The sequence below is a fragment of the Nuphar pumila genome, chromosome 4 (genome assembly GCF_984573655.1).
Source record: "Nuphar pumila chromosome 4, dmNupPumi1.hap1.1, whole genome shotgun sequence".
Classification (NCBI taxonomy): domain Eukaryota; kingdom Viridiplantae; phylum Streptophyta; class Magnoliopsida; order Nymphaeales; family Nymphaeaceae; genus Nuphar; species Nuphar pumila.
Window position 1 is genome coordinate 11010989 of NC_143252.1, and position 72089 is coordinate 11083077.

Here is a 72089-nt window from a genome sequence, read left to right on the forward strand (position 1 = left end):
ATTAGGGTTTTGAATCAAGTTTCTTAAATTAGGGCTTTTTTAGTTAATTTGATTAGGGTCTTTCTTTGATTTTTTAGTTAATTTGATTAGGGATTTTCTTTTATTTCATTAGGTTTTTTTTTATTTGATTAGCGATTTGAATCAAAATTCTTAAATTAGGGCATTTTGTAGTTAATTTGATTGAGGTTTTTTATTTGAATTTTTTTATTATCAAATTTTTAAAATTATGTCTTTTTATAGTTAATTTGATTAGAGTTTTCTAGTTAATTTGATTAAAGTTGTTTCTTTGATTTTCTTGAGTTCTTTGAATCAAATTTTTTTAATTAAAGGTTTTTGTAGTTAATTTGATTAGGTCTTTTCTTGTATTTGATTAGGGTTGTTTTTTTTATTTTCTTTGATTAAGGTTTGAATTAGGGCCATTTATTTAATTTTAGGGTTTAGTTTTTAGTTTTTTGGTTTATTTGTGATTTAATTTCTTGCATCTTAAGATTTTATGATTTAATATGATTTGATAATTTGATTTATATAGTTAATTTGATTTTAAGGTTTGATATTTTTATGATAAATTTTCACAATTAAATGTAATATGACATTGATTAAAGCATTTATATATCAAAAAAAATATGAATTCTTATTTTTCTCAAATTACTCAAATTTTAAACATTTTTTTAGTTTTTAGATTCAATTTGACATCCATATCTAGGGCTAAAATCCATAATAAACATGTTTAAACACTCATATGGTTGGACAGATCAAATCGTACAATTCAAAACGAAGTTATCTAACTCATTATCCATGTTGTCTGTGGATCTAACAAATGTTGGATATAAGGAATACATCTTCTGTGAACAAACCATCAAACGTTGGCCTTAGTACAGTTGTTACAGAACAAGAAGAATATGTATTTTGTTTGTTTTATTCTTTTATCCTTAAAGGGCTATGGTTAGCCAAACGGCTAGTTTAATGAGAGCACTGAAAGAAAACTAAAATAGCAAAATCGAATCTAAAATGACCTTAGCACGGTCAATTTGAAGCTGGCCAATAAAGTCCACCATCAAGGTGATGGGATGCTTCTCTGGTCTTGGATTGTTATGACCATTAATGCCCATGCAAAGACATTGGGCATGCTCTAAAATGGATCCAAGTCAAGGTCTAGAAAGAATCAAAAGCGCTTTAATGCAAACTCAAAGTCTATTTAATTGTTGGTCAAAATTAGATTTGAGGATTATAACCCCAAGGCCAAACCAAACCAAACAGAACATAAATCCATGATTCATGGTCATGGTTTAAATGGATCAAGGTCAAGGTCCAAAAAGATTTCAATGAGTCTTAATATAAAGTCAAAGTCTATTTAATAATTGGTCAAAGGTCAAAATTAGACTTGAAGATTATAATCATCCCAAGTATTTAAAATATTGGTCAAAGATTAAATCAAACCAAACTGAATATAAATCCAAGTCCAAGGTCAAAGATATAATATGATATATAAGTGCAAGATCTAATGCCCCTTGAGGGTCTTGCCGTCCAAAAATAATTTAAAGAGTATTAATGCAAAGTCAAAATCTATTTAATGGTTCGCCAAAGGGAAAAATTAGACTTAATCATTATACATGTCTCAACTACTAAAAAGATTGGTCAAAGACCAAACCAAACTAAATCTAAATTCAAGTCCAAAGTTAAAGTCATAATATAAATCCAAAGAGGTTGGGCATGGTTCAAATGGATCTAGGTTAAGGTCTAGAAAGAATTCAAAGAGGTTTAATATAAAGTCAGTTTATTTAATGATGGGTCAAAGGTCAAACTTAGACTTAAAGATTATAATTGTCCCAAGTACTAAAAAGATTGGTCAAAGACCAAACCAAACTAAATCTAAATCCAAGTCCAAAGTTAAAGTTATAATTTAAATTCAAAAAGGTTAGGCATGGTTCAAATGGATTAAGGTCAAAGTCTAGAAAGAATCCAAAGAGGTTTAATATAAAGTCAAAGTTTATTTAATGGTTGGTCAAAAGTCAAAATTATATGACTTGAAGATTATAATCATCCCAAGTACCCAAACCAAACTAAATCTAAATCCAAGTCCAAAGTTAAAGTTATACTATGAATCTAAAGAGGTTGGGTATGATCCAAATGCATCCGAGTCAATATCTAAAAAAAGTCCAAAGAGGTTTAATGTAAAGTCATAGGGTATTTAATGGTTGGTCAAAGGTCAAAATTAGACTTCAAGATTATAACCATCCCAAGTACTAAAAAAATTAGTCAAAAAACAAACCACGCAAAAACTAAATCCAAGTCTAAAGTTATAATACAATTTATAAGCCCAAGATTGCATAGTTCAAACGGATCTGAGTCAAGGTTTAGAAAAAATATAAAGAGGTTTAATGCAAAATCAAAGTCTATTTAATGGTTGGTCAAAAGTCAAAATTACACTTGAAGATTATAATCATCCTAAGTACTAAAAAGATTGGTCAAAGATCAAACCAACCCAAACTAAATCAAAAGTTAAAGTTATAATATGATTTACAAGCTTAAGATCTAATGGCCCTTGAGAGCTTTGCCCTATAAGTCATCACTCCTCTATATAAGGACAAGAAAAGTTCCTACAACTTTGGGGATTAAACTTGTAAAAAAGACTTAACAAACCCACAAATTTAAGAAAAAAAGAAAAATGTGTAGGAAACTTAAGTCGGGTTCAATGTCTGATTCTTATTTGGGTAAAAGAAGTCGTTGCGGAACTTGGATCAGGTAATATATATAACCTAGTGGGATATGCATCTTACATGTATTTAAATATGTCTGAACTACTAGACTCATGTTCGGAGATGGATGCAAATATATGTTGGAAGTAGTGGACTCATGTTTGAATATGGATGTAAATTCTGAACCCAAACCCAACTATTAATTAGATGTGATATACATACGAATGGAAATGAATTGGATATAATCAGATATCCAATCCGAGTCCAACACATTATTTCTGGATTTGGATCCTTAAAGTATGATCTAGATGTGGACTGGGATTTGGTAAATTGGGTTTTTTTTATTCAGTATTTTCAGTGAGATCCGATTCAAATTCAGATCAAAATCCAATCAGTTTTTATTTATTGTGTGTCATGAACTTGGCATTTATTGTTTTTTATCAGTTCAGGTATTATCACATAAATTTTGTATCTGGATTCAACTCTACCATATTGAATCTGATTCGGATTCAGATTCAGAACCAGATTCTGATTAACATCTATATTGTACGTTTTATATTTGGATTTGGTTTTGACCTGTATCCAATTTGTTTGCATCCTCACACATACCTCACCTAATTAGGGCAAGTAAATGAGCTGAACGAGCCAAGTTGGACTGTTTGGGCTCCATTGGTTAAGGCTACACCCTTGATCACGCTCAGTTCATGAGCTCATCACAAGTCAAGCCGAGCCTGAGCTCATTAAGAGTCGATCACAAGCTGGCTCATTTTCTAATAAGTTGGTTTTTTAAGTGTATTTTTAAAGCGTGATAATATATAAAATATATATTATACACATAATATATATTATGTGTATAATACATATATAATATGCATTTTAAGAATATAATATAAGACATGGGTCCAGACCTGAAGGTCCTATTAATACATGGATCCGGTAAAATTGAAACTGGCCTTGGTTGTCAGACGAGCAATCATTAGGGATGGCAGTGGACCGGGGGTAACAGGGATCCACCCCGTTTGGACCGAGGATGAAGGGCATGAAACGGAGATGGAGGCGGGGATGAAGGTTAAAATCTATCCCCGTGCAGGGATGGAGGCGGGGATGGACTTACGCTTTTCCCCGCCCTGCCCCGTCCCCATCCCAATCCCCGCCCCGCCCCATCCCCAATCATTTAAGGGATGACTATAGACTAAGGGAAAATGGAGCCCCACCCTGCCTCGCCCCTGTTTGGACCGGGGTGGAGGTTAAAATCCATCCCCGTGCGGGGATGGAGGTTTGGATTTTGAAATGGGCGGGGGTGGAGACCTTCTCCCCCGCCTCCGCCCCGGTCCACTGCCATCCCTAGCAATCATGGCTCGATTCTTGTGGGCGTTATCTTCCTTGCATAAGCCCAAGGCGGTGGCTCCCTAGGGTTGAGGGGTGCGCCCGGGTTTACACCTCTTTGGGGATGATTTCCCCGTCCTTATGAAAAAAGATTAAACACGGTGGGATCTCATAGCCGTTGGTTTTTTGCGATGAACGGTGATGGGTATGTCTCTTGGCAGATCCAGAAACTGGTCAAGTTCATCTGTTATGGGGCCGAGGAGAAGGCTCTCGAGATCGCCACCTCTGCGGAAGAGGTTTAAATTTTTTTTTTTCACTTTTTGTTTTTTCCTATTTCTTTTTTCCCCCAACGTCTAATTAATCACCATCTTCGTTTTAACAGTTCCCAACCAGGGTTAAGATTTCTCCTTTTTTTGACTCTTTTTTTTATTTAACTTTCGTTAGCAACCCAAAGTGCCTGTGGGATTCGAACCCCAGACCTCGCAGCTAAGATATACTGCTTCTTAAAAAAAAAAGTAACGTAATTTACGTATAGGTGCTTCATGTGTAGTTAATTTACGTTTGGGCACCTCAAGTTTGAAATATCTAAAGAGAAGGCTTCACATTCCAAAAATGGCCGATTAGTTGCCATACTTTTTGAGTTTTTTTTCCTCTAATCGTCCCTTCCTTATAAGGCAAACCCAAAATTATAATTCCATTATCCTATTTTCCCAAGTCATCTATCCATTTTTGATAAACATGTTAAAACCATCTTTAATGGTGTGTATTTTGTTTCATAGGAAAAAGCTAGGGTTAAGCCGACTCCTGCCAGTTATACAACCATACCATTGGGATTGGAACTTACAACATCCCAACACAAGGTGACCAGAACTAACTGCTCCTGCCAGACAAGCTGAGCCCCCTTGGTAGATATGTTTTATGGTAAGCCCCGACTTTTTCTCACTTAACGTTGCAAACATGCTTTAAGGTGGTGTTTGATTTAAGAAAAGGGGAGGGGAGGACAAGGACACCATGCCTTGTCCACAGATTTTTTTTATCAAATGTGTTGTGTTTTGTCCTGTCATCCCCTGTTCCTAGGGGGGCTGGAACACTTTGAGAGAGTAAAATGCATTCCAAAGGAACATGCCTAGGGATGGCAGTGGACCGGGGGAAAATGAGGCCTCGCCCCGTTTGGACCAGAGATGAAGGGCATGAAACGGGGATGAAGGTGGGAATGAAGGTTAAAATATGTCCCCATGTGGGGATGGAGGCGGGGATGGACTTACACTTTCCCCTGCCCCGTCCCAGCCCCGATCCCCGCCTTGCCCCTCCTCGCCCCATCCCCAATCCTTTTAAGTGATGACAATAGACCGAGAGGGGAAACGGGGCCCCGCCCCACCTCGCCTCCATGAAGAACAAGAACCTCTACACTGCTTTGCGCATTGATTCAAGGACCAGAAGAAGGAATAACAGAACCAACAAATATGTACAATGTGGAAAATAAAGATCTCATTCAATAAATGTGTCTTGTAAGATCAATGGAAATGAAAAATGTCATCATATCGCATTTTATCCACCTGCATAACTAGTAAGCAGACCAGAATTCTAGCATATGTGCAACCCCTTATACACCATGCAACCTGTTCAGAGTGATGGAAACGTAAAAACTCAAGGTCAAAGGGCTGTGAATTTATTCAATAACTTGGACTTTTTCAGAAGCATTTCTCACCAAAAGAGGGAAGAAAAACTCATGAAGATTACAATTCGATAAAAAAGGAACAACGTTTAGCCTTGACTATGAACTACCTCTTTCAAGTTTCTCAATCTCTTCTTGCCTTTTTCGTTCTTCCTCCTGCAATTCTCTTTCCGCATCCTCTTCCTCTTCTTTCTGGTCCAGATCTTCAAATTCCTTCTCTGCTGCCATCGCCTTGATTATGGGATCTCTTAGTTCAGATATCAAACCACCTCCAATCTTGTATTCTTCCTCGTTCCCAACCAAGAACAAACGTTGGTCCACACCAGTAGTCATAGGAATGTCTACTGCAAGCAATCTCATGTCATACTGCCAAAAAATGCAACATACAATTATTTATGAAAATTTGAAGAAAAAAACATACATTTCATGAAGTATATCGACCACAAAGTCCTAACCATGAGTTATCAGTCATATGATGCATGCCAAAATGGAGGCACTGAAGGTTTAAGTGTGTAGAGGAAGAAGCAATAGATCTGGTCAATGTCATAACAGACCTTTTTTAGAACGTCTCTTTGAGGTGCGAACTAATACAAAACTTACAGAAAAGAAAAAGAAGCAATAAAAGGTTATGCAACTAAACTTGAGTAGATCCCATGATCTGCAAACTCGAGTCTTTATGACAAACAATAACATCTTAAATAGTTTGTGCTAGTTCAAACCAAAGATGGCTTTGTTGCTACTTTCACATACGTGTATGCATGACCTCCACTGAAGTTGGCAATTTGGAAATGCAGCATGCCACTCATCTACTTCATGCGAAAGTAGTAACAAGATGATCATTTGAAGAACTATCAAGATATGGATGATTTATAGCCCGAGACACATTCCAATTCCAGGATTGTTGAGATTTAAGCCCACTTGGCCTTGCTAGATTGACTTAGACATGGATTCAGCAACTCAGACTCGGTCATCAATTCCATGCCTAGGCTGGCAGAGTGAATGTCACCTCACATGCGCTTTGCTTGTTACAGAATGTACATTAACAGGGTCAAACTCAAGAAGATACACAATTAACACAACCCCAAGTTGCATCCTTGGTCCCTTTTTAACCTGCTAAACTAATGGAGTAATGTTTGAAATTTTGACCAACCGGTCCATGTTTACTGCAAACTGAGACAAACCAAAATGGTCAAATACATAAGAAAGCAACCAAGCAGTCACTTTGAAAAAAGTGTCGCCTGAGAAAACTCAGGTGGAAGAACCTTTGAGTATCAAGTTGAGTTGCCATTCAGAATACCAGGCAATCAGAAACCAATTCAGGAAGAAACTTGCAGTACTAATTAAAATGGACAGACAAAGTTGTAGCAATAGGCATCATGTTCATGATCTTTTCATGATTCAATCCGCTCAACATACCAGAATCTAGACCTTAAAAGGAATATACACACACCCAATCTCAAGACATCTCAGAGGAAAGTCACACAAAAGGAGAAAGAGACAACCAGTTCAAAGCATATAATGTTTTGCAACCTGTACCATGTGAAAAGCAATTTCATCAATTCCTAATATAGCAGAAATTTCTTTACAAGCATCGGAAGCACAGAACAAACCTCTCCTTTTTTCTTGTTGACTTCAACACTCACAAGACCCTTTCTTTCAGAGCCTCGAATTGGAAATATGAGAAAGCAACGCTTGCTACTAAGCCTGGGCTTAAGGTTTTTCACACGTAGCCCACCTCCAGACATGACATATGCTCTAACATCTGTCCCTGATAGAGGAGCACCCATAACCTCAAGAATTCCAGCTGATGTATTCAGCCTCCTCATTGCCATTCTATAAATCCTATCAGGATTAACAGTAAATCTTGAGCGAGCATAGATACCCTGTGAAGAATTGGAAATGAAACATAGGCTTCAGTTCTCAATCGTGACATTGCTACAGGTACATAACAAAGCAATAAATAGTTCAACAGCATGCAAAACTATTTTTAAGTTTGTGTCACAAGTTGAAGAAAAGAGAGAGAAAAAGGTTGCCTCTGTTGGACCGCCTCAAAAAGCCAAGGACATGGGAGGCAATGGAGAAAATTTGATCAGAAACATGTCCTTACCACAATTTGTGAAAACTCTTCAACCTTTTCTCAAATGATGGTTTTCATTAACCAGAGTTGCTGTTTCATCCTTTTTAGGATCCCGGTATATCTCCTTAGCTTTTAGACTATGGTGTTTCTTTTCATGTGACCCCTAGTTGTGATATCTTGTCTGAATGCCAACCAAATTCCAATGTATAATGTTTTTACCATCGATGGTACTTCCCTTAAAACCAAAGGAATTGGGGATTTTGAAAAATCTATTGAAAGTTCAAAAAAACATCATTTCCAAAATTAGATATGTTCCAAAATTAAATTTAAATCTTTTGTTTGTTTCTCAAGTTTCAGACTATAGATGTAATGTCTTCTTCTCATCAAATGGTTGTTGGGTGCAGAGGCCATAGAGAAGAAGGCCTTTACTACATGGACTTTTTGGAAATTCTCAAAAATACATTTTGTTGTAATGTTCAAAAAATAGATGTAATTTTATGGCATAGAAAATTAGGACATCTTAGTGCTTCCAAGTTATATCATTTTTCAAAATTGAAAAATTTTTGTAATGTTGAAAATTTTGATTATAGTGATTGTATTATTGGCAAAATGCAAACTTTATCCTTTTATGAAAGGGCTTTTGTTTCCTCTAGACCATTTTAATTTGTTCATTCAGACATTTGAGGTCCCGCACCGGTTATATCAAAAAGTGGATACTCATATTTTGTTGTCTTTATTGATAACTTTTCTAGATACACTTGAGTCTACTTTTTTAAGCGTAAATCTAAAGTATTCATGTACTTTCAAAAGTTTTGTAACATGGTAAAGAATAGGTTCAATGGCAACATTTCTATTATTCGTACCGATTCGAGGAAAGAATTTTTATCAAATGAAATAAAAAACTATCTTAACTTGGACAGTATTTCACATCAAAGGTCTTATCCTCATAGTCAACAAAACGGTCTAGCAAAAAGAAAACATAGGCATCTCATAGAGACCACTAGAACCTTATTTCAAGTCATGTTCTCAAAAATTTTTTGGCAGAAGCCGCCCTAATGGCTGTTTATTTGATAAATTGTATGACATCCTCATCTTTACAAAATATATCTCCAGTTGAAAAAAAAAATAGCCTTATACCCCGCCACTCTAAGTTGAGAGTTTTTTGATGCAAATGTTTTGTTTTATCTCATAATAGAGACAAACTTTCTCCTCAAGCTATTCCATATATTTTCTTGGGATATGGAGAAAACCAAAAAGGGTATAGGTGTTTTGATCCTCAAAATGATAAAATATATGTTTCTCGAAATGTATCCTTTAGTGGAAATGAAAACTGTTTTGATTTAGAAAATGTTTAGAATACTCTTTTTTGCTTGACTTTCTTGAAAATCATAATGATGATAGTTGTAATTGTGAGACCCATGATGAGTCTATGGTTGTTGATAACATTGAACAATCTAATGGTGAGGATGATGAACATGTAGAAGATCAACCTAATATTGAAAAACCTTACAATATTCTAGATGTGGGAATAAAAAGCTTCCATGTGACTTGAAAAATACTCTAAGAAAGAAGATACTCAACCTAGGCATTCATCTGGAATATCTAAGGCCCCAAAAAATGTCTCATATGAATCCTTTTCACCTAAGTATCGTACTTGCCTTGCTCGCATTCACTCACATTTTGAACCGACTTCCTATATACAAGCCAAGGAGTATCCAAAATAGATTGAAGCTATAAGAATAGAATTAAAAAATTTAGAAAAGGGAAAAACTTGAAAAATACAGCAATAGGAAAGAAGCCTATAAGTTTTAAATGGGTGTATAAAGTCAAAACAAAAAAGTGATGAAACCCTTGAGAGATACAAAGCAAAATTAAGTGTCAAGGGATATTCTTAGGAGTATGGAATAGACTATGAAAAGACTTTTGCTTCAGTTGCCCAAATGACTACCATTAGAACCCTTATTGTTATAGCCACTATTAGAAATTGACTTATATATAAGATGAGCGTAAAGAATAATTTTTTAACTAGTGAATTAAATGAACATGGAAGGACCTCCATGTATGGACATTCCCAAAGGTAAAGTTCTTCGCCTATACAAACTCTTTATGGTTTAAAATAGACTCTAAAGGCCTGGTATTATAAGTTTAGCAAGATTATGATTGATATTGGTTTCAAATCATGTTTTACTGACACAACTTTGTTTGTTAAGGAATCTAATGCAAGTATAGTGAGTCTGCTTCTATACATAGATAACATGATCATCACTAGAATAGATAAGCAGGGAGTTGAAAATATAACACAGTTTCTTAAAGATAGTTTTGAAATGACTGATTTGGGTTATTTAAGATATTTCTTAAGAATAAAAGTAGCCTATTCACCTAGAAGATATTTTTTTGTCTCAATCTAAATTTGCTAATTATATTATTTCCAAGTCAGGAATTTCACATAACAAGAGAGTAGGCACTCCAGAAGTAATTAATGTGAAGATAAGTATTGATGATAGAGAACCTTTTGAGGATCCCACGCCTTATAGACAATTGATCGGAGCTCTCTTATCTAACCATTACCAGAACGGATATTGCTCATGCAATTCATTCTACAAGTTAGTTTCAGCATGCTCCCGCTTCAATTCATATGGAGGCAATGATGAGAATTATTAGATACATTAAAAATTATACTTTTAGAGGCCTTTTTTGTCTTCTTCCTCATTAGAAATAATTGCATATAATGATGATGAATGGGGAGGTGATCACAATAACAAACACTCAACCACGAGTTTTTGTGTAAAGGCTAGCTTGGGCTGCTCTTTGTGTATATATAGGGGATTCTCATTCCTCCTGCATTATGCATTCTTTGTGCATTTAATCCCTCAATAAAATTAATATTTTTTAAGTACCTACTTTGTGCCCCTAGTGGATATTGTATTTGTGCCCTTAGTGGCCATGCTTGTACTAGTGTAATCAGGTTCCATAATATGACTTCAACCTTATAGAAGCTTATGGAAATGTAACGATTTTGAAATTCAACACACTGTAGGAACGGTGGACCTTAACTTGGAAACTCAGCTATCAAAGTATGCCAAATTCAAAACTATAGAAGTTAATAATGATTGTGCCCATGATTGAAGGGTCAATAATAGGGGTGGACACCAGGCGGGTAATCGTCGGGTACCTAGCCGTTATAAGTTGGGCTTGGACCAGCACTTGACTACCCAGCCCAAACAAATTCAGGCCTAGAATATCCCAATAGCTTATCGGGTCAGGCTCGGGTATTAGTGCCAGCCTGACTCGGGCTCTTATTATCATTCAAAAGTCAAAAATTGAAAAAATTAAAAAACATTATATATGTAGTTCCCTCCAGCCCACATGAAATCCAACTCTCATGAGTCATGTCAATTGGGGAAACATGAGGCTAGAAATTTGTAAAGGCTGAGATAATAGGAGGTTGAATTCCCTGACCTACAGATTTGACATGACAACTCTCTCTCTCTCTCTCTCTCTCTCTCTCTCTCTCTCTCTCTCTCTCTCTCTCTCTCTCATAGTCGAAGGTTTTCCATGGGAAAAACTGCGGGTGTTGGTCAAAATATTGAAGCTTCAAAGGTGATGGTGGCACCGGCCACCAGTTGAGGCTCACCATGCACAGGGAGCAAGAGAAGAGGCCAAAGGCTGCCGAACCCCCCCCCCCCCCCCCCAACTCTCTGGGTCCGACTCTGTATCAGGCTAGTATCAGCACATTTTCATAGCCCGAGACCGACAAGAGTCGGGTCGGTCTCTTGGCTGCCCTGAGCCTGATTGTGCCTGTCAGGTCCGGCCAGGCCTGGCCTATGTCCACCCCTAGTCAATATGCTTAGATTAACAGCAACATACCCAATGTGCATGACCCATATCCAATAGAATTTTAGAGTAACTTGAAGAGAGGAAGCAACATTTAGGATCTTTGGTTGTGAAATCCATAAACAAAACATTGCAAGACATTCTATCAACTAGATCTATTTCAAAAGTCCTCTTAAGGATAAACTTTTTCATAGTGACAGTAAAATTTAACTAGAGACTCAGTAATATGAAGCAATAAGGCAAAAAAATCACCACCTTTAACAATAACTGGAAAAAAATATCCAAATATCCCAGATAGGGAACAAACAAAACTTATCCTTCTTAATGGTAAGAAAGAATAAACATGCCTAACCTTAGAGAAAATTTATTTATTTATAAAAATGCTTGTAAATCTTCAACAAACTTCGCTAGTGTCTGCTAACCTAATTCAACCAAATCAGCCTCCTAGGATTTAAATGGCCCTCTGCTTCTAGAATACACCAATCCAACGGTATCGCAAGATTGAACCTGAGACACAATTACAGAGCCACTTAACTTTGGCTCTGAACTCAGCTTGTCCGTGCCACACATAGCTTTTCCAAAGTGCAATTTCTATCGCTATATCTTTGGAATATGAAAATACCAAAAGGGAAAGTTTGTAGGATTCAGAGAGATCTCTAAAATGTAAAAAGATTGTTAGGTTTTGGGCTCATAGTAGGGAGATATATACCATCAGAGACTATTATAATTCTGAGCTCGAAAAATCAACTTTCAAGAACTAGCTTGGTTCAGGTTTGTTTCTGAGATAATGTATAGCCATTGGTAAAAAAACAAGAATATTTTCAAGTTATAATGCATCAGCATCATACATAGGCGTTCATAAGTCAAAAATATGTCTTCATGACATCCATTCAAACAAAGGGTTATTTTTGCTCATTTACGTTTGTTCATTTATCATATACAAGCCTTTTTAGTCAAACCTGCATCACTTCCCTGTGCTCCGAAGATATTTTCATTAGCTATCCACGCACTCCTCATTAGGTTCAAAAAAAAAACTTTGATAAGCTTTTTCTGACTGTCCATAGTTCCTTGACGGTCCAATATCACTTCCTTTAATCCTTTTTGTTCTTGCTTTGCAGCCACCTCTGACTAATGGTTCCAAAAAGGCACAAATATATGTTCAATCCATAGAAGACTTATCGGGCATATCAGGTCACTCTCCCCAAGTATGGACCAAGAAACATGCTAGCTGAAAATCAAGCATCATGGAGGCATTATTTGTACTATGACACATTTTCATTAGAGAACCTCATCTTGCAATCTTTAAGAAGCACTTTAGTACTAGTGAAAAATCAAAAGTGGAGCCTAAGAGGAAAATTAAAGACTATGTTTATAGTACAGTGATCTTCTTCTCAATATAAATTCTACTTTTGTAGCTGGTGAAAACCAAAAGTGGAGCCTAAGAGAAAAAGTAAACACTACATTTATAGCATTGTGATCTTCTTCTCAGCATAAATTCTACTTTTGTAAAGAGGCTGAAGAAAATGAAAAATGAGATGAGCGCTGTTGTTGCACATGTTTATGCAAACTCCCACACCATGCACACTGTAAGGTTCCAAATACTAGAATGGTATGCATGAACTTAGTGTAGGCTTGTTTACAATGCCAAGATACATAAAGCAACACAGCATAATTTAGCACTAATAAACAAAACAAGAATCCAGTATGGTGCATAAAAGGTCTAAAGAATCGCAATTTGGAAAATCCATGGACATAGAAAGCAAAAAAGTAGTTTAACAAAGTTACAAGGCTCAAATCTCACCGCAAATGCGACGATTGCAGATGCAAGAGCAAGAAACCCATACTTGGCCATGCCTTCAGATAGCCCAACAAACAAACTAGCAATTCCAAACATAATTCTCCATAGAAGAATGCATAATCCGACGCCGAGCGCCCCGACTAACACCAAATAATTCCTCTTCCAGAACGCCTCAATGTGGAGCCCCACGGCTTCTCTATAACCCGAAACCGTCGATCTAGCGGCCTCCAGAGGCCTAGCCAGCCACTTTGACAACTTCCCACTAAAAACCTTACCAGATTCTGAATTCCGCGTAACTGAGAAAAACCTCCTTCGCATTTCTGAAGGCAATGGTTTCAATCTCATTAAAGGAACAACCTTTTCTGCGAAGGGAAGGCCCTTTTGATACTGGTTAGAAGGGAATTTGGTGGTTAAAATCCTAGAATCAGAATGACCCATTAGAGAAAACCCCTTTTTGATAGGTGGGTGGGAGTAAAATCTAAAGAACCCTCTAAGGGGAAGCTTCTCTGAAATGGGTGAGAAAATTTGAGGTTTATTTGATGGGTTTGAAGCAATCTCTGAGCCCAATGAATACAAATAAGAAAACCCATGTGGAGGATTGCTACCACAATGGTCTCTTTGGGGAATCCTGTGAAATGAAGAATACAAATCAGATTTTGATGAGAATTGGTGGGGAAAAACTCCATTTGCATAAGTGGGCTTTGCGGTTTGGCCGTGGAAATATAATCTTGAGAGGCCCTGGACGATAGTTCTGGAGGGTTTTGATGAATTGGGTAGTGCCATTTTGGGCCGGAATTCAACTAGAAAGTTGGAAGCAGTACTTCTTTCTCTTGTATTCTTTGCGTTAGAGATGGGAATATCGGTCTCCAGAGACGATGAAGATGCATTCTTTTGGAATAGAGAACGTGACGAGATCTCCGGTTGGGTTTTTTTGTTCTTGCACTGGTGGGATGTGAAATTGGAGCGGCCAAGTCGATGGTGAAGAAATCGCCATAAATCCCGTTCTCGGGAAAATCTCGGTAAGAAAAACGTCGCTATAAATTAAGATTTGTTGTTTCGATGGGAAATCTCTGGAAAATATCGATATTATAAAGGATACAAAATTATAAAAAGACGTAAGGTAATTGTTAAATAAAAATATAAAAATATGAAAAACGCGTTATATACCGTTAATATCGGACAAAAAAGTGAATTAAAATAGGCGATATGTTGATAATACTACTTTTTTGAAATCTTGTGATAAAATGTTAGAATATCCCCGATAATTGTGACGAACCCCCCTAAGTCAACCTCTGCTTGGTCAACAACTGAAAAGACTTTGTTCCAAAACAAGCCCTTTTGGTCCATCCTAGGGGTGGTCCATGGGTGTCAATGGATCAGATTTTATCCGATATTTGATCGAATCTGACTTGGTTTAGTAGGATTTGGTAAGCCAAAATCATATCTTATTATGATGATTTCGAATATGGTCTTGAATTTTATTACCAAATAGAACAATTATCCAAATTTGTTGGATATTTGTATCTTATTGCATGTAAAAATTTGGATTACACTATGAACTTTTCTTCATTTGAATTCAAATCCGACTCCAACTCTGATTAACCAATATCCGATTAGTCAGATATGATATTGGTCATAGTTTGTCGAAAACCAAACCGTTAACATCCATAATGGACATCGGGTTGAGTACCTGATAGGCAACCTGGTATTGGACCGATACGAGTTTGGCCCAAGTTGCACATTGCAAACCCGGCCCGACAGCTGGGCTCAGCCTAGCCCAACTACTGATCGAGCATTTAACTGGGCTGGCCAACAAGAAAAGAAAATGGGGTGAGCTCAACAAGAACTAGGTAGCCTGAGCTTAAGTTTGAGCTCGGGCTGAACACAGTGGCAATCAGGCTAACCATATGTTGAACCTAGACTTGAGGTCTGGTAGAAGAACCCAGATAGCTGAGCTTGAGTTGTTAGGCTCATGCAAGATGAACCCTAGCTTGAGCATGTGATGAACCATACCGAGCTTGGGTTTGTGATGAACTTGAGCCTGAGTTAGCCTAGTTGAGCTAAAGCTAACTCATTAATTTAATAAAAAGTGTTTTTCTCTTCAAATGTGATATCAATGAGATCCGAACCCTAAACCTATCACTTGCAAGCTTAAAATGATAAACATGAGCCGAGCCAAGCTGAGCATCATTTGTTCATGCTTTGGCATGGAAAAACTTCACCAGTAGGCTCATAGTTCAACTAGTTGAGCATATTTTTCTAGCCCAAATGAGCTTTGGACGAGCCCAGCCAAGACAAACCACACTAGCTGCTAGTCTTGTTTCTCAACCTCATCATTGAGACTTATTTATCAACAAGAAAATAAGGTGAGGTCGGGGGATTCGCTTGTCTGGTAGGAGCAGCTGGTGCATGTCACCTTGTTTTGGGAGGTTGCAAGTTCAAATCCCAATGGTATCATTGTATAACTGGTAAGGAGCCTGCCTAACCCCAATTTGCCTTTGAAAAAAAATATTAATACGAGGTTTCTAAGGAAATAAAAAATTCTTATATTAGACAATAAAATGGATCTCATCTTATTTTTGTAGGAAAAATAATCCAAACCAAAGTCTAGTGCAAGTCACCCATGTGTTGGGTCATTGCAGGTTCAAAACCCAATGGTATAGATGTATACTGGATCTTCATGGCGCGGGTCCAGAAAGATAGGCTTTTTTGAATTTTGAACCAATCCGACTTATGGATGGATTCAAAATGTTCAAAATAGTAGTAACCAGCTTTTAGATCATTCTTTTCGATAAAAAAAAAAACAAATTTATGACTCAAGTATCACTCATTTAGGCAGTTTTTTTTGCAGCCCTATAAAAATTACCTGTAGATCACATATATAAGGTTAGTTTTAAGAAAAATAATTAACAAAAAATGAAAGAGCAAAAAAGCATTTCTACGCCATATCACCATTACCAAATATTATTCAACCTCTTGAGAACCCCGGAGCTTGCCTATTAAAAGAAAAAGAAAATTTTCAAATACCACTCAAATGTTTCTAGTCGCACACCAAACATTTGCGAGTTTTCAAATGCCCATCAAAGTTTTTTTTATTGTTTAATCGAATTATCTCAATCATAAACTAACATTGGATTGTTTTTGGGTTATTAACAGTGTAACTCATGTTTTAAAGTTATTATTTTAAAATTATTAGTTTGCCCCTATTCTATAAACATAAATAGTAAGTTTGACCCTAGATGCATAGGACTAAAAATAAAACATAATTAATGTAAAAAATTTATTAATATAACGAAAGTTGTACTCTTGACCTCTTTAACAATAAAGGAAACACTAACCATTACACCACTAAATTTTTAAATAAACAATTTATGTAATTAAGTTTAAATTGCAAAAAAGCCAATCAACCCAACAATGACCTATACTCGCGCCCTCAGCATTTACTCGAGACCCCAACTCAAAAAATCGTGATTAGCCGGATAGAAAATTGGTCAACCTTTCAGCAACTTGTGATTAATCAGCAATTCAATATAATTAGCAATTAATTGGTTATGTCATAATTTAGATTTTTTATGTTAAATTTTTATATTTTGTTTTCATGATTAGTTTTTCTTCAACCTTAATTCAAAAAATGTCAACAAATAGTGTCACTTCAAATAATTTCTTATACTTTTAATAAACATATAATTTATAATTTTACACATAATAAAAAGCAATTTCCAACTACTTGTAAATGCTTATGAAAAGAATTAAAGAATATATATATACAGGGTAGGGTTCGACGTTACATCAAATGCGGGAGCATGAAGTTGCGACTACCACTAAAGCCTTTTTTTCCACTGGACCCTTTAATGGCAGCCAAAAACCTTGGCTAAAATCTTTCTTTTTTTACACGAGCTGCGCATCCAAACCTTATATTTTTTAAAATTGTAGACCATTGATTTTTGAATCTTATAAAAAACTAACTTGGTGCTGGAATGGGACAACTCAAAAGTTGATTCCGACAAAATCAAGCATGTAGATCACATTTGTATGGTTAAATTTTAGAAAAAATAGAAACAATCTTTTCAAAGTTGGATAAACATGCAGTAGGCACAAGAAGCGTCAGGCATGTACCTCTCTCTCTCTAGAGAAACAATCTGCCCGGTGTTCTAGACTTATTGTTTCAAACTTGGGGTGCACGTTCAAACTCGTTCGAGTCTTGTTATTCGAGACCTCTTACTTGGTCCCATGATTTTGCGGCACAAAAAAAATGAAGATTATTGTGGCGGGTATGGTTGTTTTCAGCATGGTGGGTGATCTGGACTGAGAGAAACGACATTTTTTTCAGGGGCATCAAATTCGATTTCGAAATGTTTCGCCAATGGGTCATGTCTAATGTGTATCTGACTCTTCAGTTACATAGTAGAGAGGGGGGGGGTTGCATGGTCACCATCTAGATTGTGGCTGTCTTACTCCTATGTTTCTCTCTCATCCATACTCCTATGTTTCTCTCTCATCCAATATTCTGTTGGATGTATTTTGGTAATGTTGAACACACTCTCTCTCTTTATATATATATATATATAGATATATAGATATAGGAGGTAGTAGGATACAAGTTATAAATATTAGATTTATACAAAGTTGCCAATAGGTAGGTTGCTTGATGAGTGGCGACTTCTTGCCTCACATTACACAAAAACTCTAAGCAACGTATGTTTTCAAAAATGCTATGCCGGCCATTGTTGAATAAAGGGTTGTCTTGGGCAATTGAAAGCGTGTGAGTTCCATATCTGACTTTTTGTTTTGTCAAAAGCATGTTATGTTCAGCCTTTATCATTTAAAATTTTCTTTCATTGATTGCATTTTCCAGCAAAGAAAGTTGTAACTTTGACATTTTTACTTTATTGACAATTTATTCAGAAATTTTATCAGATCCCATGAACTCTGACAAATTTTGGAGAAACTGGTTTAAAAAGTCATTTTTCTGCAGAATGATTTTAATTTTAGTTATTAGGTGGTTGAGACTTGAGAGGGTGTGAGAATAAGTGTGGGCCCCTTTTTTGACAAGTTTATATTCATTAAAACTATTTTCTATGGGCAATCAAACAGCCTCCTTTGAACTTGAACCGATCCGTACCCGAACCATATGAAAGTTTCTAATCAGTAAATATTACATATTCTATTAAACATTTAAAGATGTCGATAAACTTATAATTAGTATGCATTGCATTTTATAAATCTAAACTTTAATTCATTTTTCCATATAATTGCCCTTTTATCCTGAAAATTGTCAGATTCAAGCGAATCCCCAAATAATACTCAAAAACTCGTTGAATTTGATACATTTTGAATATGATATATCATTTTTTGTTTTTTTCTTGTTTCAACTTAAAATGTTTGGTTGGTGTGGATATTATTTTTATTTTCAGTTTTTGACATTATTCATAATATATATTAACCTTCTATTTTGCTAGCATATAATATTCTTAACAAACAGTTGATTCCATTAATTTACATGTTTTTTTATTAGCAAGCAATTAGGTCTAGAATGCTGATCATATCAAGACTAGAACCCGATGAGACCCAGACCATTAACATCCGAACACATTAACAAATATGGGTCTACTTTTTTCGGCCATACATAAACCCGACCTGAATCAAAACAAGTCTACTAACGACCCGACCCAATGGATACTCGAACCCATCAACCCATATGGTGCTACTTTTTTCAGCCATACATAAACCCGAACTGAATCAAGACACGTCTACTAAAGACCTGGCCCAACGTATACTCGAACTCATCAACCCATATGGGTCTACAGTTTCTAGCTGTAGCCGAACCCAAATTAGATTGAGTCGGGTTTGTGTCTTATCTTTAAAGTCGATTCCATAATTGTGACTCAAACTAAAGTCGGTCCGGTTACACCCCTATATGGGTCTACAATTTATAGTTGTACCTGAAACTGAATTAGATTGGGTTGGGTTTGGGTCTTATTTTTAGACCCGATTCAGAATCGGGTTTGATAAGACCCAAACTGAACCCAACTCTGTTACACCCCTAGCTAAGAGTTACAGAGCCTGATGCGCTAGTGTCACATAGCAAACAAATGATGTCGTTGAATGGTTTGTCATACAGTTGCTAGAATATGAGAACTGAAAATATGAAAACTAAGGTGTAAACCAAGATTTTTATGGACTTTTATTCTTTTATCTTGAATTTAACGTGATTTACATGCTTGGTTTTATAAGAACCTGCTTTTGAATCATCTGATTTTGATGTATAAACAAGATTTTTTTAAAGCTTTAAAACTAATGACTCTTAATCTTCATAAATATTCAGGCATTGAAAAATTACATTTTTTCATCAAAAATACACTATCCAAAAATTCACCATGTCAAGCACATCCACATGGTTGAATTTGCAAAAAAAAAAAAGTATTGAAAATACCCACAATTTTTATAGTTCTCATATTTTCATGACGCGTTTTGTCATATATCTAAACAATTGCTTAAAGAAGATTCAAAATTCCTCCGCTAAATTTAAAGGCCAGGTGATAAATAGTAAGACCCGATTAAGACCTGGCTCTGGACTTGAAAGTCCTATTAATACATAGACCCGGTATAGTTTGTGATTTTTTATACCAGACCCAGACCTGAGTTCCAATTAAGACTCACAAAATTTTAATGTAAAAATGATAAAAAACATGATTTTACCAGGTATGTTAGAGGTCTGGTTCATGTAGTTTTTATGGGGTCTGGGTATATTTTTTTCTTATAGTGGACTCGATTAGACCCAGGTCCAGACCAATACCAAACAAAAAAACCGGGTCCAAGTCTGATACCACCTGGGTCCCAACCAAACAGCCCGGTTGACACCCCTAATGGTGACCAACCATTACCGAGTCCCATCTAATCATAACTGATACAATCAGATTCAAAGTCAGGTGGGATCAGACAAAATTGAATCTGGATCCAACTAGCTTAAAATCTTGTATTTACACTTAATCAGTAATCAGAGTCGGGGTTCCTGGTTGGTAGGAGGTGCATGTGCACGTCTCCTCCTGGTGGGACGTTGCAGGTTCAAAATCCAATGGTACGTTGAATATTAGTTGGTGGGGTCTGCCTAACAGTATCACCAATATCGCGAGATTTATGAAAATCTTGAAATAATATCGCAAGAAATTGCCTGAAAGTTTAAAACGACAATTTCTAGTGACAATTTCTCGCGAGATTTATGAAAAACATAAATACCACGATTTAAACGTGATATTTATGTTTTAAACAGCTATTTATCACGAAAAAAAATCCTATCTTTTTATTTTAAAATATTTTTTATTAATATTTTCTTATAAAAAATATTTGTTATTAATTTTTTATTGCTGAGATTTTGCCAAAAAAACACAAAATTTATGGATTTTTTTCAAATTCCCCCGAGTTTTTGAAAAACGAGAATTTGCCGCGTGCTTCCTAACCCTAGCTTGCCTTTAAAAAAAAAGTCGGGGTTCCGATGCACAAGTCTCAATGCCGAATCTAGCTGATCGGATTTGGATTCGGTCCGGATGTCGGATTACATCCGACCCGTTAACATCCATGCTCAGAGCCCTATTTCGGTAATTCTGGTGCAAATTCAAGCTCCTATATAAGGGATGCCGTCTAGGGTTTCTCTCCATCTCTCTCTCTCTCTCTCGCAGAAGGCAAGCCGCGATGGGGCGAAGTAAGTACATTTGTTCCTCGCCCTTTCTTGCCCTATTCTCGGTTTTTTCTTTCCTCGTGTGTTTGTTTCCCCTGGGATCTTCGATTTCATGAGCTCATATTTTCTGTTCAAGCTGCGATTCGTTGCTCGCCTTTGTCACATTTTATTCTAGTTTCTTTGTGGTTAACGGTGTGCGAGTTTGACTCGTAGGAATCTGATACCGGTATCGTACTTGAACTTGATGATGGTCTTGTTTGCGTTGGCAAGGAAGAAAAGCTAGATTATATTTTTCGTTTTTTTTTTTTTTAAATTTTGATCTTCTCTTCTTGATAGTGTATCTGCATGAACTAAAATAGAAGTGTTCCTGATCTCCCCCTCTACGTCTAGTTGGTGCCTTCATGAACTAAAACAAAGGTGTTCCTTACCTCCCCCTCTGCATACACATCTAGTTGGTGCTTTCATGATCTGAAGTAGTAGTGTTCCCTGCCTCCCCTCTACATACACATATGTATGGTGCCTTCTTTTCAATAATAATTAGTGCTCCGCCTTATCATCATTTATGGGTTAAGGTTATCATCATCTAGGCTCCAAATTGTTTCTACAATAACAATGGCCAAAATGGAACTAAAAATGGAGATGGATATATGTATTTACTTGAGTGAAATTAACCATAAACACTGACCTCTGTCTTACTAACCAACATTGTCAGTTGTCACAGTGTATTTGAAATTTAGTAGCATATTGCTTCACTTTATCAGCTTGAATTTGTTTGAGTTGACCATTAATGAATGGAAAACCCATTTGATATTGGCCGAAGCCTACCTCATTGGTGGTTAATGTATCCTGAATTATTTGATCAGCGATTTTAGGCAATAATTGGTAAACAAATCTTGTGTCTTGTTCTTGCATCAAAGAGTGACTATTTTGATTCTATTGAAGGTGTGAACACAAATTTGATGTGAATGTTTTAAACATTAAGAGTAAGAAAGATCCTGATGGCTTTTTAGCTAAAGGTATGGTAACTGGCCTTATTCTTGGTAACGCCAATGCTGATACCAGCACTTCTGGACACTCCAGATTTAGTTATTTGAGTGTTCAAATATTCAATAAGTGTAGCTTTGGACTTTTTTATTTCAAATTAAACATACTTGTGTATTTTGTCTAAACCACAAGCATCTTGATGACTTTATATATTTATGGATTTATATGAAGCGTCAAACAAAGAACTATGAATTAAAAAGGGTAGTACTTTATTCACTTTTAATTTCATACAACACTGCTAATTTTGCACCCTCCGTTCCAGATCAGCGTTCAAACATGCTTTGTTCCCTTTACAGTTTATGCATGCTTTGCCATCTGTCTTTGTGGATTCCAGTTCAAACATGTTTCTCTTTTATGTGTGCTCCTGCATGTGTGCTATACATACACCCATGCATGATGGGTGCATGCGTGCATACATACATACCTACATGCATACATACATAAGTACATGCATACACACATAAGTACATGCATACACAAGTCCTGGACACATGTCTAGTTTTTTTAAGCCTCACGTGTCAGACATTCTGTGCTCATTTTGGGTGCCAACACTATTCCTTTATTGGTAACATAGAACTCATGAGATGTGATTTTTTATGGGAAATTTGTTAGTCCTGATTTCATTCGGGTAGTTAAAATAGCCAAGGAAAGAAAGAAAAAACAGAAACAATACTAAGAAAAAACAAAGACAAAACTAAGAATGAAACATTTGCAGTTGTCGTTTATGCACTCTTACCCAAAAATACATTTGAAAAAGGCAGAAGAAAGAAAGCAATAATGGTAAACGGTATATGGTAAACTTATATGCTTATATGGTGGGAACTAGCTGACCGTGTTAAATTGAAACCATGACTTCAATATGAATGGTATGATTTAATCCTAAGACTTGATGCCCTATCAAGTAGATTTAAAGGTGGAAAAAGTTGGAAAGGTGCTTATTATTGAGTGAGACAAGTTGCTGGTAGTAGTGGGTTGCTAATGCAGTAGAGGAAATGGTCTCCAGTAAAGAGAAGAAGGCAGTAAAGAAAGCTTTATTGATTAAATCAAGTCATCTATCAAATGATTTGAGATCTCCAATGTGGAGATTGCCATTGATGTTTTGTTGCTCGAAAATCCAAGAAGATACTTAATGGAGGTTGATTTAACTTATTTGGAGAAAGAGTATAGAGAAAATGTTAAGGTGGGATCTATCTTGAGGACACAATCAAGCAACAGGTCATAGTATATCTACTGGCAAAACATATAACTGGAATTAGGTTATAACTTTTGATCACATCTAAAGTGTCTGTAGGAATAGTTTTGCGCTGATGAGTTCCAAGCTAAATGCCAATCCACTCGAGGCTTATGGACCATTTTGATCAGTGGAATTTGACTGAAGTAGATAGAGTTTTACTTTTGTCCATTTAACTAATCCAAAGATTAGATTTAAGTGTTCGGTTGGCCTATCATCCTTAGATTTGAGATGTATTAGCTTGGGATTTGCCATTGGGAGAGCACAAATAGACAAATTACCTATTGATTCCAATGAATGCTTGTAAGACTCTTCACAATAATTATCACCAGTAAGGAGTGTTGGTACATTTATAAATAATGCACTTGAAAGATATGTTACATTTTCAAGGTATGACTAATCGACTGTTGTTGATGATAGGAAGAACACACAGCTTCAGGGATGTTGTCCCCCCGCCCCCTTGCCTTCCTCTATTTATTTGGTGTTCTCTTCTCTTAACTTGTTTCTTCATCCTATATCATGTCCATCCTTCCCAATTAATGCTATTTAGAGCCTGTTTGTTTCATCGCATGGAAGGGAATGCCCTTTCATGGGAAAGGCACAATCTTCTAAAAAAATCCTGCCAGCTCAGCTTTACCTTGAAAATCCTTTCACATGGGGGGAGGTGTGAAGGGATCTTTGCGGGAAATGGGAAGGAAGTGAGAAATACTTTGCCCACTTGGTCCAACATAGACTTCTCCTGGTATTTTCCCTTGAAATTGGCCTCAAATAAATGGGTCCTTGGAGTCTTCAACCTGTACAGCATGCACAATCCATCTCAAAAGATAATCTGATCCCATAACTTCCTCTAATGTGCTAAAAATGTCTGAATCTTTAAATCATTCCTAGGTTTCTTTGTATTTCACAAAGGAATCATAAGTAGTATGTTTTCCATGTTTTTTGTCATGTTTTTGTTGATTTCTTTCTTTGTAAGATAAAATTAATATAGTTAAATACTGGAAAATGATACTTAACATTGTGGTCATCCTTCTTGTTAATGACTGGAAAGTGTTGTAATTTGTGTTGGGAGCTATCTCACTATGAATTTATCAGCAAAAGAATATCTCAAGAGATTAAAGAGGCTTCATATTCCTTTGAAAGGTTGTGGTTTAATCCTAACAAGTTATTATGTAAAAGAAAGAAAGGAATAAATACAAAATAAAATTTTGTTTTGTTGGTTAAAATAGTCTCATAATATGATTGGTATTTTGGAATTATAGGAATGCTTAAGAACTTTTATTTTGAAAATTATCAGAGAATATGTTGTTGTGCGCTTGTAATCAGCGATTTTCTTGAATGGGTTAGACTTATTGATAACAAACGGCATCAACCATATTTTATGATGTGAAAGGCCCATTCACCTAACTACATGGTTACTCCATCTCTATCCGCATCGTATTAGATAGCTGTTTTTTTGTGCCAATCGAATCACCAAACTTCATTAGCAAGTTTAGGCTGCAATCGTTTTGGCCAACATTTCCGGTTTATTGGCAAAGATGTTTCAATCTGGTTCTAACCTTGGTTGACTTGCTTGCTTTCATCCTTACTTCATGGTGTACTGCATGCCTTTCTAGATTTTCTGTTCCTAGGTTTTTTTCTTTTTCATCATGATACTTTATAATCAGAGGTTTTCTTTGGACGTGTTGGTAACAAGAGGCATAAGCCATATTTTTAGGATGGAAGCCCCATTCACCTAAACTACATGGATACTCCATTTCTACTCTCATATCATGTTCCACAACTTTATTTGTGTCAATCAAATAACCAAACATCATTAGCAAGTTTATGCTGCAATCATTTTCTCCACTCTCAGGCTTATTGCATAGATGTTTCAATCTAGTTCCACCCCAGGTTGACTTGCTCGCTTTCATTCTTTATTTCATGATTTGCTTCATGTCTTACTAGATTTTTTCTTTCTATTTTTAATCCCTATGAATATATAGGTTGCACACAATTTTGTTCTAATCTTGTTTCTCTTTCTCCATGCAGGACCTGCAAGATGCTATCGTCAAATCAAGAATAAACCATACCCTAAATCACGTTATTGCCGTGGTGTTCCTGACCCAAAGATCAGGATATATGATGTGGGGATGAAGAGGAAGGGAGTGGATGAATTCCCATTCTGTGTTCACCTGGTGAGCTGGGAGAAGGAAAATGTTACAAGTGAAGCTCTTGAAGCTGCTCGCATTGCCTGCAACAAGTATATGACAAAATTTGCTGGAAAGGATGCCTTCCATCTTCGTGTCAGGGTGCACCCTTTCCATGTCTTGCGAATCAACAAGATGCTTTCATGTGCTGGAGCTGATAGGTATGCTTCTATCATATATTTTGCTCTCTTAGAGTGGAGCTAGTAAATCCACTGAATGACACCATGTTGTAAGTCGATAGCCGAGTAGTCCTTTGGATGCTAAGGAACTTTTCCATTAATAAAATTGTTTTCTTGCCTGTGCTTATTGTCTCAGGGATTCATATTGTTAGATAGCTGGTGCTTTTGAAAATCTGAGACCTTTTGCCTATTGTCTATGTGTTTACTTGGCTCTTTAGTTTTGCTAAATAGATCTGTTTGTGTGTCAATTCTTGTGAAAATTGTGGTTGTGTGACCTTGTAGTCATGGAAAATGTTCTTTTGGTTTTTGCTGCTACATGTGATGGTGAGTCTGAGTTTCTTAAAAAAAGCATCTTTTCTTGATTTCCTCAAGGCTCCTGACTTTGCTTGCCTGGTAGCTATCTCACATAGAAACATCACATAGCATGCATATCCCATGTCATCATCACTTGGCAGTGGACATGCCATGGTAGTTAGTGAATGCCATGCCATCTGACCTGTGTCAGATGTCAACAGTGTCCCTACCTTCATTTTTTTTCGTCCTTGTATAATTTTCATTTAAAATTTATCGGTGTCTATATGTATTTTGATGTTTAGCTTCAATTTATTAGCTGACATTCACTGATCAACATAGTAGCCTAAAACTGCTGTTGAAGAATTTGCACTTAAGATATATATGGGAAAATATGTGGTGATTCGGTACCATGATACCATACAGTGGTACATGCTCTTGTTTGTATAGATTTGCCACCAAATGGTAAATCTAGCTGTATAGATGTGTTTAGCACAGTTTATTTACTATGTTAGAAGGATTTATCATCTCTAATACACCATAAGATTCTATGTTTGAGACGGTGAAAATCAATGGCTCACATATCCTGAAAATATGGGTGATTTAAAAATGGTATAAAATATCATGTTTGATTCAACTTTAACGCATGAAAATAATAAATATAACATGCTAAACATGATCCAACTGTTAGATTTTGTTGTTAGCACTTAGATCTATGTAAATCAAGTGTGTACCACCATAAGCTTATGGTGGTACTGTATCACCATAGAAGTGCCCTATATGTATATGCGCTTTATTGGATTAGATAAAGAATTTTGAATGTAAATAAGTGTGCATTACATACATATAAATTGTATTGTTGTCCTGCTGTCCTGGTCTTACAGAACTCCCCTGTCATACCCAGCATATCCTGTCATGTTCCATATCCATCTTCATGCTATGTGACATATCTTGGGAGCAAGATGATGTCAAGGTGGGATCTAGACTCTAGATTAAAGCAACACAAATACTTGTACACACATGCAATTGATTAGTTTTAATTTTCTTTTTGGCTCTCAAAAGAAAATGCTGAGGAAATTCCATTTCTATCTCTACTCTTAGATTTGATCATTAGTTTGATTGGTTTTCTTTGTTTTTGAGCTAAAATTGTGCAGATTTTCATGAAAATCTGCTTGCATTTTCTTTTCTGATATCTTAGATGCCAATTAACACATTTTGTTTTGGAGGAATAAACATGATGGCCAACAAACTTATGTTTTTTTTGGGGGATCTTGTGATTATTCATCAGACTCCAAACTGGAATGAGGGGTGCATTTGGGAAGCCTCAGGGAACTTGTGCACGAGTTAACATTGGTCAGGTTCTTTTATCTGTCCGTTGCAAGGACAACAATGGAAACAATGCTCAGGAAGCCCTGCGTCGTGCCAAATTTAAATTCCCTGGCCGTCAAAAGATTATTGTCAGCAGGAAATGGTAAGTTGATCTCTTTATCCCTATTTTTTATTTTTCTCTTTTATCTTTCATTTTTGTGAGAGTTAATACTTTTTGTTTCGATCATGAATGCTTGTGTCACTTCAGTATTTTCCTTTTTCTTTTTTATCAGCAATTTACATGATGGTGGTTTTCTGCCTCGTTACATGGTTTTTGTCTTGCTTTAATGGCTGCAAGCAATGTTGTTAAAATCGATTCACCAGCAAATGACGAGTTATTAAGCAATAACAATTATTTTAAAAATATTAAATAATGTTTTTAATACCTTCAAAAATATCTTAAAATATTGGATTGGAATTACACTTGAATCGGCCCCATCTGAATCAGCCAAGGACTGAATCGGCCGATTCAGCGATTCAGTCCGGTTCTGACATTGGCTGCAATTAATGTATTCTTAATGGCAATAACTTGGAAATGGCCATTTTGTAGGACAAATATGAACTGATGGAATTGATTTAGAACCTCTACTTTTTCTTTTAGTTGCTAAAATCCAAATGAATTTGGACGCATTTCTGATATCCATATAGGAAGGATGACACTGATAAAATTACTTTCATGTTTTTTTTTTGTTTTCTGTAGGGGTTTTACTAAATACAGTCGCACTGATTATCTCAAATGGAAAGAAGAGAACAGAATTATGCCAGACGGAGTTAATGCTAAGGTAAAGACTTGGACTAAAGTTGCATATTTTTCACCTTTTTTTCTATTCTCCCTGGTTTGCCATTCCTTATAACTGTCTTTTTGAAAGGAGCCATATAATCTGTTCTTGGTTGGTTGAACCCTTTATCAAGTACTATTTTTATTTTATTTTCCACCAAAGAAATATCTCCCATTTGAACTTAAACGAGAGAACTATTTTTTTCATGGATATTTACTGCTATAATCAAGTTTCTTTTATTTTTCAGTCCTGTTTGGGCTGGCCTTGTTGCTTTCTTAGATCCCTCCTATTGAAATCTTGTTATTGCGATGGAAGGCAACCAATTTAGTGCATGCATAGTTTTTGGTTCCATTAATTTACTGGAAGAGGTCGCGAACTTTGTACTGGGTTTTTGTTTTGCCAGAGAGAGAGAGAGATTTGTAGTTTGTGACCATGTGGGAGGCTCAATTCTATCATTTTAATGGTTTTCTTTGCAGTTGCTTGGATGCCATGGGCCTTTAGCGAATCGTCAACCTGGAAAAGCGTTTTTGACAGCAACTACAGCCACATAAACTTCATCTATTTAGGGTTGAATTTTTGTTTTTGAACTTATTTTCAACTTACTCTTGGCATTATTGATGATTTTGTACCTTGAATTATAGACTTTGTCGCTTCTTGATTCGCCGTAGAAATTTTATAACTAGTTTTGGATGCTTTTACTTGTACCTTGAATTATAGACTTTGTCGCTTCTTGATTTGCCATGGAAATTTTATAACTAGTTTTGGTTTCTTTTACTAGTATTAAAATTGATGTTTGAGTTATCGACTCTTGGGATTCTTCTCTGGGAACCGAATCTGATGGATGGAACCACTTTCATTCTGTTCTGGGTGGGGTGACCAATGAGTTAAACTTAGCGTGAATATATGTAGATCTTGTTGGTCATAATCAGTTGATTGCATGTCCTGCTGATTCTTCAAACGGGGGTGCAGATATAGAACTTAAAAAGCAGGGTTTGCTTGCACCTGTATTATATATAGGCTTGTATGATCAGTTCTTAGATTTATTATTATTATTTAATTATCTGATCGGTTCTCATTTGACCACATTTGGTTGCACCTTTTGTTTGTGTTTTTTGGGTTAGGCCAAGGGAAAGCCCCCCTATCACCAAGTACTCACTGGCAGACCTCTGTTTGTTTTAACCCTTGAGGGGTCCATGCATACCGTTGAGTACCCTCATCTTTGACTTTGTGGGTAAGGATGCCCCGGTGGGTTTCCAAACCATGGTCATCCCATGCCAAATGACCAACCATGGTTGCCCCTAAGCCCTCTTGGTCTGATCTGGTTGGGTTTCCTAATGACATGGTTTAATTTTTAGTACAACGTATTTAGTTTGGATCCTAATTTGATTGTTAAAGTTTCATTCCATGATGGATCTGTGATCGGCTGGTTTCTGGCCCATTTGCACCTTCCTGACTTCAAGGTGCGTGGTTTTCAGCTTTGAACAAAATGTTTGGAAATGTAATCGGTTCGGCCACTTATAGCATCAGCACCAATTTGCTTTGACAATCCTTTTGAGACAACCACCAAAGTTAGAAAAAATAATTAAATTGCACTACTGATCATCCTCAGTTATTACATTTAAATTATGCGTTTTTCATATTTGTTTCAAAAGACATGCTAGACCCTAAGGGCTTGTACGATGGTGCGGGTAAAAAAGCCAAAAGGAAACATTGAACGCTGCAGATGCGTGGAACTCCGTTCACTGCTTTCATAATTTAAGCAATTTATCGTTTCACCCTTCTCTTACAAAAAAAACAGGGATGGGGAGCAAAAAAATGGTTGGATTTTACCCTTCACACTCGCTCTCACTCTGACCCTGAACTCTCTCTCCTCTCTCACCCCTGACCCTAGAGCTCCTCTCTCTTTGATGAACCTCTCTCTCCGGCTAGGTCTCTCTCACCCTGTCGAACCTCGGGGTGGCTCTTCTAATCCGAGAAGAACCACACAGCACTCTCTTGTCAACCTAAGGTGTGTCTAATCTGTTCTTTTCTTCCTTCCATTTCATCTTTTTGCCCTTTTCTCTGAACTCAGATTTGTGGTGTCACGGATTCTCTTGAATTTTTAGGGGTTTTTGTTTGGAGGTTTTGCTTTTAAAAATAACAGATCTTGTGCAAAACACTGTTTCTTATGCTTCTTTTTGGAGATTTTCTAAAGTTTTTGAACGAAACAATGTTTAGGTCTTTTATCACTATTTTTTACTTGGATCGATTTAGGATATTGTAGATCTCCATAAATTTCCTCTGTATTTCTTTTACTGAGACTTTTTTTTATTGATAGTTTTTTGGGAGCCATGACGTGATCCAAAATAAAGTAATCCGACCCATTATCCATGTCTGCCCAAGTTGTCCGCCCATCATCACAACATCTGAGTCTGGTCAAAACAAACGTTGAACTTGGCCCAGTTATAGAACCAGTGTTCTATCCATTTTGTTTATTCATTTCGTCCAATCCTATACAAGCCATCAAACAAATCCTAAACCCACTCGGTTCATCATTTGGACAAAATAACCAAAAAGATCTCAACATTTATTTCTTTTAACGGTTGGCATTTCAAATGCATTAAGAAAAAACAGCTAATTGAATGTGACAATTGAGAAGTTAAACGTTTCTGTAATTTGCCATGAATATCATTCCATCTAGTAGTTGTTTGTAGGGCGAGTAGGTGCTGACCTTGGGATGTATTGATTCCACATCCGGCAGAGTTCTGAACTCATTCGCATGAGTGAAGGTCATGGCTGCATTTCTTTGCAGGATCTAGCCCACGAACTGTGGGGAGAACCATAGGATTGGATGACTCCTGATGGCAATGGCACCACCTTCAGCCTAGCGGTCCATCCAACCCAGGCCTCAACCTGATCCATCACCTAACGTTATCGCCAACACCACCGTGGGGATAATGTTCTGTAGTTGAATAGGGAAACTGAGCAACCCAAAAGAACTGACCAATGAAGAATGCAAATTTTGAAGAAAACAAGGAAATTGAGGAACTATCGAGTATTGCATATTCACCTTGAAACAAGTAATTCAGCACCCTAGAACTGTGGGGCTCAAACTGCCAACTTCGACATCCGCCTGATCAGAGATATACGGACTTGGGGAGTTTGGTTCAAGTCAAGGTCTTACATTAAGTCTGACGCACCATGTGGAGCATGGGATCTCAGGATTCAGGAAATCACCCTGCATCAGGTTAGATAATTTTCAAGCATCGATTCTAAACAATTCTGACTCGATGCAGGTGTCAACTTCATCAAATTGCTTGTATTCAAGGAAATCAATGTACATTCGGAGTTCAACAGGAATATAGTTTGTACCTACACTAGTTCCGGTAGCATATTTAGTAATAGTAACTATAGTCCACTGGATCTTGGTAATCCATGCTTACCAGTTCCATTTCTAATGATTCTATGTGATAACCAGCGCAGAGATCACAACACTCAAAGAAAAACAGCAAACAAGGGAGAGATGACAAGAACACGACCTAAACTTTCTCGCTTCTACACTTCACGTATACTTCTCTACATGTTCAAGTAATTTGTAAACTTCGTAAAACCAATATCAGGGTGGCAGTCACAGCTATCCTACAACTTTCCTTTCGCTAAGGCATGACCTGGTGTAAATGTTGCTAATCATGCACACGACGCCTAGCTGCTCTTTCTGACCGCTTGATGGACTCCTCGTCACGTCGAATCTTCCAAGAGACAGCCTCATCCAAAAGATTTGAAGCTGTTGTCAAGTCCTTTCTAGTTTTCTTCTTTGTACCAACTTTGGATTCCCCACTGTTTAAGTCTGAATTTACTAACGCCTTGATTATGTATATCTGGAAAATAGCACCCTTAAAATGTGTCAGTTGTTTTATCTTGGAAGAATAAAAATAAAGAATTGAATTTACTAATCTACTGTACATGATAAATATTGAATCACCTTTTATACAGGGCCAAAAACAGAGTAACCTTTTTTTGAAGGATGCTGCTTGATTAATACTAAGGGGCATTTTTTGGAACAATATATGCTTAAGAACCAACAGAGAAGTTAACGACTGTAATTAATTAATATACCACTGTTTTAGAACTTTCCATCAATCAAAGAAATGAGTGCAGATCTACCAGACAGCATGGCATAGGGATGGATGAGGATGAATCTGTTGGCCTGTCTGAAATAAGAGGATTACTATAATGTGATATTTTATATTTATTACAATATAAATATCACTATACGAGGTTCTCCTATAATAGCTTACATTCTTATGAAGTGAAAATTATGTGAAATTTCTCAACCATGACAATTCCTAGAGGAGCATCTGATGAACACTTCATTAACAGGTAGTTTAAGTGGTGCATAACCAAGGCCACCTGAACAGCAGTATTTTGTGGTTTACAATTGGCATGCAAAGACACTAATGCAGTAGCCATAGTCACACTCGCACTGGTGCATGCATGCATTCGTGAACTTACGAAGGATATATAAATAGTGGATAGATTATAAATTTGGTATTTGGGGCCTAGGTAGAGTTGTTTCTTAGCAAATATTGAACAAAGAAATGGCTCAAGTGACTTTGCAGATGGCAACAAGAAAGACTGGTCCAGAGAGGCAAATCACCAAGTTCCATCAGTATTAGGAAGGAATAAATATTGCAATAGTAACATATCTCATGAGTGCACCAAATATGTTTGATCCTTGATTATCAATATATTCAGAAGCAGGCTTTAGGAAGTACCATATCAGTACATTACAACTGAGCTTCAATTGGATGATTTCCTCCCAGAATAGCCTTCATGTTAGGGTGTATATAGATGCATTACTGTACTTCTTAACATAGTACAACATGTGATATGCTACTTGAAACCTGAGAAGTCCATATCACATTTGTGAAACCATGTTCAAGGTGCAATGTAGCTGCAGCATATATATTGTATGATTCACTCCTTATATGCAATTTCTTGTATTTCCTTGACATTTTTAGATTCTAGACACTTTCGGATGTAATTTTTATTTCATTAGGCTGATTTCTAGCTCTACTATATAAGTAAAGGCCCATTTTTGCATTTAGGTAGTGCTCTCTAGATGTTGGAGAAAAGAAGAGTACGTTTTGCTGATCTGGGCATGATTGCTATTAGAGCACTGGACTCTCAAAGCTTCTAGATCTCATTTCTTTATTAATATATCACAGTATACATTCCTCAAAAGAACATACAGTATAGATCTATCACTCATGCACTGCAACTTCTATGGTAGAACAACTGAATGTTCAATAATTTATCTAGTGGACTAGCTCTATTTGTAATTGTTTACTTTTGAATTTTCCCCTTTTATACTATTTTCTAGTGTATGTATGAGCTTTTATGATTATTTATAAAAAGTTTCTATATAATACCCATTAAGATTTATGAGATGGTTCACTTCATACTCTGCAGCCTCGTCTTAGAGGCATTTGTGTTATTTTCCATAATTATATGTATTTATACAAGGCTCACAAAGCCCAATGAAAATACTCTTCATAACTGTGCCTTTCTTAACCATGCATAAATAGGCGTGAGATTATTCAACCAAAGTTGCACATCATGTGCATGATAAAGATGAACAAAATCATAGCCCCAAGGCAGGAAACAACTGATGCAGTGAGTGATAGTCCAAGGAAAGAGGCATACAGGAATCTCATGGAAAATTACATTCAAAAGTTTATATCTGCTACAATGGTTATCTTAAAACATATGGATAATTGATATAATGTTTCCTGTTTACAACAATTATTGCCCATGTAAGAGCTTTGCTTTGGGTAGGAGTCGTGGAATGAGGATAACTCTACGCAACCAGAGTTTGCTAAGCTAGGATGGTTGCACCCTGGCATTGCCTTGGCAGGTTCTCCAACATGAAAAAATAACGAACAATACTGTAAATAGATAACATACTACAAAAGTGTGGTTTTTCAACAAATTTCTGATTAAAACTATAAAAAAAAATAGTTGGAACTTTAATGACACAAAACTGTCTCCGTGTTGAAGAATCTTGATTACTTGACAGTAGAAACTATATGACCCCCCAGAATCAAAAACATGTTTGTAAAGGCAATAAATTTAATACAAAATGCTACGAGGTTCCAAAGACTTTGGAAGTATTAGAGTTCAGATTCAAGCTCCTGGAGAAGCAATCTTTTTAACCAAGCTCCCAAAGATATCTCATATTTCTAAACAAAATTCTGCTTAAACGATCAGTGGAAAACAAGAAACATGCTTAAACCAACTGCTCTCATTCCATGTTGCAAAAATATTAGTACAAGTAGCGAGATTTACTAACAGTCAACTAGTAGCCAAAAAGATGATGAAAGGTTTAGAAGGAACCTTGAATCGTGCAGGTTTGCTCAACTCAAATACTAAAGCATCTCCATCATCCACATCATGATCTATAGAAAAACCTCTCCAGCCTGCACTGAGACCCGTTCGGCTTGCAATGTAGAGAGAATCATACTCCAAGCCTTTTTCATCCTCTAACACCATTCTCAAGTCATGGGAAGGAAGGTACTTTTTGCAGAATACTGAAGGAAGCCCCTGTATGCATATCATAATATATAGTCAGAATATTGCATAAAATGCTCAAATGCACCACAATGAACTAGGATAATAAACAGCTTGGACACCTATATAAATTCATTATGATATCAGAACCAAATGGATTAAGGAAAAAAGAATGTCTTTTGTTCAAGGAAATTTTATCAGTTAAATGAGTTGCAGTAGGATGAGTCTTACTAGCCAAAAACAACCAGATACATGTGACCGCAACATAGACTTTACAAATGATGGGTGGCCAGATTTTAGATCATTTCTAAACTTTTCAGCTGTTTCAATTGTGTAGAGTCGCTCTTCATGGCTGGCAGAACCGACTACATGTCTTCTTGATGATCTCCTGCCAAAGATGAATGCTTGTAACCAGTATTAGCTATTTAAGCAGGTGCTGATAAAATAGAGCTGTTTCTTAACACTCCACTCGTATAAAATTTTTAACCTTTGGTAGTAACGAGAAGTGTCCACATCCACCTGTCCCAAACACGGATGGACTTCAGTTCTCAAAGAGTAACAGGTTGAAAGTGAAACCACCACATGATAGTGACAAAGAAAAACTAAATAAAGATAGCAATATAGATATTTCACTCCAAACACCAAAACTTCTTACTTAAAACTAGTATTGGCATGGAGCTATTTATAAAGTGATCCAAACGGCGAGCGGGGGGGGGGGGGGGGGGGATGTTGAAAGTGTTTTGTTATTTTAAAAACCTGTAAGTAGGGTAAAGATCATCACCTAGCTTATAGTTTAAAATCAGTGACTTTAATGCTATATTACCAAAAATCATGATAAATATAATTTTGACAATAAATTAAATTTATCTGTCACTGTGCTGAAAACCAGTGGAGATGCTACCATCTTGAAGAGTGACACTGCCTCTAATAATATCCAGTCTTACTGTGACTGAACACCAGTATATCACATGCCTTGTTTCTTCAACATCCCCTGGGTTTAATGCTTGGTCGGTGTTAGTCACTGTTGGAACAATCAAAACTTTTCCCCTTGATTATCACCATTTTGACATGGAATTGGCTGGAAACCAGGAAGCACCCATCCAGCTGCTAGCCAATCCAGTGCCAGATGGTACTGCAAAATACTGGTGTTCCCTCCTACCACACCCACACACACACATACATATATACATGCATACATACATATATAATTACATATATATGTACATAACACACACATTTGTGACACGGCCAATACATGCATACTCAAATCTCAAAGGACAGATATCATACTTCACGGTATATAGGAACTGGGTTTCTTGCAACTCTTGATGAACGGCGAAGCTCCAAAATGTCAAGATCAGGTTTCAGTTTTGGCCTCGGAGGACGTTGCTGTATTTGAAAATAAAGGAAGTTGAATAATCATAATCAACTGGCAGTGATGAAGACATAATATCTGAAAGTACAGCAAAGGCAATAATCTCACATTCATTGGTCAGAGATAAATAATATCCAAAATGATATGATTTGCATTAAACTTAACTACAACCTACCAATTCCAGCTACTGAAACTAGAAACTGGAGAAGATACCATCCCATTGGTTTGGAACCCGCCTACCAACATTAGGCTTCAATTGAGATAAAGAGCAAGAAGTTGCCCTCACAATAGATGGCTCAGCTTCATGTTTGTATTAGACCACCAAACGATAACCCTTTTGACAATGGCTAATGTCCACACCACCGACACCCCCACCTTCCCCCCACCCCCCACCCCCAGCCCGACTTTCCAGTGTTCTTCAATAATTTTACTAAACCATTTGTTCATTCCTGAGATACAACCAAGTGTTTTTCAACTGCAGAGAAATTAACATGTGAATCACCATAGCATTACAAAACTTGTTGGGGGCCTTAGGTCCAAAAGAACTTGGCAATGTAGATTAGGCCATGGACACACGCACAACAACATGAGTTGTATGTGATAAATGAACTGCTGTTATCCTTAACCAAGGGGAAGGTTGAATCATAGTTTGTGAAACTCCAGAAAAAAAAACAGTCTTTTTCAAAATATTGGTAAAAAACTCATGCTTTGTGAGGAATTTTTGGAACACGAAAAATTATATTTAGAAACTTGCTTTTCAGAAAAATGCATTGATTCAATTATATCTCATCTCAGGTTCAGATCACAATGCATCTAGAATTCAAATCCCACAGTTCCTGCACCCTAACTTGATTGTCAAAGTAAAAAAACTTTATATATATATATATATATATATATATATATATATATATATATATATATATATATATATATATATATATATATATATGAGAAGGGGCATGGTCCTACCCCTTGTTAGGACCCTCCAAAAATCATACTTTCAGCTATTTTTTGCTTGATCTGTACCATTAGATGTGTTTATCATTGTTTACTCCTTTGAGAACGTGTATTTGATTAAGATTCTTTATGCCCAGAAGTGTATTTTAAAGAGGTTAAAAAAATCAATGGTTGATAACATACTAAAATTTTATGATTTTTACATCAAATCAATTTGAAAACAACTTGTTTCTTAGTAAATAAGCAATGATAAACACATCTAACAGTTCAGGTTGAACCAAAACTACTTGAAAGTATGATTTTTAGAGGGTCCTAACAAGACCTAACGAAAAACAGCGTAAGACCAGCCTCTCTCTCTCTCTCTCTCTCTCTCTCTCTCTATATATATATATATATATATATATATATATATATATATATATATATATACATACATATATATAATCCTAAATTATATATTATTTGCTAACTTTTTGTAGCTCATATTTTATGTTTTTTTTTAACGCAAAGCCTTGTTAATTATGTATTCAGTATTTAACGATTTTTTTCTGTTTCACACATGTTAACCATGGTTTGACCCTTGAGGGGATATACCCCTGCTTGATAAAAGAGAAAACAAAAAAGAAAAGAAATGTAATGCAAGTAGGTGCAATCTCAATTCTGATAAAATCATGATTTTCACAGAGAAACATCTATACTAGACTTAGACGAAAGCTTCGCTGATCCTCGTTCTACCTCGGTTTACAATCCGAACAACAAAAACAAGCGAGCTATTCGACCATAATTAAATTCACAAAAAAAGAGAAAATAAAAGAAAATGACGTGAAATTCAATATTTGATGCTACTCGGATAATTCCATCATTGCGAAAGGAATTGTCATATCACAGTCAAATCAGTCTTCGGTGAAATGCTAACATCATGATCATAAATATCACACAATTCGACGAAATTACCCAAAAAAAAGGAAAAAATGTATTAACCATAGCCATAAAAAAGCAAAATTAGTAATTTAAGCAGACCGAACATGTGCTTCTAGAATCGATTAAACAAGAATTCAATCTTGAATTCATGCATATAAATAAATCACCAATCCGATCGATACGCATCAAAAGAAAATCAAATGAGAAAAAAAGGGCGATGCATTTTACCACAGAATCGGTCTCCGCTTTCACGACTTCCAAAAGGCTTTCCGATATTCCCGAAATCCCTAGATCCTAAAAATGAACAAAACAAGAAATTACAGACACTAACAGAACTCGCAACCAGTAAAACAGCTATAAAAGAAAAAAGAAAAATCGAAACAAAAATCTCAAAAAATCACTAGAAAAACTCGCCTGAAAGAAACGATTCTAAGGTATACAGAGAAAGGCGATAAGGATCGGCAGAAATTGTTGAGGAAATGAAAGAGAGAAAAAAACGGAAAAAAAAAAATCGGAGGTTTCGTCGTTGTAGGGTTTCTGAGTGGGAAGCGGAAAACGATTCCTCTGTTTGGGAAGGAAGAGATGAGAAAAAAGAAAAATGGAGCGGAGGAGGGAAAGATTCTCTTACTTGGAAACGCTTGAGGTTGTCCTGAAGCCTTCGGTTGCGAGCTTCTTCATACGAGTTCCCCATTCTCTCCCAAACGCTGGATTTCCGGAGAGAAGGAAACCCCCCGGAAACCCTCTTTCCTCAGCCAAACAGGTAAAAACCCTAACGGGGTTGGCCTTTATTTCCTCTTCTTTGTACGGTCACAAGAATGGCCAGTACGGTTCGTGACTTTTGACTAGGGTTTAAAATGGGTGGAGTGTGCAGATGAGCCATTATAGATAGGGTTGGAATTGGGAAACAAGCCCTGCTGCCCTGGCTCCTCATGAACTTATATAAATCATAAGGCTCTACTTCGCTTGTAATTCTTGTTTTTGAGACATGTTTGTAATTATACATGTTAAATTTAGTCTTCAAAATCTTTACAATTTTGGAGTCTTATTAAATGACTTTGTCAATTAAAAAAAATATGAAGTTTTCATATTTTATAAATAAAAGGTCACAACCTTAAGGAGAAGCAATGGATAAATCCTTCAAAGTGACCTTGCTATGTGTAGTCAAGAAGCAAACCCAAGTTAGACTCGTTCTATGTGATCTTAAATATAATATGAACAAAAAAAAAATTGAGACTAATTCTCTTTTGAGGATGGTTCAAGTTAAAATAAGTTGATCTGGCTTTATGCTTTTTTTTTTAATCAACATAGATAAAAAAAAAAACTTTAGTAGGTGAAATGTATGCATTCTCTCTCTTTATGTTGTTATAAATTTATGTATATTATTCATTTAAATTTGTACTTGGACTATCTGTCTATATTTGAGTTGGATCATAACTCGAAATCAGTAGTAGTTTGTATACTCACTTTGCAGAAGCCATAACTTTGCAACCATATGTTAGAATTTTGTGATTTTTATGTGTTGGAGAGCATATTTAATTTTCTATATTCTGTATTTTTAAGCTAAAAGCATTTTTTTATTCTTTAATGTCTGAAATTGCATAACAATGAAAAAAGTTTTTTTTTGTAGATTTGACTTCTTATTTAAATAAGCTTAATTGATCTTGTTTATAATCTTCATTAAAATCATATAGTTGATTATAGAATATATTTATATATATATTTTATAATTTCAAGTATGAATTATTTAAAATTTGATTCATGTAGATATGCTTAAATATTTCAATCGATTAAAGATTGTCTCATATATTAATTTAAAATATTGTTAAGGAATCAAAACTTTGGCATTTAATATTGTTGCTTCTGCTTTTATATATTGTATGATTTTAGTAAATTGGTTGTACAAAACTATTTTCATAGAGAGAAATTAGCAAAGCTATTTGCATGGCTAGATGTGAAAATCTACAAGCAAAAGAAATTAGTAAAGCTAGTTTATATGTCAAGTTACAGTAAAAACTTAATTTCCTTCAAGAAGACCCAAACAACACTAAAAACCTATCAAAACTATTCATTGAAACACATTTATCAAATAAGACTTTTAAAATATCTTTTCAGAATGTTGGTTGAGAACTTGAAAAAAAATTCGGGTGTCGACAAATTCTCATCTTTGTTATTGAGCATACGAAGTTCTTTTGATAAAAAAGAAGTTGACATACCAAATTTTTTTTATTCTAACTAAGCTGATGATTTTCCCTATAATAAGATAATCCAAAGACAATGATTTTTATTCTTATTTTGTTCTTATAGTCTTGTAATCTTGTTATTGTTTTTTGTTTTGATCTTATATTTTGCTATGGAGGAATGTTAAACCTTACACGAGGGTCTCTTGACACTTGTCAAAGTGAGATTAGGGGTCTTGTCGAACGAGGTCGGTGTACAGTGAGGCATTTACTGGCATTGTTAGGATTGAGTCATGGTCCTGCCGAACTTAAGTAAGTGCACAACGACACTAAACTAGCTTTGCCAAGACAAAGTTAGCAACTTATTCAAAAGTTCTACCAAAACACGGTCGGTGCACCGTGGTGGGCACGAGGGTGTTTCAATGGCTTTGCCAGGTCTGATGTTTATTGATTTTCATTATGATTTTATGTTTTTATCATATTTTTTTTCAAGATTTTCTGGCTTTTTATGGAAATTGTATGACTTTCTAATTTTCTATTCTTGATATGCATGTGATTGATCAAATAGAACTTATCGAGATTTTTTTTCATGTTTTTGAAGATTTTTATTGACTTTCTTGGGTTATTTTTTATTTTAATTTTATTTTTCTATTGTCTCTTTTTCTTTTTCCTTTTTATTTTTTGCCCATGCTTGGAGATCTTACAAATGTGATATATGGTTTATTGAATAAAAATTATTTATTAGATCAGAAAAATTTGAGCATGTTTGCAATGCCTTGTGATGTTTTGTTTTTCTTTTTTTCAAATTCATGTGATTCCCCAATAAAGTGTAACTTATAACATTGGACGAGCATTTCATCCATTGTTAGGTAAAAAATGCACCCACCAATGATTGTGCATGCCATTAGACATTAAATGAAATAAGGGCTTTTAGTGATGATCGCAACTGTCGTTAAAAATAAATTTTTGATCGGGGAATTAGCGGTAGTCAACACGCGGTTGTCTTTCGATGATAACCCATTCACTGTTATGGTTTTTTAATGTATATATATATATATAAAAAAAAATCTAACATTAAACTAGTTGTGGTTAATAGTAAATAGATTTAATCTTATAAAAATAACTAAATTACCCTTAAAAGAATAATATATTGAGAATTATTGGCTACTTTTTGAGCATTATAAGTCTTTTAAATTTGAAGGAACTAATGGATAGGACAGAGGTCTTCTAAACCTTTGGTATAGGTTTAAATCCTATTGGACGAGAAACAAGATGTCACTTTTAGCTTTATTGATTCATTATGTGATGATTTTATTGAAAAAGATCATAATCACAGTATTTATTTCACATCATTATTACATCGGCATATCATAGGAAAAAATAAAGATAGATCAAAATGCTCGTAAGTGAACTAGACTATTGGGATTATGTCTACGATGGCAGCACTAGCTCTAATAGCGCTTGGTGGCTTTGGCAACCATTGACGAGTGTGGGCAATTTTACTCCCTAACTCAAATCGCTTGGCTTTGCTCTGTCACTCATTGTAAAAAATAAGAAAGTTTTATAAGAAAATGTAACAGGAGTTTGTGGGTTTTTTTCTACCAATTGGGACCCTCCCTTCACCACTTTCATGGGGATGGTCTACAAGTACTCTTTCTACAAGACACTTAACTAGCAAACATTTAAATCCAACTCTACCCAAACTTTGGCAATCTTCTTCTGCCTAGCACATGAAAAACGGGGTCGAATCCGCGACTTCTAGCACCAACACCTTCATAACTTGACTCCACGGGGCAGACAAAAACGAAAAAAATAGGAGGGAGAGGTACCCCTTTTTTGAATCCATCAAATTTTATCTTTTTTACCTACAAATTAATTATATATTTTAAAAAACATTAATTTTAAGTGTATTTTAATCATTTTAATATGTTTGAATTCATCTAATGCTAAACACAACTAATTTAATTTTAGATTAACATATATATATATATATATATATATATATATATATATATATATATATATATATATATATATATATATATATATATATATATATATATATATTACAAAACTTAAAGTACTTTATCTTTGGGCCCGTCCAAAAGGTTTGGACAATGGTATCTAAAGCAAGAATTCAATACAAGCAAAGGTTCAAGACTATCCAATATGCCAAAATTGTGGAACTCTATGATTGTGCTCAAGCAAGTCAACTACGCAGGACATTTATCAAGGGGTAGGTTCCAAGGGCTTGACTTATCTTTGTTTATCACAACTATTACATTGTCATTGCTTAACCTACCTAATCTACAAGTTAGTTATCTTTGTATTTATTTTTAGATATTCAAACCATGGGAAGCCCACTTGACTAAATAAAAGGGTCATGAATCAACCATGACATTCAGTACCAAATAGATAAATTATTGATTGAAAACATTATTGTTTATAATGTGCATGATGCATGTGAGTATGGGTCAATCACGTTTACAATCTCATCATGGTTGTCATTATGGGTGTCAACGGGTCGGGTTTACCCGGACCCAACCTCAACCAAACCCTATAGGGTCTAGATATGGTGATAAATAAGAAGATCCGATTAAAACCTGGGTCCAGACCCGAAGGTCTGATTAATACATGGACCCAAGAATAGTTTGTGAAATTTTATACCAGACTCAGACCAGACCCGAGTTTTGATTAAGACCCACAAATTTCAATGTAAAAATGATAAAAATATGGTTTTACTGGGTATGCTCCGGATCTGGTTCATATAGTTCTTATCGGATCTGAGTATGATTTTTCTTACAGTGAACCTGATTAGACCCAGGTCTGGACCCGATACATACCCCAAAATCAGGTCCAAGTCTAGTTCTGCCTGGGTCCGAACCAAACCTGACCCGTTGACACCCCTAGTTGTCATGTATGACATTTACAGTCACCACATGCATGCCAATAAATGTATCACGTGTAGGTGGTTACTGCATTGGTTCAGATCGGGTTCAGATTGTGTTCATTGGACTCATTCTTTAAACATGCCTAAAAAAATCGATCTAAGACCCAACCCAATTCGATTTGGGTGTACCTTTTGGCCTGGGTATAACTGAAATTCTAAAACTCTATGGGTTAATGGGTTTGGGTGTAAACAGGCTGGTTCGTAGGATCCAATATGGGTTGGATCTTGACCAATATTAGATCCTATAGGATCAGGGTTTGGAAATAAATAAGTTCTAATTAAAAATTCCATCAGAGCTATAGAGTTCGGTTATTGTGTGAAGCTGAGTATGGATAAAAATTCATACTAGACGCGGTCCTGACTTGAGTTTGGGTTAAGATCCACAAAGTTTCAATGTAAAAAAAAAAAATAAAATAAAATAAAATATATATATATATATATATATATATATATATATAAAAAATCATTTTACTAGGCATGGAATGGATTTGGTTTGTGTAATTCTTATAGCATTTTGGTATGCTTTTTTTTTTTCTTTAATTGTATAGTAGGTCAAAATGAATTTGGGTCCAAGATCATTACCAGTGTTTGAGAGTCAGATCCGAGTCTAGACCCACCTAGGTCCAGTGAAAGTCCGACCTATTAATACCCCAATCCCAACCAGTTACACCCTTCAAAGTTATGTAACCGTAATTCTTTTTAGATAAAAAGGTATGTGAAGTGATCCTTGACCGCTTAAGATCATGCACCAACTGATCAACACCAAGGAAATGTTGCCAGTATCGGAATTTAAACTGTATCGTTTGGCCAACGATTCAGGTGTATCGGCCCATTGTATCGTTTGGAAATGGCTAACAAATAATTAAAAAATTATTACATGTCAATCAGCACGTGACACATGTTAAACCCATTAAAATAATATTAAAAAATCAATTTTAAGTATTTTTTTACATTTATTCAAAAATAGCCGATTCAGGTCAGTGTCGTATCGATTTTCTGGCAATAAGATACGCATCGGTCGATAGACACCGATACTGACAACATTGTCACAATAATGAATGAAATCAATGAAACTTATGCATGCTAAACAAGGTCTACAAATTATAGTGACAAAAGTTTAAAATGGCAAAATATCATTTTTCAAAAACTTGCGAGAATTTTAAAATTTTCATAAATCTCACATTTTTTTGGCAAAATCTTGGCAATAAAAAATAAATTAAAAAATTTAAAAAATATTTTTTATAAAAAAATATTAAGAAAAACTATTTAAAAATAAAAACACACGGTTTTTCATGATAAATAGCCGTTTAAAACATAAATATCACGTTTAAATCACGGTATTTATGTTTTTTCATAAATCTCTCGATATTTGTCACTGCTCCAAATTCAGCAGCCGAAAAAGCAGCATTAGTTCATTCATCTGGGCCATAAGATGCTAAAGATAGACGAATAGGACGTGGGCGCATCTCAGATACGTGAGCATGATTTCCATGTGATCCCTCCTCTTGTTCAACGCGCAGTTTCACACCTCAAGTCCAAAATCGTGGAGAGTACGGTCACGCGCATAATAAATAAAAGGAAGGGCTTTTTGGTAATTTAGTATTAAAAAAATAGAAGTGGAAAAAGAAAAAACCACGGGCAGTGGTCAGGTTTTTGGTGTGCCCCGGTTTTGAACATCGCTTTTTATTATATCGTGGGAGCGGACGGCGTCCTCGATTCGTGGATCGCCGAATTGTGGGCCCTACACGCCACCGGTGGAATTACAACCATTGTCTCTCGACTTAAATGACCATAATGCCCTTAGATTTACTACAAATGCCTTTCTCGTTGGCTGGATTTACAGAATCCTTGGATCTGGACCAAAGATATACCTGAGTATCATATTGAGATCTTTCTCTCTTTAAGCTTTAGATTTTAAATATAATTTAAAATTCTGTTTGGAATGTGAAATGTGACCCATTGCCAAAGTCTGGAGGTGGAATTAGGATGGTATTTGACACCTTCAATTCCACATTTCACTTCCCACCTACAAAAGGGGGTAGTTGCCAAATGCTACATCAGTGCCTACTTGGATGACTTTCCCAATGCTCTTCCCGTTATAATTTCAACTTTTCAGCTGCTGGTAAATCTTAGATTGAACCCTTAAACTCATCCTACACAATCATGTAGATTTGCTAAAACCACAAATTTTGGAGATTTGGTAATTACATTCTTAGCTACCACAGACTGAAAGTTGTGTTTGGGAGGAGGAGAATTGAGAGGGGTGATGGGAGCGAAGCTTAAAATGGGAGATGAGGTTGGAGTTGTTAACATATCTTTATGAAGATGTAATTGAAAATGACTAGTATCTATTCTTAATACCATCCACATCATTTATCAAGACAAGACAGGATTCCCAAACACCTGTAAGGGGGTAAATGGTATTAATTACACCCTCATTAAATATCATCTTCACTCTTATATTTGGTTCTCAAATGTTATGACCTGAATTTCAAAAGATTGCAAATTTGAGCTTTAGGATCTACACATTTTTTTCTGCAAACATTGAGGATGATCTAAGCTTAAGTGAGACCCAAGAAAGTAATGATATAACAGCTAACATGGCTTTCCTAATATTTGATAAGTCAAAGATGGAGAGTCTTAATCATGAACAGGAAAAGCTAGACATGTGTCAATCCGCAAAAGCATGACAATTAAGGAGTAAGGTCCACCAAAGAGGTGTATGATGTTGGAGAGTCCTAAGGGACATCTCATAGTTTTAGAAGTTAATTAATATTAATTATGTTTGGTTTATTACTGAAACACTTTTTTATATTTTGTTTTGTTAGAAGTCCTTAGCTAAGTAGGAATTCTAGTTTAATTGGTTTTTGCCCTTTTTAAGTAGATTGAGGTTTCATATAAGTATGACTCATCTCAAACTTTACCTGTATAAAGTCTTGAAAAGCCATATTGAGCATTGAATAATATTGAGTTCCTCCAAAGCCTAGTTGTCTTCCTCATTTTCTCTCTCTTTATCTCTCATTACTCTTTGGCATCCCTACCCTCTTTTTTCATTCTTCCTACTTAGACATCTCTGCCTTATTGACATATTCTTCTCTTCTCTCTTTCTGATCTCACCTGACACTTCAAGTAAGGTGGTGGATCCAGCCTATGTAAAGGGCCCAAGTCTTTCTTATGTTTCTTTCAGATATTTAGGAAGGTTACACTGTCTGAAAAAAATCATTCGGAAGCTTCTATAGTTGTGGTTCTATTGTACTGTCCTCTCTGAAGCCTAACTCAAGTAATTAGTCATTTATACCTCTGATATTAATATTTTAAACTTGTAACTAGACCTTAAGTGGTGTTATCTTGCTTTTCATAACCTTAGATCCAAAACCACATCTATACCTGATTAACCAAAAAACCCTTTTGTTATCGTTTGAATATCTAATGATCCTTGACCTCAAATATCCAATCCTAACATTGACACATGTCCCTAGGTATCTAGGGAGACTTTTGTTTAGTTCATACCAAATCTAATCCGAAACCCTTTTTCGATTAACCTTCAAAGTCATTTTTAACCTATTAGATTTTCTTATTTTCTTAGATCTTTTCTCATAACCACTTAAATCTTACATCATGGTTACCCTTATACCTTCCGTATCTATCAGGGATCGACACCTTCGATATGTTAATCTCAGCCACGAAGGTCTAAGAATCACAAACACGATCTTCTCACTTTCGTCGAGCTCAAACTAAAGTACATGTCTATTGTTAGCTTGAGGCTCTCTTCTAGTCTAAGCTCTGAATCAATTCAATTGGATCATTAGGAGGGTGCAACAATTTAGTATCAGAGTAAAGTTTCTTGTATAGATATACCATAACTCTCGTGATTTGCAAAAAGCGAGGAAGCTGGCAAGCATGCAAAACAAGCTCAGACTCGCAGAGATGAATATCATGCTCGAGTGCTTCAAGAGGGTTGTATCAACTCTAGCAGATCGAATGAAGAACCTCCACACTCTCAGGCATGATTCAGACCAAGGAGTTGGTTTTTAGGGTCTGTGTGTGCCACCACATGATCATTGAGGTGAGATAATGTTATTGAGCATATTATAGAAAGATTCAGTCTCACAATGCTCATAAATGACCATGTAAAGCTTAAAAATCTCAAACAACCTGGCAGCCTGGCAGAGTTGAAGAATCTATGTAGGGGAAGGATATTTGTATAGAAGTCCTGGATGTGTCCTTTGAGATTATAGAATTTATGATCTTCTTGAACCTAAAATGCAGGGTAATCTCACAAGCCCTTTCCTATAAATATTCTAAGATGTATCTTTTTATAGGCAATTTTGAGATTCATGTGTGTAAAAATTTGAAACCAATTCCATAAAAAAAAAAAATTTATAATAAAAGATTTACTGAACGGATTTCAAATCCACTTAATTCCACGAATCCAAAGACGTCCCAAGGGCCATTTCGTGATTAAGAACGGGTGCCTGCCCTTCCATGTTTCAAGTTTTCAACAGGGAAAAATGTACATTTTCGTAATTTCATAACAAGCCTTTAAACGTGGACAAGTCTGTCTCCTTCCCTTCAAGTAAATTTCCGCTACGTCAAAATTCCGGCGACCTCAAACGAACGGATATCGCAAAAGCATTGCCGGAAAACCACCATTTCCCCTCTAACCCACAGGAAAGTTCCGGCCTCTGTACCCTCTCCGGCAACCTCTGTTCCCCGAGGCACAGTGGTTTCGGTACGGTCTCCCATCTCCGTTCCCCTGTTGTAAGTCTCTCTCTCTCTCTCTGAAATCATCATTAAATTCGTATTTATTCCCCTCTTTAATCGACTCATTGACCAGTTACGTTAATGTTCTCCGTACAATATTCCCTGCAATGTTCCTTCGATGTTTCTTTCCGGGGGTGAAATTTTGATCGCCGAGGTAGATTTGGGTTTTTTCGGAGAACAGATGATCACTCGATATCTCGATGAGGTATTGGATGAAAGTCGGTGGTTTTGTTTTTTCTTCTTTTTTTGTTTTTCGGTATTACTAGTAGAAGATTTATAGTGGTACGTGAATTCTGCTTCTGGCTTTATTTTGTTCGGGAATGTTTGATGAATTTTACGTGTTTTGAATTATGAAATTACTGAAAAAATTGCAAATTTGACGCGAATGGTCTTCGAGTTTGTCATATGCAAATGAGGCCATGTTTTTTCTATGCTTTTCGTCGATATTCTTTGCCTGTGAACAGCCTCTTGATTCTGTTTTTTGGATTGTGCCGAGTCTTGAATTGTGTTCCTTTATGATTGAATCCTTGATATGGTGCTCTCTCCTCGCGGTTGATGTTCATGTCAATTGAAATTCGGATGTCAATCAGGAGTTTTAATAATGGGTGTTGGTATTTCAAAGGTTGGGGGAAGAGTTATGGGAAGCTTCTTAGATAGGTGGGAAGTACGCTTTTGAAGCACGATACTCTTTGCTGCCTAAACTTGATGGGGATCTCATTTCTCCCATGCTTCTCCTATGCTTTCCACATGCTTCATCCATGTTTCCTATATAACTTCTCACTCCTTTTCATGTTTTCTATTTACTTCCTCTCATGTTTCCTACTCACTTCCCATGTTTCCTATATAACTTCTCACTTCTAAATAGGTAATTATCATTTTTAGATTTTGACAAAAATTTAATTCTTACACTAAAAAAATATGAAATTTAAGAATACTCTTTTTTTTTAGTTTTTATTCACTTCCCATTCGGTTATCGTATTCTCATTTCACTTTCAAATTGATTCCTCTCTTCCTATAAATTTTGAAATGCATCGCCTCTCCCCCCTGCTTCCCTTAACATTACCTGCTTCTGCTTCCTAATCTGGCAAGCTTGGTTGGGGGCCTCTTATTTAGCTGAAAAATAGATTTTGTTCCAGTGTTTGTTTTTGCTTAAGCTTGAATAAGGTGATCAAATGCTTCTGGATGGTTAGTCATGGTTTGTTAGTGTGTGCAAATTTTTGGATGTTTGTTTCCGAGATGCTGATAACATGATGAGTTGGAGCTTTGTTTGGATCCTTGTACTTATGGCATTAACAGTTTGAATGTGTAAAATGATCGATGGTGTTTCCATAGTTGGGAAAATCTGATTGTATATATTTTGTCTGATATTTGCTGTGATGTGTATGAGGCTGATTCTGTTTTCTTTTGGTCTCTGTTAGATGTTTATGGAGGCAGATTGATTGCCTTAAGTTTTGATGTCATATTCATGATTCAAAAGTTGATTGGTGGAGGACGATGACACTAAGATTTGAACAAGCATGTATACTATGGGTGGTTCTTGTACTGCTGTGTGGTTCTGCCCTGGCTGATTCAACATCCAAAAGCTTAGATTCAAGGGGAGTATTGGAATCACAGTCACATAAAAGAGCTGTGACTGCACCTCGCTGGAATTTGGGGTCCTCTGTTGTAGATGGGTCTGGTGCAGAAACTTTTGATAGCTATGGTGATTCTTCTCTCAGGTTCAAGGATAGGAAGGGCAATAGTGCTAAAGTCTCAGTCTCTACAGTTGCATGGTTGACTGTGGCAATGGCAGCGGCATCTGGCTTAGGTGCAGTGCCGTTCTTCTTTGTGGAGCTGGAGCCTCAATGGGCAGGGGTGTGCAATGGGATGGCTTCAGGCGTGATGCTAGCTGCAAGTTTTGACCTTGTGCAAGAAGGTCAGATCTCTGGCAGTGGCAGCTGGGTCGTTATTGGGATCCTTACAGGGGGAATTTTCATCTGGCTTTGTAAGAAGGTACTGCTTTTGCATTTTATATTATTTTTCATTGTGTAACATCATATGTATCATCTTATGTACTTATTTTCTTTACCATTTTTTTGGGTTTGAAAGTACTGACATGAAGCTGCAATGAAAATAAATCCTTTCTTTTGGTAGTGACCAATAGTTGATTGGTTCACAACCAGATATCATATGCAAAAACCATCTCTAACTCACAATGTCTAATAGACCCCCAAAATTATTTTTTTTCTTTTTAACCCTATGGTTGAATACGATTATCTATGTGATTGGCTCATCCTTTTGGTGTTTTTGAATTGGATGACACTGGTTAAATGCAATTATAAAGTATACATATTCAGGGTGATGTGTGCTTTTGTGTCTGATGTGTTATCCTTGTGGATTTTAATTGTCTTAGAGGCATTGCATCTCAGCCAAACAATTCATTTTAAAAGTTGATGATGTTGGCTCAAAGAATGGTATTTGTAAATATTGTAGATTCTATTAGGCTTTGACTTATGACATCATTGCTACTAAAACATGTGCTTCTAGGATGCTCCTGGTGTACATTTGATAAATGTTGTCGGTTATGTCACACAGACTCTCCTTAGAGGCCGTCGCACCCGGTGTTGCAATTATGAAAATTTGCTGCACCGGGTGCGGTCAACCCACACCCAGGGTTACGTTTATCCAAAATAAAAAAGTGGGGGAGGGGGTATTAGGGCACGACTGCCCCCCCCCCCCCCCCCCAACTCTTCCTCCCTGCTCCTTCTCTCCCTCGCCGATCAAATGCTCTTCCTTTCCCTCCCCGACTGATTGCTCCTCCCATCCCCGACTGCTCCCCCCTCCCTGACTCCTCTTTCGACGGTGGTGACAACAACGATGACGGCAACGACGACGACCATGAGTACCCCTCTCTCTCTCTCTTCCTCCTCCTCCTCTCTTTCTTCTTCTTCCTTCTCCTCCCTCTGCCGCCTCCTCTCTTTCTTCTTCCTTCTCCTCCCTCTGCCTCCTCCTCTCTTTCTTCTTCCTTCTCCTCCTGCTCTTCTTCTTCACTTTTTGCCCAGGTACGATCCCCTCCACTTTTTGCCCTCTTTCATTGTTTGATTTTTCCTTTTTTTCTTATTAAGGATTGCGTTTTCCTGTTTGGTGGTTTCTTTTTAAGGTTTGATATATATGTGTGTTTTATCATTTATGTGTCTTCTTCTGGTAGATCCATTGATATCATGATTTTGGGGTTTGGATTTTGGGGTTTGGATTTAGGGATTTTTTGGTTTATGGTTTTGGTTTCGGCCTTTGGGGTTTGTGATTTCATGTTTGGTTTCTGTACAAGAATTTGTTGGATGATGGTATGAGGTTTGGGAATTGGTTGGTTTAGTGTTTAGGGATTGATTAATTCACTTGTTTGGTTTGGGATTTGGGGGTTTGTGATTTCGTGGTTATGTCTGTATCAAAGTTATTTTGATGATGGTTTGAGGTTTCAGGATTGTTTGTTTGATTAATTAGATTTATTATTTGACATATATTATTGTTATTTTGGTTTTGATGAATAACGATTTAGGGTGTCGAGGATTTTTTTTCAATGTGTTTTGATAGGGTTTGTTGCGGTTTGCCCCTTGTGCCTTGGGCATATTGAGTCCATTCAAAAGGATCATTACCTCATCGTCATATACATTGTGTATGATAAACTTTTGGTATGCAATTATGCATTGTTTGCTTATTTTATTGGTATAATTTACTTCTTTTTTGCTTGACTTGTTTGATTGTTTCCTGTTTTCTTAATTCACTTAGTGTAACCATAATATATTTTGGTTGATTTAATTGTGGTGTTATTTTTGATTGACGAAGAATAGCAATTGTAGATTATTAATTTGATTTATTGTTTGAATTTATGCATGATAAATTGATGATATGATGATTGTTTTTATTTCATTAGTGTTAAATTAAAGCTTTTAAAAATATATATATACGCTCCCCGCACCCAAGTTTTTCAAAGTGCCGCATCCGCACCTGCTTCGGCATCACACCTATGTGACATAGGTTGTTAGATATTCTGTGGCATGTATTTGTTGTGGTAGGAATGCCGTCCTTTAAAATGTTCCACCTTCTGTTCTAGGGTATTTGGAAAATGTTTCCACTTGTGCATTCTCTAATTAAATTAGGTATTTTTTGTATGAAGAGAGATGTATGTGCTAATGCTTCTAGGTTAGCAGCCTGATGGTGTGTGCTGAGGTACGGATAAGTACATTTAATGTTTAATTTAGTGGCTTTTATTTTCTTGGAAAGAGGGAATCATTCTGGAGCACCAGTACTTTTGGTATTAGGGAGGTAGGTATCTTCTTGTTGATGCTTGTGTTCTGACATCGGTTCTGGAAGAAAAGAGGCCCCATAGTGCCTTCTCATAAATTTTGAAAGGTTCTAACTTCTAAAGTAGAAAAAAGAAAAAAATTGATTTTTATTTTGTAATGTTCTTTTCTTTTTGCTGTTGCTATTGATTCTTGTAGTACTCGTAGATTTTGATTTTTTCCAAGTGCCTAAGAATTTTGAAACTAAAAGTCCCTTTTATTTCTAGATAACAGACTAGCATGCTTGATTTGTTAGAAGCTGATAATCTAAAGGAATGTGACATATCTAAAGGAATGTGACATCTTTAAGAACAAAGTTTGCTGGCAGTAACATCCTTGTTTGCCATTCATCAACCAAAATTGTGAGTTCTGGAAATGCTGATACCCTTCTGATTCTGATGGAAATAAGGTGGTGGTCCTTTTTTTACCATATTGAAAATAAAAGTAAAGTAAAATTAATGCAAGAGACAAAGGGTGTGATTTCTGTTGTGAATCTCATGCCCATAATTGTTTACATCACTAAAGAAATTGTAGGTTTGTATTTGCCAATATAACATATTACATGAACATAAATACAACAATACATGGTTTACAGAGCTGTCACTGCATGTATGTTTCTAATTCTAAGACTCCTCGCTTCTGCTTGGTACTAGCTGATACCAGGGTCTTCTATCCTTACACATAATGGTAGCAATATTCCTGACAACCCTGATAGGTTGCAACAGAAAGAAGGGCTTCACTTCCATCAGGTTCATAAATAATTAATTTTCTTCCATATGCTCTGCATAGCATCGACCCCAGGACCAGAATGTCCATGTATCTAGTTGCAAAAAACACCCATCTTATACTCTAAAGCAGAAGTGACATAGTGTTACTACCAAAATTGTGAGTCTTTCCATATTCTGTGGCCTCTACAATTGTCATTGGATGAATGCTGCTCCAATCTGATGTATGTATGATTGTTTTGTTCTTATCCACAATGGCATGCCTTTTATGGGCTTGTGTGGAGCACCTTTTTTGTTAATGGGCCTTCCATGAAAGGGGATTTATGTGTTTCCACAAGCACGAAAGCCAACGTGTTAAACGAAAAGCATAATGGTACTACTAGTTTATTTCTTTTTGTTCATTTTTTTTACCTTGATAATGATGAATTTGGCCCAAGGGATGCAAGATTCCTTTCTAACAGCCAATGTGTTAGAAGAACTTCACAAAGCAACTCATCCTCAGATTTTCTTTTTTGTACTGATTGTGTGTGTGTGTGTAATGTATTGAGTATGGAGAGCATTGGAATTTGTAAGATTTCACATTTGCACTTTAAACTTATTTGAAGGTTTTTCTTTTCCATCGCATTAGCTGTTGAACTTGTCACATCTTTGTTGCTTGATAAGCTAACTAGCCTAACTCCCACTAGTCATTACTCGTTTTCCTTTCTGATATTCAGAAGAGTATCCTGTTACCTTCTCTTGTGATTAGATAAATCTTGCATGTCCTAATAGTCTATATTACTGTTGAACGCCCAAAGTGAAATAGTTGTCTGGCAGGTGAGAGGCAAAAAATATGATATACAAAGTTTCCAACCCTGTATATATAGCTTCTAATCCATTGGCTATTGATGAAATTGCTGTTGTGTAGCTCATATTTGTGATATGAGGTACTTATTGAACTGAGAATGATCTTTTTGACCCTACATAGTAAAAGAACTATATATTTTGGTTATCTACATCATGAAGTGTTTTGTTCCTCTGCGGTTGCCACACTCTTGATTCTTTTTGTTTTTTTCTTTGTATGTTCTTTAGATTATAATTAAATATGTGCTCTAATTGAACTTTTTTCTTTCTAATGTTGTTGAGGTGCCACTTTGGTCTTCTGATGAAAGTACGAAGATGCTTAACACTTGTCTGTGACGAGCTCAATGACCCTTGTTTTCTAATCATGCAGTTTCTGGAGCAATATGGTGAAGTAAGCATGTTGGACATTAAAGGTGCTGACGCTAGAAAGGTAGTTCTTGTGATTGGGATAATGACTCTTCATTCTTTTGGTGAGGGATCTGGTGTTGGAGTCTCCTTTGCTGGCTCAAAGGGACTTTCTCAAGGTATTCTGGTAACCTTGGCCATAGCTGTTCATAATATTCCTGAAGGCTTAGCTGTGAGCATGGTCCTTGCTTCAAGAGGGGTCTCACCACAGAATGCAATGTTGTGGAGTGTAATTACTTCATTACCCCAGGTATTACATTATTACTACTTTTGTTGATTGTGTTTCCTTTTTGATGTAAAAGGTTTGTTTAAACAAATTGGCATGGATTAAACACGATTTGACATATGAGTAGTGCTGCAGTTATTGTATCACTAATGTTTCTTCTGGTTAGTGTTTTATTATTTGAAGTGTGATAAATTGTAAATTTTCAAAGTGGAACTTTTTAATAGGTTTTTTATGATGACAGTAAGTTGGTTTTGAGATGTGTCTTTTTGTGCATTGGTTGATGTCTGTCATAGTAACTATGCTTTTTTATGGTTGATTTTTTTTTAATAAAGAACATTTCTTATTTTCTCCTCTGTTTAAATAAACTTTTGGAAAAAGTAATCATAAAGTAAGGAAAATAAGAATTAAAAAGGAAAGAGAAAAAGAAGAAGAAAAGTTACTCCCCTCTGCGCAAGCCGACGCCCAGCATAGGCCCTGGGGACGGGAGTCCCAACCTTAGAGTTTTATGCTGCCGGCATGACGACGATAGGTATGGCAGACTGTGCCAGCGCTGCCAGGTCTTTGTGCCGGGTGCGGTTTCTTCCAGTTATAAATAAAAAAAATTATTTAATCCTTTTGGTACAAAGTACAAACTACTTTATCTGTCTGCAGTGGATGCTGTTATTTGAGCCTCTTCTTTGGGCTGCTGAATTCATGTTCTAGGATCTTAATTTTTCCTTTTCAATTTTGAAGTATGTGAAGCTGTCATTAAAAAAATATTAATGGTTTTTTTTCTCTAAAATAATAACTAGGAGCCGAAGAAGTATGGAGCTTCTATATATGCTTAGCGAGAAAAAAAATACTTCCTTCTGCAGGGAATGGCCAGAGTTCTTTAAAATCATTGGTCATAATTAAACTTTTTCCTCTGAAGTCAGCTCTACGCTTCAATAGAATTGGCAGAATTAACATCATGATTCATTTTTCACGGCCTTGAGTTTGTTGGTAGAATTCTATTCAAATCACATTGTCCACCGTCTCCATTTAAGGCCATTACCCTATTCATATTTATGCTTCCTTTTGTTTTCTCCTTTCACATTCAAATGTACCGTGTGTTCTGCTGTTAAATTTCACTAGGAAAAGAGGTTTTATATTGTTTGATCTGCCAACTAGCTTACATATTCTTGTGAAATATTCACCCAGAGGTAAGCATGTATACATTCCTTGGGACCACATATTTGTATGGGTTGTTCAAATTTGTTCAACCAGTATTCATGCGGCTTTGTCTCTTCATTTTATCGAGCAGACAAATAAGTACCCTACTCTTGTGATTTCTGGATGCCTTTTATATGTTACTTCAGTCCATATAGTAAATCCTGTCACACAGATACTCCATTTTGGCCCCTGTATCATGTCCCCTTATATACTAGTCATATTGGAAACTTCAGAAAAATAGCCTGTATCTTTGAATCAGCAGCCCTATCCATGTGACAGAGTAAATCTGGAATAGGTGAAAGATTACAGCCAAAGTTATGGCAAGAAGTGAGATGAGAAACAGTCATCTATATGCACTTAACCGAACGAACTGAAGAGAAAATATGTGAAATAATTTTGATGCTTATATGCACATTTATGTTATCTAAGAATGTACTTGGAAAGTGTTGACATCAATGTTGTGAATAGCGTTGAGGTGTGTAGCGAGGCGTAAGCTTCACAAAAAATATTAAAAAATTAACCAAATAAAAAACAAAAATAAAGATGCATCATTTATGTATTATTAATGAATAATTGGATATTTTAATGAACAATCTTCAAAAAAATTACACTAGCAAGAACCACTCTACATATTTGTATAAAGGATAACATAATGCTATACACCATATCATAATTAACAGGTCCGATTGTTCAAGAAGAACAAGGAAAGAAGAACACAGAGAGAGAGAGAGAGAGAGAGAGAGAGAGAGAGAGAGAGAGAGAGAGAGAGAGAGACCTAATCAGGACCTCCCTTGATTTGGGTCAAATGGGAGTTTTGACCCCCATTTGACCCAACCTCAATGAGCTGCACGCCTCATGGCATTTGCGCCTTTTCAGTGCGCCTGGAGGCACCAAAGACAGCACCTTGCCTTGAGGCGTGCCTTTTGCGCCTTGAGGCGCACCTTTTGGCCTCGATGCGCACTTTTAACACCACTGGTTGACATCCTCCCTGTCATGGGGTTTCACATTTATGGTCATTCTATTTCTTACAGATTGAGCTGAAATTAGAGTTACAGTTGTCTTTTCATTTGTGGAAGAGAAAATTTATTCTGCTGGGCTGTCCATTGCAATAACTGTTAATTGAATACAACTATTTCTTTCCCTCCAGTACATGTTTTTTCCAATCCATGTGCTTCTCTCTGTGCTTGCCAATCAAGCTAAGTCGACTGCATTTTGTATTCTGGTTTCTTCCAGCCCATTGTAGCTGTTCCTTCATTTATATGTGCTGATGCATTCCACAAGGTCCTTCCTTTCTGTACGGGCTTTGCTGCTGGTTGCATGATCTGGATGGTAATGGCAGAGGTACTCCCCGATGCATTCAAGGTAAAATTGTTAAATTGTTTTCATCTACTCTGGTGTTATTTTATTCAGAACATTGTGTTAATATGGGCCTAAACTATGTACAATGCAGATTGGTAAGATATAACTATAGAAGCGTGCTAAGCATTTTCTTCATTCACATGATGCCTATTATTATTGTTCATAGGCATGTAAGAATGGGGATTTTTTTTATGTTTTTTACTGTCAGATGAAACCCTTTTAGCGTACGTGTGCATTGAGTGCAAGCACTTGTGACACTGGGTGGAAACATTAAAGGGTACTGGTCTGAAAATAGGATTGCTTTTGTCCTGTTTATGACTTCTTGGTTTAAGATCGACACTTCAGCAACAAAAAGCAACTCATATTTTATGCACAATAGGTTTATAATATTAACAATGAATAGAAGATTTGAAGCTCTTATGTTGTCATGAAGAGGCCATTAAGTGTTCAATTGTAGCTGGAAAATGAACAATGTGTGTTTGTTCTTTATTCCTAGGAAGCAAGGAGTCAGCTTCTTGTACATAATCCAAAATTGATATCTGTAACCATTATTTTGTATGCTAGTTATTCCTCTTTTCATTTGTGCTTGATTTTCTTGATGTCTTTGGAGTAGCTTCTTTAACTTCTCCAATCATGCTGTCCTGCATTTAAACAATCAATGCACAATGACAACCATTACCTTGTTTCAGGAAGCTCCTCCTTCACAAGTTGCAACAGCTGCTACAATCTCTGTGGCCTTCATGGAAACACTAAGCACGGTTTTCCAGACTTTCAGTGAAGGATACAGGTAACTTTCTCCTTTAGTAACATTCATTCATAAACCTGTACTGTGGTGGCTAGACAAACCAAATTATTTTTCCTGCCCAATAATTTAGGTTTTACCTGAAAGGTTGGGTGGAAACAGGCATGAATACATAAGCTACATGGTACTCATACTGTCATACATGACACAGAGATAATCCTTGAAGAAACCAAAAACATGCTTACCGACTAGAAAGTCTCCAAATATGTGAATGCTCAATCACAAGGTCTAGTGTCATTACACACATGCAAGCACATTGGGTAATTTATGCGTAGTGCACTACAAGCAATAAATCTTCTTGCTGCCAAAAGGTTCAGAGTTCCACAGGATGCATCTTTCTTGATTCTTTTAGTTCTATATATTTATCTCAAGTGATTTAAATACGAGATCCATCTTCTAAGATGTTGGTGCCATCCAGACTTTATCAATTTGGTCATTGTCTAAAAGGATGATGCGTTGATATTCAAATCATGTTTGCTGGCATTTTAGGTGTTAAATATCCAGGATTTTGACCATTGCATACTCTTGGCCTGTATCCGCTCGTGGCTACAACTTTAATGCATTTCTTACCTATTTTCCATATATGCTTCTTCTCTCAGTAAAAGAAAAGTCTCTCGAGTGCATAAAGTTTTTACGTTTTGAAGTGGACGCAAAAAGATCTGAGAAAAAAAAATCTTCTTTGACTTAGTTTATCCTAGAAACAATTTCTTTAGTTTCCCCTAGAAACAACTTCTTCGGAAGGTCAGTGATTGTTCCTTCACGGAAAATTTTCACCCTAAGTCATCAGTTCGACCAGAATCTTCTCTGCACCTTGCCCTGTGTAATGGTGGATAAGCACTTCTCAGAAAATGTCCAAATCTCGTGGCAATCAGTAATCTGATTTTGTTCATATGCAGAACCTTGCCATGTGTGACGGTGGATAAGCTCTTCTCAAAAAATGTCTGAATCTCTAGATGGCAGTCATCCATTTGATTTTGTTCACATGCAGAATCTGCTTCAATAGTCAGCTTGAATGTTAAAACTGGTGCCAGTACATACATGGTGTGTGTGTGTGTGTGCACACGCAAATATGTTTGTATCATTGTATGCATATATCATCTTTAAAATGTGACTGATGGTTCTATGCACATGCATGTTATGTAGGCATGCCTGCATTTGTTGATCTTTTTCCTTTGGATCACATCTGGAATTTTGTATTGCAGCTCGGAGCATCTTTATGGGTTCCTGGTTTCCCTTCTTTTCGGTCTCGGTCCTTTCTTTGGTGGTGCCACTTTGGTTGCAGTAGCTATTGCATTCTCCCTGCGGCACCCTTTTCTCACAGGTGCCTCCTCAGGGATCGCCTTTGTCCTTGCTGCCTGGCGACCTTTACAGTTATGGGCCGGTGCGAAGATGGGATTTTTCACTATTTTGATTCTTCTGGTTTTGGGTTCTATCTTTTTCCATGCCTCGACGACCGGCATCCTCAGGCTAGCCCGTCAAAAGGCCTCCACAAACAACCTGACACCATCCGGCTTTCCCATAAGCGCTCTGACACTTCAAGCGTTCCTAGCATGTGGAACAGTGGCCCTTCATGCGCTCGCTGAGGGTCTTGCTCTAGGTGTTGCTGCTCCAAAAGCCTATGGTCTTGGGCGTCATATGGTGCTGCCAGTTTCCTTGCATGGCCTCCCTCGTGGCGCAGCTGTATCAAGCTGTGTGTATGGTGCCACCGATAGTTGGCGAGCTGCACTTGCAGCTTCAGCATTGATGGGTCTTGCTGGCCCAACATCTGCCATTGGGGCAATACTTGCAGGTATCAGCTACGATGGGCTTGATTATTGGATGGTTCTCGCTTGCGGGATGCTTCTCCCAAGCTTTGGAAGCATTTTCCGGCGTGCCATCAGGTTGGACCCTAGGAAGAGCGTCTTCGGACTTGTAATGGGATTGACATTCGCATTTGCATGCCTCACCAGCACTAGGCTTGTATGCTTGCACACCCCTTACTGCAATTCCGCACCTGAAGCTGTAACTTAAAGAGTATGCCAACCAAGATGAAGTTGGTCATCTGGTGAAAACATAAGAAGTTGCCCTACAAGGTGTTGAGCTGAACCATTTTGCAGTGTATGTGGGAGCAATTTCGTGTTACATTTGTAATGCCCTTTTGAAGATTAAGGAGGTATATTCTTTTACTAGGAAGAGAAAAGCGGACACTCATGGTCATGGTAATTTTAATATAGCTTGTAGAATATGTTCATAATTTCTTGATTTTGTAATACAAGGTCTAGCGGCAGAGTCTCTCTCTATGTATATAGAGCAATGGTAATTAGAAATCGACTCATGCATTTTTGGATGAAAAAAAATGTTTTTTTAGAGTTTTTTAAAATCTTATAAAAACTATCCACTCATCGGAATCGGAATCAAATGATCCAAGACCCGATTCCTATGAAAAAACAAGGATATAGAACAGACACATCTGTAAGGTTAGAATTTCGAAAAAACACATTTTTTTTTGAAAAAAACCCAGAGAGAGAGGTGACTGGGAAGGCTTCTGGCCGGCAGGGCGACGTGGTCTGGCCCCCTCCGCCGGACAGAGGTAACTCTCATCAGGGCAAACAGGGAACGTCGAGGCCGAGAGATCTACCCAAGCAGTAACGAACTTGGGACCCCAGTCATGGGCAGTTATAGTGTCTTTTGGACACCTGCGTGGCTCAGCATTTCCAATGATGGCGTCGCCGGAGAATCTGCGGCTCAGGGTGGTAGTTCCGGATGGGAGGTATGCAGAACTCGGGTCTTCATGGTTCTTGCGGGCTTTCCGGGCGGGTTGGTTGACAAGGGCATGGACTACCGATTCATGATAGAGTCCGGCATCTGTGGACCTTGAGGTGGAAGGGAGATCAACGATCGTTTATGAAAATAGCATAAGACACTGCAACTTACGTGGGGCGATATCTAACTCGACCGACCGCTGTCGCAACCGTGACGCGATCAAGGCAGAGGGGCACTCGACGGTGGGGGAGGAAGGTTGGCAGACGGTGAAGGTGGCGAGTCGTAAAGCCAAAATGAACCAAAATCGCTGCCGCCCTACCCAGGGTAACAAGTTCCCGTCTCTAGGCTCGGCAGAGCAGCCCGCTGAAGCCTCTGACCAGGCTGGAGGGGGAGAACCAAGGAGCTCGCTGAGGCTTCTGGCCGGACTCGAGCAGATCGACGACCCCTGGCCACCACGAACGATGTGAAGGAGGAAGACCCAGGGGGGGCTAAGGTGTTGGTAAAAACGATAGCGGCTCTGGAAGCCATGAAAGGAGGACCCTCCGGTGGGTGAGGAGACTGAGGGAGGCCCAACGTCTTTGATGAAGGGTAGCGCCAGACCTAAGGTGGTTGTACTGATGGAGGAGGGCGGTGAAACCAGGGTTGTTTCCCTGATAGACGAGGCAAGAGAGACGAAGCATCCGTCGTCACCGATGAAAGGTCAAGGGGAGCATCCCTAGGCATCTGGAAGGCCATCATGTGTTGTCAGGGTGGCAGCAGAAAGCAGTTGCAGGCTGGAAAATAAGTTTTGGAGGGTCCCGGGCGATGTGAAAAGGTCAAGGAAAAACATGGTCGAGACACCTGTCTCGCTCACTGAAATGACTAATAAGGCTCCCCTTCGACCCTCAGATGGGTCGGGACCTAGTTTCTTGGTAACCAGAGGTTAGGAAACTAACGACTTGAACTGTTGTTAAGTCCCACCCAGACTCGTTTCCAAGAGGCCTTAAATGCAAGATCCATCACAAAGAGGCCCTGGGGAAAGAGAATAGAACTAACACAGGAGGGTTTAACCCATATTTCAAGAAGGACAATCCTCCTTACATGGCAGAGAAGAAAGATATTAGCTCTGCTCCTCCCCGTTTATCTTTTCCTGCTCAGAGAGGCAGTGGATTTGGATAGCGAAATCCCAGATGCCTCCGATGGCATGATGCAGAGCAGTGGTGTGAGCCAGGTGATGGCATGGTGCAGGACAGTGAGATGGGTCATGAGGTTTTCTCTGGAAGGTTACATGGCCTTAAGGTGAATCTTGGTGGGCCATCCCAACTGTCATTCTCTTCCATGCATATAACAATTTAAGTACAAAATTAATTAAATTAAGTTACAATAAAAACATATAATAAAAAATAATTATATGTTAGAATTACAAAAAGATGTATGTCTTAGAGTTTAAGGGATTTCTCTCTGGGATGTGTTTCAAACTTAAACCCAACCTAGTACTATGAAAAATATATCAAATCATTTTGAATTTAAAATTTTTACGAGAGAATTACTGCAGTGTAAGAGCGTTGATAAGTGTGGACCTTTTATGGTGATTTCGAGCCTTGAAGAAATTCTGCACTTGCACGTATTCAAGTTCTTACATTGGTATAAGAGCAAGGTTCGAGTGTGTCAATCAAAATCGCGTGCATCACTATAAAATAAAAAATCAAAACCAAAAAGAAAATTAACGATGAAGGTCAATTTTTATTTTGTTTGTGTTTTGGGTAAATCGGTGAATCAGGGGTTCTCGATTGTGAAAACTCAAAAAAAAAAAAAAACATGGAAAGGGTTGATTTTTTTTAGTTTTTTTGGTTGTTGAAAGTTGCTTTAACCGCCTGGCGTGCAAACGAACCAGAATCGGACCCTAATAAAAAAAAATTACAGATTACCTCTGTCTACACCCACCGGAACCGACGCGGGTGGTGGGCTCCACCTTCTTCTCCATCTCTGCGAGAAAGCGTTGCCTCATTCGGCAGGGCTCTTTGTCGAAAAATGCAGTAGTGAGTTTTGTGAAGGACTCAAAATGTTGCCACCCGCGAAGAAACTCCGTCACCAGAAAGGGTGAAGGGGACAAATCGCAGAAATTTGGGGATTTCAGTTTCTTATATATATAAAGAAAACCTTAGTCCAGATCGTTGGAGGTTATCCAACGTTGGAAAATCCCCAGAAAGAGTAAAGAACCGTGAGAGAGAGGGCTCAGTTCCCTCTTTCCTCTTTCTCTGTCTTTCCACTCACCATTGGCTGATGGCTTGGGGTTCACCGTGAGGTGATCTACCCAAGAGAAGGGAAATTGGCCCGCTGTGAGGAGCGGCACTCCGTTGAAGAGGGATCGACCCACCGAAGAATGCCTGCATTGGCGAATACGGGTGTCGACTGAGCTGCTGAGACAGAAGAGTGAAACGAAAAAAAACAATAGAGGGCTTCGAATATTTTTGTTCATCTCTTTTCGCCGGATTGGTTGCCGGATCCGACGCCGGAGGTGCCGGTGTTGACGCCGTAGATCGAACATTGTTGGTGACCGAATTTTTTCAGCCATCAAAGACTCTGTTGTCACCGGTGGTGGCCTTATCGGTTGAGGTTTTGCGGTGGCCGCCACTCACCAGCTCTGGTGCAGCGTGCCACCACCGGATTGGTGGCTGGATCCACCACCGTGGGGACTCATCGCTGGAGAGGAGGGACTGTAAGGGTTTGGAGAAGAAGGGTTCCTTCTTCTTTCGTTACCTTAAAAAAGGAAAAAAATGTTTGAGTCCATGCAGTTTTATTAATTCCATTAAGGACCTCCTTAAAATTCTGTTCAAGAATTTGTTTTCCGAAAATTTCAGAAAAAGGCTTATTTACTTTTTTATGAAATAAGTCTATGCTTATCTGTTTTTACATAAACAAGCTTCTATTTATTTGAAATTACACAAAAGTGGTTCTTTTTTTCTGATAAACTAAAAAATTTCAGAAAGTGTTCTGCTTTATTGAATTATTGCAGAACAAGGCATCTGATCTTTTATGATATTATAGAAATATGATCAAAACTTTCTTTTAACTCAGAAAGTTGCATAAAGAGATTTATGTGTTTTTTGTTTACATAAAACCTCTTCCTTTATTTTATGAAATTGCAGAAAGGTAGTCTTGAGTTTCGAAAAACCACCTAGTACTTGTTTTTGTCAAAAGTGCTTAAAAATTTAGTACTTTTTGTGCATTTCTTTCACATTTAAGTATCTTGTTGCATGCTAAACTAATTTAGAAGGATTAAAACTAGTTATATTCACAAATATAAGTTGAAATGGTTTTATTAATCCTTATATTTGTTTATAATTAGAAAAATGACAAATCGAATAGTCATGATTAAGTTGTCCAAAATTGAAAAACTCAATGAGACAAATTTCAGAATGTGGAGGAGGAACATAGAGTATTTATTAACACATAACAAGACCCTGCATGTATTGAATAATGCAAAATCTTCACTAACTGATAAATCTAGTAAAGAAGAGAAGAAAGCTTATAATAAGTTTATCGAGGATGATTAACTTCCTCGAGCAACTCTTCTAATATTCATGCAAGACGACCTCATCCGAGTATTTGAAGACTTTGATACCACAAAGAAAATGATGAAAGAAGTCAGAAAGAAATATGATATGACTTTAGAAACCCATATTCAACTTCTTATCGAACAATACAACTCATGCAGGATGAAAGAGTCAGACAATGTTGTCAATCATGTGAATCGAATGCTGGTAATTACTAAGGATTTAGCCATAGCTGAAAATGATATTCTTGAGCAAATGCAAATCTCCACCATACTAAACAATCTTCCTCAAACTTGAAAGATGGTGTCAATTTTCATGAGATTAAACAAAAAAAGTCTATCTCTAACTGTGCTTCCTCTTCAATTAGTTCTTGAGTAAGAGCACATGTCAAAAGAAATAAAAGAAAAAATCATGAATACCCAAGAATCCTTCTCAAAAACCTCTCATAGGTTCAAGCTTAAATGTATATTTTTTAAGAAATTTAAGAAGAATAAATTCAACAAGAAGTGTCCAGTGCAAACCAAGAACTCCAAAATTACAATCAAGAGAACATGTTTTTCTTGCAGAAAGATTGAGCATTTCAAGAATAATTGTCAAAATAGAACTAAGAAAGAGAATCCAAGAAAATAAGTAACCAGAGAACGTAAAATAGTCTGCACTGTGTCTGAATCATTGATCACAGATAGTGATCTCTCAGGATGATAGATTGATTCAGGGGCGATGTGTCTAAGTCAAAGGAAGGACTGGTGGAGTTGAAGGAGCTGAAGCCTGAAGATCATAAGGTGTATATGAGAAATAACACCTATAGTGATCTGGTCGAGATAGGGACCTATATGATCTAAATAAAAAAAATACTTTATGTACCTTCCATGAGAATAAATCTTTTAGCAGTAAGAGACTTTGCTAAAAAGGACTTCAAAATTCATTTTCGGGGCAACAAGGTCACTATTGGAAAAGTGAAGCCTAGAGGTCGCTATAATTCTAACCATGATATTTTTCATTTAAATGTAACTTCTTCTATAAATAATGCAATAAATATTTCTGGTTACATTGATTGTGCATTTAATATTGATACATACTTATGATACTTAAGGTTAAGACATGTAAATGTCAATAAAATGAAAAGAATAATTCGCATGAGATTATTATCTTATCTTAAAATATAGAATTTGAAAGATGTGAACCATGAATATCAGGTAAAATGACTAGAAAATATTTTCCTAAGTAAAGTAGGTCATGTGACTTACTGGTTTTAGTAGACACAGATATTTGTGGACCCTTAATAGTAGAAACACATGAAAAGAAATAAATTTTTATCACATTTATAGATGATTACTTAGGATATCGATACATATACCTAATCTCTAAGAAATCTAAAGCTCTAGAAAAGTTTAAGACATATAAATATGAAGTTGAAGGATTACTAGAAAAGAAAATTCAAGTTATTAGATTTGATAGAGGAGATGAATATAACTCTGATGAGTTTAAGACCTTTTGCAATGATAATAAAATAACTCCTTATATAACTATGCCTTATACACCTCAAAAAAATGGTGTAGCAGAAAGAAGAAATAGAACTTTAATGGATATGACAAGGTCTATGTTGGCATATGTAAATCTTCCATTTTTTTTTTGGGGAGAAGCAATATTCGCTGCCATGTATATCTTAAATAAAGTTCCTTCTAAGGCTGTGGAGCTTACACCTCATGAGTTATGGACTGACAGAAAGCTAAATTTGAGTCATTTGCGAAAGTGGAGGTTACTTGCTCATGTGTTGATTCATAGTCAGATGAGAAACATGCTAGATAACAAAGACTATCAAATGCATCTTCATGGAATACCCAAATGGATCAAAGGGACATCATTTATATAATCCTGAGAAATGATTTATGGAGAGTAGAGAGATAGAATTCCTGAAAATCAAATAAAGTATTTTTATCCTAAAGATGATGGTGTCCTTCTAGATATCATAAATGATTCTGGGATACCTATTCGAGAGTTAGAGTATAATGATCCAATTGTGAATAATGAGCAAACTTCACAACCAGTAATTGGATAGAAAAAATTAAGAACTCCTCCATCTTATTTGAATGATTATTATACATTCTTGAGTGAGGAATTATACTATTCTATGAACTTAACACATTTGACATTATCTTGAACTTGGGTTGAGATGATAATCTTGGTCTCAACATATTAGCCTCACATTTGGCATTATCGTGATCTTGGGTTGGAACACTAATCTTGGTCTCAACCATATTATTCTCACATTTTCCATTATCATAACCGTCTGTTAGAGTCCTATTTTATGCAGACTGATTTGGGATAAGCCGATCTTCAGTTAGAGGGATAAACTCAATTTTATCGAGTTTATCATTTCTTGGACTTATACCGTCATCATTATCATACCTGATGTTATCATGATCCTCATTATCGTGCCCAATATTATCATGACCTGCATACCTGATATTATCATGACTTGCATTCTTACTGTTAACAACCCCACTCAAATTGGTCACGGGCGGAGCGGAGAGACCTAGTTTGACTTGGAGTTCAAGGAAGTGAGTGCACGGTAAAAGCTTAGTAAAAATATCTGCAATCTGTTTTGATGAGAGCACATAATGAGTGATAAGAGTCTCCATAGCAACTTTTTCATGAACAAAATGATAGTCAATTTCAACATGCTTCATGCATGAATGAAAGGTCGGCTTGATGGTAGTCTAAAGTGTTGAAATATTGTCACAAAAGAAAACAAGGGGTTGATGAAGAAAAACTCCCAAGTCACACAGAAGGAACACGAGCCACATAAGTTCAGTAGTGGTGGATGCCATCGATTTGTATTCTGCTTCTGAATTGTAGCGAGCAACAATAGGTTTTTTTTTGCACTCTAGAAATGCAATTGTTTTTGAGAATTGTGTAAAAGCTGGAGGTAGAGCATCCAGTAATGGGGCATCCTGCCCAATCGGCATCCGAGAAGGCATATAATGACAAGGATGTAGTTGATAGTAGCTAGATTCTGTGATCAATAGTGTCATGAACAAAACGAAGAATGCACTTGACCATCTGAAAATGAGCATTGGTCTAGTTCTGCATGAACTGATTGACGAAGTTAACACTGAAGGAGAAATCAGGACGAGTTATAGTGAGATATTGAAAGCTTCCAACCAGACTTTGATAAAAAGTAGCATCCCCAAAAGACAAGTCACCATCCATAGTGCTAGCAGTATGGGTCACCATGGGCATAGAGACAGGCTTGACACTAACCATTTGAGCTTTGTCAAGAAGCTTATAGGCATAGCATTTCTAATTAAAAAATAAGCCCCCTGAGTACCAGTAAACTTCAATGCCCAAAAAGTAGTGCAAGAACCCTAGACCTTTCATTGCAAACTCTTGACTGACAATTTTGATAAACTGACTAAGAAATTAAGAATCATTGTCAGTCAGAATAATATCATCAACATAGAGTAGAACAATGATTATCATGGATCCACTTTTATAGATAAATAATGACAGATCAACAATGCTAGAGAAAAAACCAAGAGAGAAAAGAAATGTGCTAAACCGATCATACCACGCTTGAGGAGCCTGTTTGAGCCCATACAGAGCTTTCTTTAGTTTGCAAACAAAATCTAGACGTTGAGGGTCTTAAAAACCTAGAAGTTGTTCAAGGAACACAATTTTATTTCGATGACTAAGTAAAAAAGCATTCTTAACATCCAACTGTCTAATATCCCAATTGTAGGCCAAAGCAAGAGTGAGAACAATACGTATGGGGACAGACTTGATCACTGGAGAGAAGGTTTTCAGGAAGTTAATACCCAGGATTTGATCAAATCTCTTAGTAACGAGATAAGCATTAGTGTTAAGATGAGCCTCCCTCACCGGACCTGTTAGGGCTTGGTGTGTGTGTGTGTGTGTGGCCGGTGGCCAAGGCCCCACCGATCGTCATTGATCGACGGTTGGTATCCCATTGAGAGAAGGCCGACAACCGACTGTCTGGCCGCCACACTACCCAATTAGATTTGTGGGAAACCAGTGGTAGTGCCTCCACCTCAGTTGCTCCTTCTTTAAGTTATGGTGGCCATGGGGTGCCCCAAGCAGTCGTGGTCGATAACAAAAAGTTGGCGACAATGGTACCTTGTGGAGGTGACCAGACAGACTGGTAGTCGGTTTGTGATGACGTGAATGCTAGGGTTTCCATAGCCCTCTTGATGGCTTCTTCAACAACGTCCGTGTGGGGCACGATTGCATCATTGATGACTCCGTTCAGGGTAGGGATGCTCCTCTGGCTAGAATCATCCCATACCGCTCTCAGTTTTTATCTAGCGAATGGGTGGTTCCGATCACTAAGGGAGCTTCAACCATAGGTGGACTGTCGCTGGATTCTGCATGGGCATGCCTCAAACGAGATCTTCACTTTCTTCTTCCCTTGGCACCACCACAATTTGATTCACCAATTGGCTCAAACCATTTGTGATTCTTTGATCAAACTTGACAAAATTTTCCTTTATTAATCGATTTGTGCCCCACTTGTGTAATCATTCGAGAGTAGCCTTCTTGCATGCACACGAGGGAACCCTTTATCTCATCAAGAGATTTATTTGTTTTCTGTTGATCGACCCCAAGATGCTCCAAACGTGCTTGATGTTCTTCCTTGGATCTTTCCTTGATTTTCTAAAATCTGTCAAGATTGTGCCCTCAAATCCTTTGATTGAACGAATCAAGGTGAATCGTCCTTTTTTCTCGAACAAGTATTCCCTCAAACTTCACAATCACACAATGAACAAGGAGAGCAAACATTGCTCTGATACCAAATTGATGTAGTGATTAGGATGATCGCACTTGAACCTTGCAGATCAATACCAAAATTAGCGAAAACTGTAATCTATTGAATGGAAAATGCGAAGACAATAAAGAAAATAATAAAGTTGGGTTTCTCAATCTCTGAACTGCTCTCCTCTCTTAAAAGAACAAATAAATTGGTCTTCTCTATGATGTAATTAGATCTAGATAAAAGAAATATGTGGGGATCCGAATCATACAATGGATGATATATATAGGACCATTGAACCATGCTTGGTCCAAGTCCAACTAGGGAGGTGAATGACTGAATGCTCACTTTCTCTGCCCCTTTCGTCGACCTATTGGACCTACACATAGGATACCATGACTAGGCTCATCCATAGAAGGATCCATTTTAGGAACCCCATCGATAGGCTTGCAGTTTGGTTCCAAAGTTGTGGGATTAGGGTCACTCATATCGTTGATCCGCTCTGCATCAAGTGGGCATCATTTTAGGGATTCAAATAGATCAAATTCAGTTAGAGCTCCAATCCTATTAATAAATCACATGTAGGTGGCTTTGTATGTGTGTGTGTGTGTTTTGGTCACTACAACACTCAAAAGAAAGACAATAAAAGAGAAAACTTCAATTCTATTTAAGATGATCATTTATACATTGAGGACCTAATAGCATAAGAATGGAAAGTGAAAAGAACAAGAGAAGAATTGGATGGACTTTGCTCCAACACTTCATTCTCTCCTTTAGTTTCTTGTCTTTTCTTTTGCATAAATTTCAAAGCTATTTATAAGCTTTTATTTGAAGAAGTTACCAAAACTTACGAATGGTGATTTTCCTCTTTTTTGATCTCCAACCTTGGACACAATGAATACATAGTGCATTTGTTTTGACAACACATTTAATCATTCCAGATTCTCTTATTTTAGAAAAAGTAGGAAGTACTTGTCTTGAAAGTACAAATAACTTTCCTCTCCACTTTTTATATTTATGAAAAAATGAAAGGTGGGGCAAAAGGTGAAGTTAAAATTAGTGGAGAACATGAGTTTAAGACTTGCAACTTATTTTTATGACTTGCAAGTGAAGACTGAAAAGTGAGAGCCATTAGATAATCTAAAAATTGGATGAAATGTGGGATCCCTTGACTTCTCTAGAAAGTAAAGTCTTGAAAGTGGGCTTATTGACTTCCTTTAGAAAGTGAAGACCTGAAAGTAGGTATTAGGTTTCTTTTAGAATGTAAACACCTGAAAGTAAGACTCATTGGATTCTTTTAAAAACTAAAGACCCAGAAGTGGGTGTTAGGCTTCTTTCAGAAAGTGAACACTTGAAAGTAAGGCCCATTGGCTTCTTCCAAAAAGTAAAGACCCGAAAGTGAGTGTTAGGCTTCTTCTGAAAAGTGAACACTTGAAAGTTTGTCATATTCACGCGAAAGTGAGTGTTAAGCTTCTTTCAAAAAGCGAACACTTAAAAGTAGGACCCATTGACTTCTTTTGGATAGTAAAGACCCAAAAGTGGGTGTTAGGCTTCTTCCAAAAAGTGAATACTTAAAAGTTGGGTCCATTGGTTTTTTTTTCGGAAAGTGAAGACCTGAATGTAAGTGGTTAAGCTTTTTTCAAAAACCAAAACACTTGAAAGGAGCCCATTGGCTTCTGTCGGAAAGTGAAGACCCAAAGGTGGGTGTCAGGCTTCTTCCAAAAAGTGAATAATTGAAAGTGGGGTCCATTGACTTTCTTTAAAAAGTGAAGACCTGAAAGTAAGTGTTAGGTTTCTTTCAAAAAATGAACACCTAAAAGTGTGACCCATTGGCTTCCTCCGGAAAGTGAAGACTTGAAAGTGGGTGTTAGGCTTTTTATGGAAAGTGAACACCTGAAAGTGGGGTCCATTGGCTTTTTCCAGGAAGTGAAGACCCAAAAGTGAGTGTTAGGCTTCTTTCAAAAAGTGAATACCTGAAAGTAAGGTCTATTGGTTTCTTCCAAAAAGTGAACACTTGAAAGTGGGTGTTAGGCATCTTTCGAAATGTGAACACCTGAAAGTGGGGTCTATTGGCTTCTTCTATAAAGTGAAGACCCGAAAGTGAGTGTTAGGCTTCTTTCAAAAAATGCACCTACCCATTTCCTTCTTCCAAAAAACAAAGACTCAAAAGTGGGTGTTAGGCTTCTTTTGAAAAGTAAACACTTAAAAGTGACGACCATTAACTTCTTTCAAAAAGTGAAGACCCAAAAGTGAGTGTTAGGCTTTTTTTTAAAAGTGAACACTTGAAAGTGAGGCCCATTGGCTTTCTTTGGAAAGTAAAGACCTAAAAGTGGGATCCATTGGCTTTCTTGGAAAAGTGAAGACTCAAAAGTGAGTGTTAGGCTTCTTCCAAAAAATGAATATCAGAAAGTGGGTAGAATAAGAAAAATCCCATAAGTGGGCCACCTTAAGATAAAACTCCTGCCCCTTGAGTCAAAACCCGTAAGTGTATTTTTTTAATTTCACCAAACAATATATTTGTATTTATATTGTTTAATAAGAGTATACTTGTCTTTCAAGTTAAAATCCTCTTATGTAATGGCATCTTTGTAATTTCTCACACACTTTAATATAAAAAAAGAGAAGTCCTAGCCCTAATCCTTATTTTAGATATATATGCACCTCCCCTCTTTCTTCTTCACTATTGACATCTTCTTTTTACCCAAACTTCAAGGCACTCTTTACATGGTATCAGAACATGGTGAGAGGTAAGTTCCATTGAGATATTTGGTTGCTAATCCATCTTATTTCTTGTTTCATATCTATCTTTTCTTCTTTTCAATCTATTCTTTCTTTCTTTATCTTCTTCTTCTAGTTTCATATTCTTGGTTTTTTAAAAACACTAGTTTATTTTCCTTCTTTAAGATCTTATTTTCTTTCTTTTTTGCGTCCTCTTATCTTCCAAAAAAAAAGAATCAATCAGTCTTGCCTCATAAATTTGTGTTATCAGATTTGATCTGAACATCAAATCTATTAAGATCCTTTATGAAGTCATAGAAAAGGAAAATTGTAAACAAAGAGAAAAATCATAAAAAAGGGAAAGTTTAAGAGATTTGCTTGGTCAACCCTATTTAGTCTAACGTGATCCACAAACTTGCAGCTCACATATGATATTAAAAAAAAATGGTTGAACTTGCTAATATCTGCAGATCATACTCATAGGAACCTGAACTAGATTCAGGTCTCATTACAACATCCCTTTTAGTGGTTTTTCTTTAGGTCTACTTTCCTTTCTTCTTTGAGTTTAGGTTCTAGATCCTCCCTGATTTTCTCTTCGTT

At 36.8% G+C, this 72089-nt stretch overlaps 4 protein-coding genes across 7 annotated transcripts; 2 read left to right on the forward strand and 2 right to left on the reverse strand.

The window, feature by feature from the left end:
* Positions 1-5486: 5486 nt before the first annotated feature.
* Positions 5487-14370, reverse strand: LOC149839359 (uncharacterized). Its single transcript, XM_090004090.1, has 3 exons — positions 13410-14370; positions 7308-7580; positions 5487-6063 (listed from the first exon to the last, which is right to left on the reverse strand). The coding sequence occupies exons 1-3, from the start codon at positions 14187-14189 to the stop codon at positions 5797-5799; spliced, it is 1320 nt and encodes a 439-aa protein (XP_089860216.1). The 5' UTR covers positions 14190-14370; the 3' UTR covers positions 5487-5796.
* A 6639-nt stretch (positions 14371-21009) lies between these two features.
* Positions 21010-28906, forward strand: LOC149839360 (large ribosomal subunit protein uL16). Its single transcript, XM_090004091.1, has 5 exons — positions 21010-21105; positions 25385-25703; positions 27301-27483; positions 28081-28162; positions 28636-28906. The coding sequence occupies exons 1-5, from the start codon at positions 21096-21098 to the stop codon at positions 28708-28710; spliced, it is 669 nt and encodes a 222-aa protein (XP_089860217.1). The 5' UTR covers positions 21010-21095; the 3' UTR covers positions 28711-28906.
* A 2527-nt stretch (positions 28907-31433) lies between these two features.
* On the reverse strand, positions 31434-38706 carry LOC149839361 (B3 domain-containing protein Os05g0481400-like). 3 transcript variants are annotated; one of them, XM_090002504.1, is made up of 7 exons: positions 38590-38706; positions 38190-38255; positions 35999-36097; positions 35196-35227; positions 34940-35096; positions 34535-34741; positions 31434-32016 (listed from the first exon to the last, which is right to left on the reverse strand). In XM_090002504.1, exons 1-7 carry the CDS (start codon positions 38650-38652, stop codon positions 31822-31824), a joined length of 819 nt encoding a protein of 272 aa, XP_089858630.1. In that variant the 5' UTR covers positions 38653-38706; the 3' UTR covers positions 31434-31821. The 3 variants fall into 3 exon arrangements, with proteins under 3 accessions (XP_089858630.1, XP_089858629.1, XP_089858631.1); XM_090002503.1 differs by having other exon boundaries at positions 31434-32031; XM_090002505.1 differs by lacking the exon at positions 31434-32016 and adding an exon at positions 33729-34058.
* Positions 38707-47680: 8974 nt separating this feature from the next.
* On the forward strand, positions 47681-59901 carry LOC149839362 (putative zinc transporter At3g08650). 2 transcript variants are annotated; one of them, XM_090004093.1, is made up of 7 exons: positions 47681-47849; positions 47926-48057; positions 49271-49844; positions 54110-54394; positions 56795-56923; positions 57610-57707; positions 58925-59901. In XM_090004093.1, exons 3-7 carry the CDS (start codon positions 49347-49349, stop codon positions 59730-59732), a joined length of 1818 nt encoding a protein of 605 aa, XP_089860219.1. In that variant the 5' UTR covers positions 47681-47849; positions 47926-48057; positions 49271-49346; the 3' UTR covers positions 59733-59901. The 2 variants fall into 2 exon arrangements, with proteins under 2 accessions (XP_089860219.1, XP_089860218.1); XM_090004092.1 differs by lacking the exon at positions 47926-48057.
* The last annotated feature ends 12188 nt before the right edge of the window (positions 59902-72089 follow it).

Excerpts from the sequence above, each read along its gene's own strand:
- LOC149839359 (XM_090004090.1), bottom strand. The coding sequence starts at position 14,189 with ATGGCACTACCCAATTCATCAAAACCCTCCAGAACTATCGTCCAGGGC. Across the intron at positions 7,581-13,409 it reads CTGCAATCGTCGCATTTGCG|GGTATCTATGCTCGCTCAAG; the intron begins GTGAGATTTGAG and ends AATTCTTCACAG. Across the intron at positions 6,064-7,307 it reads TCAACAAGAAAAAAGGAGAG|TATGACATGAGATTGCTTGC; the intron begins GTTTGTTCTGTG and ends ATTTTTTGGCAG.
- LOC149839360 (XM_090004091.1), top strand. Across the intron at positions 27,484-28,080 it reads ATTATTGTCAGCAGGAAATG|GGGTTTTACTAAATACAGTC; the intron begins GTAAGTTGATCT and ends TGTTTTCTGTAG. Across the intron at positions 28,163-28,635 it reads CAGACGGAGTTAATGCTAAG|TTGCTTGGATGCCATGGGCC; the intron begins GTAAAGACTTGG and ends TTTTCTTTGCAG.
- LOC149839361 (XM_090002503.1), bottom strand. The coding sequence starts at position 38,652 with ATGGGGAACTCGTATGAAGAAGCTCGCAACCGAAGGCTTCAGGACAAC. Across the intron at positions 38,256-38,589 it reads ACAACCTCAAGCGTTTCCAA|GATCTAGGGATTTCGGGAAT; the intron begins GTAAGAGAATCT and ends GTTCATTTTTAG. Across the intron at positions 32,032-34,534 it reads GCAAACCTGCACGATTCAAG|GGTGCTATTTTCCAGATATA; the intron begins GTTCCTTCTAAA and ends ACACATTTTAAG.
- LOC149839362 (XM_090004093.1), top strand. The coding sequence starts at position 49,347 with ATGACACTAAGATTTGAACAAGCATGTATACTATGGGTGGTTCTTGTA. Across the intron at positions 54,395-56,794 it reads TAATTACTTCATTACCCCAG|CCCATTGTAGCTGTTCCTTC; the intron begins GTATTACATTAT and ends GGTTTCTTCCAG. Across the intron at positions 57,708-58,924 it reads ACTTTCAGTGAAGGATACAG|CTCGGAGCATCTTTATGGGT; the intron begins GTAACTTTCTCC and ends TTTGTATTGCAG.